Source organism: Oxyura jamaicensis, chromosome Z (assembly GCF_011077185.1).
Source record: "Oxyura jamaicensis isolate SHBP4307 breed ruddy duck chromosome Z, BPBGC_Ojam_1.0, whole genome shotgun sequence".
In the NCBI taxonomy this organism is placed as follows: domain Eukaryota; kingdom Metazoa; phylum Chordata; class Aves; order Anseriformes; family Anatidae; genus Oxyura; species Oxyura jamaicensis.
The window spans coordinates 10,635,977-10,700,412 of NC_048926.1; the positions used below are offsets into that span (position 1 = coordinate 10,635,977).

Consider the following 64,436-nt stretch of genomic DNA (forward strand, 5'->3'; position numbering starts at 1 on the left):
GAAGCGCCTCTCCCCTCCCGAGCCAAAGATCCAGACAAGCTGCTCAGTTTTCAGAGCTTTAGAATTATCCTCTTAAAATTGGCTTCGAAAATAGTTGTTTTCTTTTATTAAAAAAAAAAAAAAAAAAAAAAGGCAAAGCAAAGGCCAGCCTCCCCGGCTCTCCTGTTCTGTTTAGCAGGATCCTCGGCACAGCGTGAGCCGGGCAGGCGCAGGGCAGCTCAGGAATTTCCCCTTCCCCGCCAGCAACGCCCGCTTACAAAACCAATGGCTGGCCCAGCAGCTGCCGGAGGGGAGGAGAAGGGCTTTTCCCCGGGCCAGAGCCCGTCTTGCTTCTCGCAACAAGAGGACCGGGGCTGTCCCTGGGCTCTGGCAGCAGCCGACCCACCCAGTCTCCTGGCACAAGCTGGCAGGACTTGCAGAACATCGCTTCTGCGCCAATTCACCATGTCTGAGACCTTGTAGACCTCCAGCACGTCCTCCTCCAGCCTGCTCCTCCCCAGAGCAAGGAGTGCCATCTCTTTTAGTCCCTTGTGCCGAGCGGCTGCTCCTCCTGGTCCATCTCGGTGTATTTTCAAGGGGCAGCAGCACCCAGCGTTTGGGTGTGCTGAGGTTTTACAGACAGGGGAGGCGATGCCCTCCGCCTCGTTCCCAGCACCCTTCCCGGTAATCCCCAGCGTTTTATCATCGTGCCTTGTCTGTTAAGTTTTGCAGCATCTTATCGCCGTGCTTTGTTACGTTTAGCACCAAAGATTTCAGCTGTCAAGCACAGCTCCAAGCTCCCCCCTCAGCTGTGACTGTCACCTCCGAGCCAGCATTGCGTAGGTGTGCTGTAGATGACATTTCCCATAGATAAGTGGATGTAAAACACCTACCCCGACGCTCGTTTGCCAGCTTTGTGCCCACTCGGGCTTTCCCCCTGCTCGTGGCAGTGGTGGCTGCTCGCTGCAGCGCTCGTTCCTGGCCCCATCCAGCCCGGGGCTGTGCCGACAGAGGCTCTCTGTTTTCCAGCCAACGATTTCGGGCTGTTCCTCTCGGATGAAGATCCAAAGAAAGGGATCTGGCTGGAGGCTGGGAAGGCTCTGGACTACTACATGCTCCGCAATGGGGTAAGCACCCAGCCCGCGTCGCGCGCCCCGCGTCGCCCCAGGGTCGGGGGGAGCTGCGGGTGCCCGGAGCCCGCGCTGGGAGCTGTGCTCGCTGTGCCTGCAGGACACCATGGAGTACAAGAAGAAGCAGCGGCCCCTGAAGATCCGCATGCTGGACGGGACGGTGAAAACGGTCATGGTCGATGACTCCAAAACCGTCACAGACATGCTGATGACGATATGCGCCCGAATCGGTGAGGGGACGGGCGGTGGTGAGGGACAGGAGGGTCTCGGGAGGAGGGGAGCGGCACCAGCTCAGTGCCACGCACTCCTGCAGGCATCACCAACTACGATGAGTACTCCCTCGTCCGGGAGATCATGGAGGAGAAGAAGGAGGAGGTCACCGGCACGCTCAAGAAGGACAAGACCCTGCTGCGGGATGAGAAGAAGATGGAGAAGCTCAAGCAGAAACTGCACACGGACGACGAGTGTACGTGGTGGGGAGTGCCTGGGATGGATCCAGCCCACGCAGGGGGCGGCGGGGATGGGAGCGGGGCCTCCTGCCCGGCTGTCTGTCCCTGCCCGGGTGTCTGTCCATCCCTGCTCATGCTCTGCCCTCACCTGCAGTGAACTGGCTGGACCACGGCCGGACCCTGCGCGAGCAGGGCATTGACGACAACGAGACGCTGCTGCTGCGGCGCAAGTTCTTCTACTCCGACCAGAATGTGGACTCGCGAGACCCCGTGCAGCTCAACCTGCTCTACGTGCAGGTACGGCGTGCCTCGCTCCGCTGCCCTGTGCCTGTCAGGGCTCACGTTGAGGTTTTGGGCCAGGGGCAGCCGTGGGGGTGTTTCAGGGTGCTCAGATCCCGCTGCCTTCTCTTCCCACGCAGGCTCGGGATGACATCCTCAACGGCTCCCACCCCGTCTCCTTCGACAAAGCGTGCGAGTTCGCCGGCTACCAGTGCCAGATCCAGTTCGGGCCGCACAACGAGCAGAAGCACAAGCCAGGCTTTCTGGAGTGAGTGTCCCGGGGGTGCCGCTGCCTCTGCCAGCCCCCTCCCCTAGCGCCGAGCCGCAGCCCCTGGGGCTCCGTCATCCCGGAGGGCGGACGGGTGGCTCCGAGGAGGAGAGGTCCTGCGTGTCCTGGAGTTGTCATTAGTGCAGCGACCTCTCCCACATCCTTCCTGTTCCCAAAAACTCTCCGTGCTGGCAGGGGTTTCTCTGAGGCTGGGTGTCTTCGTAGGCGAAGCGGAATGGCTTTGGGCCGTGCTGTAACAGCTGATTTTGCTGTCTTTTGGCAGGCTCAAGGACTTCCTGCCCAAGGAGTACATCAAGCAGAAAGGGGAGCGCAAGATCTTCATGGTACGTGCAGGGCGGAGCGGGGAGAGCCTGGGAAGGCTGTGATGGGGATGGTGGCGGCATGGTGTCGCAGCCAGGGGTCCGTGGAGCTGTCCTGATGTCCTCTCGTTGCTGCAGGCCCACAAGAGCTGCGGGAACATGAGCGAGATCGAGGCCAAAGTTCGCTACGTGAAGCTGGCCCGTTCCCTCAAGACCTACGGCGTCTCCTTCTTCCTGGTCAAGGTAGAGCAGCGGCTCCCCAGCCCCACCTCTCATGCTAGCTGGCCAGAACTCCCTTTTTCCAGCATCCCTTCATCATTCCTGTCCCGCCGTCCCCTCCTCACCCCAACCCATGTTGCTCCAGCTTTCCTTGTGTCCCTGCTATGCCTGCCCCTTGTCTTGGCTTTCCCTCCGTGCTGCCTTCTCACCCCTTGGTTCTTGCTTTTCCCCATGCCCGTTCCAAGACCCACGCTGCTGCTGCCATCACCTGGAAGCGTGGCCTTGGGAGTCTTTGCTGAGTCTTTCCCGAGCGAGCTCTGGGGCAGCCCCTCATCCCTTTGTCCCGTCCCGCAGGAGAAGATGAAGGGGAAGAACAAGCTGGTGCCGCGGCTGCTGGGGATCACCAAGGAGTGCGTGATGCGTGTGGACGAGAAAACCAAGGAAGTCATTCAGGAGTGGAGCCTGACCAACATCAAGCGCTGGGCAGCCTCCCCCAAGAGCTTCACCCTGGTAGGGGCCAGCCCTCGCCCTTCTGCTCGTCCCTTGAGTTGTTCCCCTCTGTGTGGCTGCCTTGCCCTGCTCCTCCTGCCTCTGCCAGCCCCGAGATGGGTGCATGGAGGTGCTGAGCCCCGCTCCTGGCACAGCAGCTGGCCACGGGTGCTTAGCACATACCAGAGGGGCTCAGGACAGGCGCAAGCGCCCTGCCCTGGTGCAACCCCGTGCCATGCTGTTGCAGGATTTTGGAGATTACCAGGATGGCTACTACTCCGTGCAGACAACGGAGGGGGAGCAGATCGCCCAGCTGATCGCCGGCTACATCGACATCATCCTGAAAAAGGCGAGTGCCTGGGTGTGCGGGGAGCCTACCTACAGCTGGCTCCTCTCCTTGGGGTGCTGCAAGGTGCCCCTTGGGCACGCGGTGCTGCTGGGGGGGCTGGGGACGTGCCATGGGGTTTGGGGGTGCCCCAGCCTGGGCAGCGGTGGGGAGGCTGGGAGGTGCACGCAGGCTGACATGTTTTCTCTTCACCCCCACAGAAAAAGAGCAAAGACCACTTTGGCCTGGAGGGGGATGAGGAGTCCACCATGCTGGAAGACTCCGTGTCTCCAAAGAAGTAAGTCCGCCGTGCTGCACGCCTGCAGCCCCCAGCTTTCTGTGGGCATCCTTCACCCCCAGGGGCTCGTGCACAGCAGTGGTGCTGCTCCGGGGAGGAGGTTTGTCTGCGCGCTCCTGGATCTAGCTGCTGTTTTCCCCCGTTGCAGGTCGACTGTGCTGCAGCAGCAGTTCAACCGCGTCGGCAAGGCGGAGCTGGGCTCGGTGGCCCTGCCGGCCATCATGCGCACGGGGGCTGGGGGCCCCGAGAACTTCCAGGTGGGCACCATGCCCCAGGCCCAGCTGCAGATCACCAGTGGCCAGATGCACCGAGGGCACATGCCGCCCCTGGTAAGCGCTCCCCGTGCCCACCGCTGCAGGGCACGGGCACCTGCGGGGCTGTTCTGGTGCTGTGGTTCGTGGCACAGCCCCGCTGCTGCTGGGGGTGCTGCCCTCCCCTTCATCCTCCTCTGCAGCCAAGGAAACATTTGAGCAGGGCCACAAGGAGTCTGTTCCCTTCAGTGCCTGACCACAGGGCTCGCTGCAAAAGCTTTGCGTCCCCCCAGCCTTTGCTCCTGCTCCCAGAGAGCTGGTTACGGGCTGGGTTCTCCACTGGGCATCCACTTTGCAGTGGGATGGGGCATTTCCCAGTGGGGTGTGCAGAGGGGGAACCCCCTTTTTGCTGTCTGCCCCCTTTTTACGGCAGCACCTTCCCAGAGCGCTTCCCCCAGCGCACCTCACCCTGCCCTTGCCTTGCAGACTTCAGCCCAGCAGGCGCTGACGGGCACCATCAACTCCAGCATGCAGGCTGTGAACGCAGCCCAGGCCACCCTGGATGACTTCGAGACCTTGCCGCCCCTCGGGCAGGATGCCGTGAGTGCCTGGGGAAAAGGGGTGCCGGGCTGTCCGTGCTGGGGAGCCCCGCTGGGAGGGGTGTTGGTTGCTGGTGGGGTGGATGGCACAGGCTTGCAGCTTTAGGATGAGCTGAGTTTTGGGTGGTAGCTGCTCTTCCTTCCCTTCTCCTTGTCTCGTTGTTCTTGCACCTTTCTGGGACTCCCCACCACCACCACCACCTCCACCTCCTGACCCCGTTCTCCCCATTTCAGGCTTCCAAAGCTTGGCGCAAGAACAAGATGGATGAGTCCAAGCACGAGATCCACTCCCAGGTGGATGCTATCACTGCCGGCACAGCCTCGGTGGTCAACCTCACCGCAGGTAGGTGGAGGGCTTGGACAGTAGGGATTGCCCACCGCTGGGGAAGGCTTGGTCTCCCTTCTCCAGCTTTTGAATGAAGATCGAGGTTCTTGCCCTCCCTTGGAGACTGGAGGGAGGCAGCCTGGCTCAACCAGAGCCAACGGAGCCCAGACCTCTTCTGATGTGCCTGTAGAGTCAGTAGCACTCCCTGCCTTTTGACCCCACAACATCCCTGTCGGTGCACAGGCTGCTCCCCATCCTTTCCCTGCTTGTGGCTGACCTGTCCTCCCCTAAACCACGGTCACGGCCGCAGCGTGGTCCAGCTCTCCTTTCCCATGCTGTCCTTCCCAAATAATTGTGACCGTTTTTTGGACTTAGGAGCCAGGAGGCTTCCCCAGGTGCTCACAGGAAGAATCACACCACTTCCACATGCAGAGGTGCTTTTGGGTTGTTACTGAACATGTTCTGTCCCCACATCTCCTCTCCTTCCCGCGCAGGGGACCCAGCAGATACGGACTACACAGCCGTGGGCTGTGCCGTCACCACCATATCTTCTAACCTGACCGAGATGTCCAAGGGCGTGAAGCTGCTGGCCGCCCTGATGGAGGATGAGGGAGGCAACGGGCGGCAGCTCCTGCAGGCGGCCAAGAACCTGGCCAGCGCCGTCTCCGACTTGCTGAAAACGGCACAGCCTGCCAGCGCCGAGGTGCGAGGGGCAGAGGGACGTGGGGATACGGGGGGTGGGAGCTGGGGGAACAGCTCGGTTTGGGGGCTTGCTCAAAACCCATGCTTTTTTTTTTTTTTTTTTTTTTTAACTCCCTCCTTGCAGCCCCGCCAGAACCTCCTGCAGGCCGCCGGCCTCGTGGGCCAGACCAGCGGGGAGCTGCTGCAGCAGATCGGGGAGAGCGACACCGACCCTCGGTTCCAGGTGGGTGGGCCTGGCTGCGCACAGGGACGCGTGCTCGAAAAAACCTTCTGCCTTGCACAGGAGCGCCCCGCGGGGACCTTCTGCCGGCAGGAGAGGTCCGTGCCGAAGCTTGGCCCGTGCAGGGTGACTTTGCCCAGGGAGGGGACAGGCCGATTCCCATCCCCGTCCTTGGAGCCGCGGTCCTGTAACGCCTCTTGTCTTGTGGATTCTCATGTAGATACCAGAAAGCCGGCGCGCTCGGATCCTGTCTGCTTCTGACCCAAAGACGGTAAAAGGGAGCTGTAGGCATGGCTCGGTGGTGTCTGCCCTTCTCGGATGTGAGGGCTGCTCCTTTGGGGACGATCAGCTGAACTCTTGGGACAAGGGCTCTGGTGGAAAATCTGCTTTTCTTGTAATCAGCTCTCTGAAGTCCATGCACTCGGGTCGCTGCCCGGGCGAGCTGTGCCCGGGTCTATGAGGCTGCCCAGAGCAGGGAACCGAGGCGGCTGGAGCCTCGTGGCTGTTTTTTTTTTTTTTTTTGCTGAGCTGGCCTCCAGCCACACAGTTTTTCCATAACTGCTGCTCCCAGCACAAGGGAGGCAGCAGACGGTGCTGGGAGAGGGAACCAGCCCTAGTATGGACCAAAACAGGCTCCAGAAAGGAGACGTTTCAGTTCACTGTGGCCACAGTATGAGCAGAAAACCCTGGGAGAGAGAGCCAGGACAGGCAGCTCCATCCTGCAGGGCCCCTGCTGCAGACCTGGCAATCCCACCTCGTGCAGCCGGTGGAGGGCAGCAGGGCCAAGGGGCAGATTTAGGAACCGGAGGGCGATGTGCCCCAGCCTGCCCCTCCGCCACCAGACCCAAGTGTATCTGCTTCCTTCCTCTGGGCTCCTCTGCCGGGGGGCTGCTTCTCTGCCTCGGGCAGCTGCGGTGCTTTGGGGAACTGGTGGATCCTGAGCTCGGTGCATGTGCTCTCGGGTTGCTGTCCTGTCTGGAAGGGTGATGGACGGCCTCAGGAGCAGCCTTTGCTCGCAGGAGGCGAGGGGACGGTGTGGCATTTCTGCTTGGTGGCCGGAGGCTTTGCTCTAGTAGCAGGGTGCAGCTTCAGGGCTTGCTCAAGAGCCTGGTGGTGGTTTTGCCTCGTTTACCCTCTGCAAGCACACCCTCAGAAGGAAGACCGGGGCTTGGCAGCGGCGTAGCTGCTGTCTGCAGCAGGAGGGTGCCCGTGCAGCAGCCGGGGAGCCGTGCCCTGGGCACAACACCTCGTCTGAGCTCCCTGCCCTGCACTCGGTGCCCCGGGTGCTTGCAGCCTGGCCCTGCTGCTGGTGGGTGCCAGCAGCACGGCATGAGGCGAGTCCTGAGGGTTGCAGCGTGCTGTCGGGTCAGGCATCCTGCGAGGGAAGCTGCCTGCTGGCAGGGCGTCCTGGCACTGTGGTTCTCGCTGTGGTACCATTGAGGATGTGGCGCAGGTTGTTCCTGTGGCAGCAGGGGTGATGCCGGAGGTTGTCCGAGCGGTTCCTGGAGGTGCTTTTATCCAGGGCAGCGTCCTGGTACCGGCTGTGGCACACCATAGGGATGCACTCGAGGAGTTGCCAGCCACACAAGCCGCTCCAGGAGTTCGTTGCGAGGCCGAGGTGGCGGAAAGGCCTCCCGAGCTCATGTTTCCCTGCTGAATATTTCACGAGAGAGCCGCGCGGGCGGCCGTGCCTGGCTCCGCGGTGACTCCGGCGCTGACCTCCTCCATCCCTGCAGGACATGCTCATGCAGCTGGCCAAGGCCGTGGCCAGCGCCGCTGCCGCCCTGGTGCTGAAAGCCAAGAACGTGGCTCAGAAAACGGAGGACTCGGCGCTGCAGACGCAGGTGATCGCGGCTGCCACGCAGTGCGCCCTCTCCACCTCCCAGCTGGTGGCTTGCACCAAGGTAAGCGGCACCAACCCTCACCCCGCTGGGTTTGGGACCACACCTCCTGGTTTCTGTCCTCTTCTGAGGTCAGCGACAGCGGTCGTCTGGGTTTTGGATGCTGGGTGGAGAGCAGGAGCTGCGCGGTGGCAGCTGCACAGCTTTCTCCTCCCCTGCAGGTGGTGGCTCCCACCATCAGCTCCCCGGTGTGCCAGGAGCAGCTGATCGAGGCCGGCAAGTTGGTGGCCAAGTCGGCAGAGGGCTGTGTGGAGGCCTCCAAGGCGGCCACCAGCGACGACCAGCTGCTGAAGCAGGTGGGGGTGGCAGCCACCGCCGTCACCCAGGCCCTGAATGACCTGCTGCAGCACATCAAGCAGCACGCCACGGGCGGGCAGCCCATCGGGCGCTACGACCAGGCCACCGACACCATCCTCAACGTCACCGAGAACATCTTCAGCTCCATGGGCGACGCGGGTGAGAGCGAGCGGCTGGTGGCCCCCAGGGAGGAGCAGAGTGGGTGGGGGGCTCGGGGGAGCACGGGGAGATGGAGCAGCCACTCCAGGGACGTGTTTCCATGCCTGTTTGCTGTGCCTTTGCTGTGGTCTTGTGCCTGGAGGCTGGTGTGGTGGAGCGGGGAGGTATCAGGGAGCCCCTGGGACTTGCCGACGGCCAACCTTCCTTTCTGCCCCAGGGGAAATGGTGCGGCAGGCTCGTATTCTGGCACAGGCCACCTCCGACCTCGTCAATGCCATCAAAGCCGACGCAGAGGGAGAGACGGACCTGGAGAACTCGCGCAAGCTGCTGAGCGCGGCCAAGATCCTGGCCGACGCCACTGCCAAGATGGTCGAGGCTGCAAAGGTTCGTGGTGCAGGCGAGGGGCTGCTGGAGCAGTGGGGCTGCTCCCCATGCAGTGTGGGATGTAAAGGTGTGATGGCTTTCCTGCTTTGACCAGGGAGCTGCAGCCCACCCGGACAGCGAGGAGCAGCAGCAGCGGCTGCGGGAGGCGGCGGAGGGGCTCCGCATGGCCACCAACGCCGCGGCGCAGAACGCCATCAAGAAGAAGCTGGTGCACAAGCTGGAGGTGAGCACCGGGCAGGGGAGGCAGAGTGGGAGCAGGGATGGTGTGGGAGCTGGCCAGGAGCCTGGATCCTGATGCTTTCTGGAGAGATGACATCCCTTTTGTACAGTTTGTGATTAATCCTGTAGAGACTTCCCCCCCTGCTCCCTGCTGTCACCACAATATTTGAGCATCCCCCTTTCCCACGTTCACACCACGTTGCCTTGCGGTGCTGAACTTGATCTTCAGAACCAGAGGTGCTGCTGATGCTGTGGCAGGCAGAGCAGGAGAAGCTGAGAGGGGAGCAGGACCCCGATTCATGATGGGGGGCTTCCAAGCCACGCTGCCCCCATGGATGACCCCTGATTTCCCCTGCAGCATGCAGCCAAGCAAGCGGCCGCCTCCGCCACCCAGACCATCGCCGCCGCGCAGCACGCCGCCGCCTCCAACAAGAACCCCGCCGCACAGCAGCAGCTGGTGCAGAGCTGCAAGGTAAGGGGCACGGGGGGGCACGGGGGAGGTCTGGGTGCCTGCAGGTCTTTGAGCAAAATGGTGGGAAAAGCTGCTGTGAGAACTATAGTTACGTGCCCATCTTTTGCTGTGTTTGTGCCGAGCAGCCTTATTTTGAGAACAGTGATTCCGGTAAATACAGCGTGAGGGTGTTTTGAAGGTTTTTTAAACCTGACTTAGTGTCATGCAGCATCTTGAACAAAATATTAGCAGGGTTTGGCATCTGTAAATGGGTTAGGGATGGCTCTGGGAGTTGTTGCAGAGCACTGGTTTCTGGGGGGATGCCTGCAAGGAGGCTCTTGAGGGGCTAGGTTCATGTCTGACTCTCTCTGATCCATGTTCCTGGGATCACAGAATCACGGAATGGGTTGGGCTGGGAGGGACCTTACAGACCACCCAGTTCCACCCCCCTGCCATGGGCAGGGACACCTCCCACCAGCCCAGGCTGCCCAAAGCCCCATCCAGCCTGGCCTTGGGCACTGCCAGGGATGGGGCAGCCACAGCTTCTCTGGGCAGCCTGGGACAGGGCCTCACCACCTCTGAGTGAAGAATTTCTTCCTTTTATCTAAACTAGATTTACCCTCTTTTACTTTAAAGCCATTCCCCCCTGTCCTATTGCTGCACTCCCCGATAAGAGTCCCTCTCCACAACCACCAGCAGTCAGATCCGCGGGTGGCCGAGCCGCAGGCGGCAGGGAGGGCGGGTTTGGCTGGAGCCACCGGAGGGATCTGCGCTCTCCGTGTCCCCCGCAGTGACTTTCCTCTCCTCTGGTCGCAGGTGGTGGCCGACCAGATCCCCATGCTGGTGCAGGGCGTGCGGGGAAGCCAGTCGCAGCCGGACAGCCCCAGCGCCCAGCTGGCTCTCATCGCCGCCAGCCAGAACTTCCTGCAGGTACCCCCAAACCTGCTGCCGGCCCCAGGCAGCGAGGAGACAGCTAGCTGTGTGCCACCCCGTCTCACTGCTCCTTCTTTCGGCAGCCCGGTGGGAAGATGGTAGCCGCGGCCAAAGCCACCGTGCCCACCATCACCGACCAAGCCTCCGCCATGCAGCTCAGCCAGTGCGCCAAGAACCTGGCCGCCGCCCTGGCCGAGCTCCGCACGGCCGCACAGAAGGTGAGAGGCTGGCGGAGGAGGCCGGGCAGGAGGGGACAGCTCCTGTTGTGGCCGAGGTGCGAAGCTGCTCTTCTTTCTCCCCACCGCAGGCACAGGAGGCCTGTGGGCCCCTGGAGATCGACTCGGCGCTGGGCCTGGTGCAGAGCCTGGAGAGGGACCTGCAGGAGGCCAAGGCGGCCGCCAGGGATGGCAAGCTCAAACCTCTGCCCGGAGAGACGGTGAGAGGGCACACGGGGTGTTGGGCACGGGGTTCTGGGGGTCTGTCAGGCGAGGTGTAACCCCTGCTCGCCCTGCAGATGGAGAAGTGCGCCCAGGACCTGGGGAACAGCACCAAGGCCGTCACCTCCGCCATCGCCCACCTCCTGGGCGAGGTGGCCCAGGGCAACGAGAACTACACAGGTACAAGCCGTCATGCCCCGGCCGTGCCCCGTGGAGGGGCCCTGCTCTCGCTGACTGACCGCTCTCCCCCTCCGGCAGGCATCGCTGCCCGGGAGGTGGCCCAGGCGCTGCGCTCGCTCAGCCAGGCCGCCCGCGGCGTGGCGGCCAACACGTCGGACCCGCAGGCGCAGGGCGCCATGCTGGAGTGCGCCAGCGATGTCATGGATAAGGCCAACAACCTCATCGAGGAGGCCAGGAAGGCCGTGGCCAAGCCCGGAGACCCCGACAGCCAGCAGCGCCTGGTGCAGGTGGGACCGGGCCCCCGGGGAGGCCGGTGGATGGGGGCAGGCTGATGGGGGTGGCCGAGGGACAGCCGCCGCTCTCGTCCTCTGCAGGTGGCCAAGGCGGTGTCGCAGGCGCTGAACCGCTGCGTGAACTGCCTGCCTGGGCAGCGGGACGTGGACGCTGCCATCCGCATGGTGGGAGAGGCCAGCAAGAGGCTGCTGTCGGATTCGGTGAGCTCAGCACAGGGCTGAGGGGGACGGGGAGGTGATGCAGGGGGCACCGGCTGTGCTGGATGCTCTCCGGCACATCACCAGGCATGTGAGGGTGCTGGGGCTTCACCCGGCAGCTCACCATGCTGCTCCTGACCCCCTCCCTGCCTCCAGTTCCCTCCCAGCACCAAGACCTTCCAGGAGGCACAGAGCCAGCTGAACCGGGCAGCGGCGGGACTCAACCAGTCTGCCAACGAGCTGGTGCAGGCATCGCGGGGCACCCCACAGGACCTGGCCAAGTCCTCGGGCAAATTTGGACAGGACTTCAACGAGTTCCTGCAGGCGGGAGTGGAGATGGCCAGCCTGTCCCCGGTGAGAGCCAACAGCCTTTGGCAGTCCTGGCTATGGTGGGAGGCTGCTGAGCGCTGGGGAAGGCAGGCAACCACAAGCAGTGGTTTGGGGCCTGCTGTGAGCAGCTGTGGCTAACACCATCGAGATGGAGCCTGGAGGTGGTGCTAAATAGCAAGAGCAGGGGAGGAAGTGGCTTGTGTGCAGTGAGTGTTGTCACCAAACACTTGCTGCTGGTGGCCAGCGGACAAGTTGAGTGAAGGGAGCTGGCACAGCCTGGAAACCATTGGAGAAACCCAGGGGGAGGGCATGGAGCTCAGGACCTGGTCTAGCTGACTTTCTGGCTCCCTGCAGAACAAGGAAGACCAGGCGCAGGTGGTGTCAAACTTGAAGAGCATCTCCATGTCCTCCAGCAAGCTGCTGCTGGCAGCAAAGGCGCTTTCCGCTGACCCTGCAGCCCCCAACCTCAAGAATCAGCTGGCAGCAGCTGCACGGTAGGAGGAACTGCTCGGGCTGCGTGGAGGGAGGTGGGCAAGTGAGAAAGTGTGTGCTGGGCCACCAGCTTCAGGAGTCCTGGTGTTTGCCTCCACGGGGCTCAGCTTGCAATGGGTCTGTCCTGAGACCGTTTATCTAATGTCATCCTGACCTGGCTGCTCTGTCACAGTCTGTCAAAAGAGACAGGCCCTTGGGCAGGTAGGAGTGTCCTCCACCTAGAACCTCTGCCCATTTCCTGCACCAGGACATGTCCCATGGCCAGGTTAAGGTGTTTGCAATAGTGGTAGCTCTGGGTGGTGACGTTGGCACTGATCCAGGTGTGTCTGTCCCCATGTCCTGGCAGGGCCGTGACCGACAGCATTAACCAGCTGATCACCATGTGCACCCAGCAGGCGCCAGGACAGAAGGAGTGCGACAATGCCCTGAGGGAGCTGGAGGTGAGAATCAGGAGCCGGGGCGTGCTTCTGCTTGGCTGGGTGCTGGGATGTCTGGGGTGGGGAGAGGAGCAGCTCCTCTGTGCCACAAGAGGCAGGAGAGAGCAAAAAGGAGCTGCGAGAGCAATGCGTGGGATGTGGAGGGCACACACCCTTCCCCTTGATGTGACACCCATGTCCCTGTAGACGGTGAAGGAGCTGTTGGAGAACCCCACGCAGACTGTCAATGACATGTCCTACTTCAACTGCCTGGACAGCGTCATGGAGAACTCCAAGGTGAGCGTCTTCCTCTGGGTTACAGACGCCTGGCTGGCGGAGCACAGTGAGCTCTGAGGCTGCAGCACCGGGCGGGCGGTGGTCTGCAGCTGGTGGCCTTCTGTCCTGCAGGTGCTGGGCGAGTCCATGGCCGGCATCTCCCAGAACGCCAAGAACAGCAAGCTGCCCGAGTTCGGGGAGTCCATCAGCGCCGCCTCCAAGGCTCTCTGCGGGCTCACGGAGGCAGCAGCCCAGGTGAGATGCATTTGGTCCCAGCCCCATCCATCACACCTGGAGCTGGGAGCCCTCTCCTGCCCCTGCCCCGGTGCAAGCCCTCACTGCCTCTCTCGTCTTTGCAGGCTGCCTACCTGGTGGGAGTTTCTGATCCCAACAGCCAGGCGGGACAGCAGGGCCTGGTCGACCCCACTCAGTTTGCCAGAGCTAACCAAGCCATCCAGATGGCCTGCCAGAACCTGGTGGACCCTGCCTGCACGCAGTCACAGGTGAGTGTGAGGTGGGTCACCACCACAGGCGTTTTCCTGCCTAAAAGGGAGTGCTGGAGAGCGGGGAGACGCTGTGGGTCCTGCCTCACTCTGCTCTCCTCACCAGGTGCTGTCAGCAGCCACCATCGTGGCCAAGCACACCTCGGCCCTGTGCAACACGTGCCGCCTGGCCTCCTCCCGCACCGCCAACCCCGTCGCCAAGCGGCAGTTCGTCCAGTCGGCCAAGGAGGTGGCCAACAGCACGGCCAACCTGGTGAAGACCATCAAGGTGCGTTGGGGTGGCACGGGCAGCCCCGCGGAGGTGGGACATGGGGCGTGCTCAGGGCTGGGTAACTAACTGCTCGCTCTCTCCTGCATGCCAGGCCCTGGACGGAGCCTTCAACGAGGAGAACCGGGAGCGGTGCCGCGCGGCTACGGCTCCTCTGATAGAGGCTGTGGACAACCTGACGGCCTTTGCCTCCAACCCGGAGTTTGCCACCGTTCCTGCCCAGATCAGCCCCGAGGTGGGGTGCCGCCGGGGCAGGGAGGGGTGGCCTGGCTGTGGTGGGAGCTGCAGCAGGGTGGGGAGGAGCTCGAAATGGGACCCAGAGCAGAGCTGGTGTCTGGAGGGTGTAATGAGAAGGCTGCAGCGAGCGTTGGGCATCAAGGGGCTGCTCCTGAGTGAGGAGAAGGGGTAATGTGCCTGTCCATCCGTGCCACTGTGCCTCCATCTCCCTGCACAGGGTCGCAGAGCCATGGAGCCCATTGTCTCATCTGCCAAGACCATGCTGGAGAGCTCTGCCGGCCTCATCCAGACCGCACGCTCCCTGGCCGTCAACCCCAAGGACCCGCCGCAGTGGTCGGTGCTGGCCGGGCACTCTCGCACCGTCTCGGACTCCATCAAGAAGCTGATCACCAACATGAGGTGAGGGCGGGCTGGGGCCCTCTCAGCCTGCCTGGTGTGCGTGGCCGGAGCCCCTGCTGAAGGTTACCCCCAGTTGGGCTCACTCCACGATGATGTTTTGGCTCATCTGGCCTGTCACGGTGCTGATCCATGTGTCACGCAGGGACAAAGCTCCTGGGCAGAGGGAGTGCGACGAGGCCATCGACGTCCTCAACAGATGCATGCGGGAGGTGGACCAGGCCTCCCTCGCAGCCATCAGCCAGCAGCTGGCCCCTCGAGAAGGCATCTCCCAGGAGGTGAGTGGGGGGCAGCGTCCTTTTCTGGAGCCCCTGCTGGCTTCCTCCACTTTCACACAGGGCTTTGGGAGCTCTCCTTGCGCCTTTAGCATCTCCCCAGCCAAGTGCTGGATAGAGCAGCCTTGTTCCAGGCTTTGTGCCCCTGCTTTGTGTCTGTCCTGATGGGATGGAGCAGGGCTGTGCTGCACCTGGTGTCACAGCCCTTAGAGCCAGAGCTTGTTGTTTAGTGATCAAGCATCACTCTGGAGCCCTGCTTAACGGGGGCAGGCTAACTCCTCCCCAGCAGAGCTCAGCGAGGCCAGCCTTGCCGCAGCCTCATGCCGTGCACTTCCTTCTCAACAGGCTTTGCACAACCAGATGATCACGGCCGTGCAGGAGATCAACAACCTGATCGAGCCCGTGGCCAGCGCCGCGCGGGCTGAGGCCTCGCAGCTGGGACACAAGGTAACGGGGAGGGGTGGGTGGGGAGCGGGTGTTCGGGCACCAGGCGTGTGGAGTAGCCCACATCAGGAGGAGAGGTTCTGACCAGCCTCTGGGAGCTGCTGGCACTGACGCTGCTCTTCCCTAGGTGTCCCAGATGGCTCAGTACTTCGAGCCGCTCATCTTGGCGGCTATCGGTGCTGCCTCCAAGACACCCAACCACCAGCAGCAGATGAACCTCCTGGACCAGACCAAAACGCTGGCCGAGTCTGCCCTGCAGATGTTGTACACCGCCAAGGAGGCCGGTGGGAACCCCAAGGTGAGCAGGAGGTGCACGTGGTGAGCCTTGGACACGTGCTGCGTGTCCTACACGTGTGCTGGGCACCAAATCCCAGAGCTGGTGTCCCTGTTGTTGCTTCCTTCTCTCACTCCGTCTCCTCCTTGCAGCAAGCTGCCCACACGCAGGAAGCTCTGGAGGAGGCCGTGCAGATGATGAAGGAGGCTGTGGAGGACCTGACCACCACGCTGAATGAGGCAGCCAGCGCTGCGGGTGTCGTTGGGGGCATGGTGGACTCCATCACACAGGCCATCAACCAGGTGAGGGGAACGCAGAGAGGGCTGGGGGAAAGGAGAAGTCAGAGTCAAACCCTTTGTGAGACTGTTGTTTCTTGTCTTCTGTGGGATGCTGGCTCCAAGACCTGCTTGGGGAGGGGAGGCACTGCACCTGAGCAGCCAAAGAGGCAGGGAGAGATGCAGAAGATGTTCAGATCTTCCCCCACTGGAGTTCTGGGGTCCAGGCTGAGGAGGGAGCACTCAGGGCCATAGTGGGCAAAACCCCAGGCAGGGCAGCACGGGTCTCCTGCTGTGCTGTAGCCAAGGAGGGTCGCTGGGCAGGGCCAAACTCTCCTGATGGTCTCTTGCAGCTGGACGAGGGGCCAATGGGCGAGCCAGAGGGGACCTTTGTGGACTACCAGACCACGATGGTGAAGACGGCCAAGGCTATCGCAGTGACTGTGCAGGAGATGGTGGGTGCAGGGGCCAGCGAGGCTGCCACCTCTTCCCTATTCACCCCACTCCAGACGGGGAGCAGAAACTGGTGCTGCTGCCTCACCCAGCAGGGCAGCTGCCCTCCCTGCTCCCCTGTCCCACCGTAAAGCCTGCCTAAGCCCTGCTCTTCTCCCACCTGCAGGTCACCAAGTCCACCACCAACCCCGATGAGCTGGGCATACTGGCCAACCAGCTGACCAACGAGTATGGGCAGCTGGCACAGGAGGCCAAGCCAGCAGCGCTCACCGCTGAGAACGAGGAGGTGAGAGCATCATCAGAGAGGATCCGGGCAGGGTTTCGTTCCCTTCAGGCTGTCTCACACGTGCATTTTCCTCCAGATCGGCTCCCACATCAAGCGCCGGGTGCAGGAGCTGGGTCACGGCTGCGCCGCCCTGGTGACCAAGGCTGGAGCCCTGCAGTGCAGCCCCAGCGATGCCTACACCAAGAAGGAGCTGATAGAGAGCGCGCGCAAGGTCTCCGAGAAGGTGAGCGGCCCCGAGGGTCCCGGAGCGGGTAACAGGAGAGGAGGAAGGTGGTGGGAGCAGTGCTGGATTGAGCCACGTGCCCTTTGAGCCTTGGGTTTTCCTGTCACCTTGCTGGGCTCTGTCTGCTCTCTGGCCCTGGCATAATTCAGCTGGTGGGGCAGGGGATGGGTTCCCCTCCTGGCACGGTAACAACTTGTGCTGTGATGGGCAACTGCCACAGCCGGGTGCTGCCTGCTGAAGTGCTGGTAACAGCCTGCCGAGGAAGACTGATCCACACCCTGCTGGCAGCCCAGGGCTCTCTAAATCAGCCCTTGTAGAGGTGTCTGTAGCATTTGCTGCATCTCCAGTAAGCCTGCAGCTCATTCTAGGTGATCAATATCCCCTGTGCCTTTTGCTGGCGTGATGGAAAGCATCCTGCCCATCAGCCAGTCTTAAAAAGCACGCTGATTAGTAACAGACAAAAAAATGGTTTAAAAAAAACAGGTGATAAGGATAGAGCAGCAATGCTTGCAAACAAGATTAGAAAGGCAAAACAAACACTGGTTCATACTGCCTGGCACACGTCTGCATGCCTGGGGCCTCTTCCAGGTTCCTCCTTTCCAAGCTTTTACTTTCCTTCAGGAAACTTACTATCTTAGGAGCACTTGCCAAAGCACAGAAATTGAGTTGAGCACTTAGAGAAGGAATGAGCTGTAACATTCTGATAAGGTGCTAGCCTTGTTCGTTTGGAAAGCAGCAGAGTGCTGCGTCTCCTGCACTCACAAGTTCCTGAGTCTCCTCCTTGGACTGAAGGAGATCCATGCTGGGGAGGTGTCAGAGGTGTGTGGTGGGGATGTCCTGAGCCTGCTCTGCCTCCCTCAGTCACCCCGCTCGTACCACGCAGGTGTCCCACGTGCTGGCAGCCCTGCAGGCTGGGAACCGCGGCACGCAAGCCTGCATCACTGCCGCCAGCGCCGTCTCTGGCATCATCGCTGACCTCGACACCACCATCATGTTTGCCACGGCAGGGACACTCAATCGGGAGAACTCGGAGACCTTCGCTGACCACAGGTACCAGGGTGGGGGGTGCAATGCCTTGGCCAGCCCCTGCTCAGCCGAGGATGGGGGGCAGGCTCTGTCCTGCTATCTCACATCTCTGTAAGCTGTGGACCAGCCCCAAGGAGACCTACAAGTTCGGGTTGTGCTGGCAGTTTCCCCCTCCAGCTCATACAGATGGAAGGCATGGAGCAAGGAGCACGTAGAGGGCTCGCTTGTCATTCCTAAACACCCCTCTCTGACTGCCTTCTTCTCCCCAGGGAGGGCATCTTGAAGACAGCCAAGGCGCTGGTGGAGGACACCAAGGTGCTGGTGCAGAATGCCACGGCCAGCCAGGAGAAGCTGGCCCAGGCTGCCCAGTCCTCCGTGACCACCATCACCCGCCTGGCAGAGGTGGTGAAGCTGGGTGCTGCCAGCCTGGGCTCTGAAGACCCGGAGACTCAGGTAGGATGGGGTGTCTGGGGTGAAGGGAGGCTGCTTCTGAAGGGGTGGGAGCTGAGGGTGGAAGGTCTTCTGGGGCTCCAGACTCTGCACGTTGTGGAGAGCACTGGCTGAACTGTGCCTGGTGCTAGTAGAGCTGGCTGATTTGAACTCCATGTATATGGCATGTTCTGGGGTGCCCGAATTTTCTGCTGCTGGGCCATACCACCCACAGCCTGAGTGTGTCCACAGGCAAGCCGTGACCTGGTCTTGCTCTCCCCAGGTGGTTCTGATCAATGCTGTGAAGGACGTGGCCAAGGCACTTGGGGATCTAATCGGTGCCACCAAAGCAGCTGCTGGCAAAGCTGGGGATGACCCTGCTGTCTACCAGCTGAAGAACTCCGCCAAGGTCTGCACTGGGGCACAACGGGGAGAAGGAGATGGGGCAGGAGGGCTGGAAGAAGAGCAGGGAGGGGCTCCTGTGCCTGTCTGGGGACGGGAGGACAACTGGTAGGCAGTCAGGGCAAGGGGCACAGAGGGGGCATTGGTGGGAGATCAAAATGAGGAGATATGAGTGGAGTATGGAGAAGGGGCAGATCCCGACCAAACCACGAGGGATGGACAGGTGCTGGCAGCATCCCAGAGCTTTCCGGGGGCTTTTTCCCAGTTCTGTTCTCCCTCCTGCAGGTGATGGTGACCAACGTCACTTCCTTGCTGAAGACGGTGAAGGCTGTGGAGGACGAGGCCACGAAGGGGACGCGGGCACTGGAGGCCACGATAGAGCACATCCGCCAGGAGCTGGCGGTGAGCGCAGCGCCGCGGGGCTCCCCCTGCCCTCCTGCTGCCCTGCGCCTCACCCCTTGCCTCTCTCTTCTCAGGTCTTCTCCTCCCCGGTGCCTCCCGCCCAGGTCTCCACCCCGGAGGACTTCATCCGAATGACGAAAGGCATCACGATGGCCACGGCCAAAGCTGTGGCCGCGGGCAACTCGTGTCGGCAGGAGGACGTCATCGCCACGGCCAACCTGAGCCGCCGTGCCATCGCGGACATGCTGCGCGCCTGCAAGGTGCCGTAGGGGCAGGCAGGGGACGCGGGGCTGGCACGGGGCTGGGGGACAAGCAGGTGCCCTGTTTGAGCCCCAGTGTGGCAGGGGAGGTGTCTGGATGCGAATCTCTGTCCCTGGGTTCCAGGAGGCTGCCTACCACCCGGAGGTGAGCGCCGACGTGCGGCAGCGGGCGCTGCGCTTCGGCAGGGAGTGTGCCGATGGCTACCTGGAGCTGCTGGAACACGTGCTGGTGGTGAGTGTCCCAAGACCCTTTCCCGTGGTTTGCTGAGGCTTCCCTAGAACAACGGGGTGCTCCCCAGATCCCCATCTTCCCAGGGGCTCTGCAGATCTTCCCTCGAGGTCTTTTTAATGCGCTCCCCCTTAGTGCTGTCCGTGAGCCCTGCACGGGGCTGAACGCAGGGGAGGAGGTGGCATGCATCACTGCTGGCACACAGGTCACACTGCCTGTCCTTCGGGTCCTGCCATGAAGGAGAGACCTGCTGGCTGCCTCGAGACCACGCAGCTCTTCATTGCTGCAGTGCTCTGGCCTGGTGCTGCTAAAGTTGCTTTGACCTGAGCTAGACAGTCAACGTCAAAATCATCTTGAAAAAGCCAGTGCCAGGTCCCCCTCCCGTTCCTCGCCCCTGTAGCTATTGTGTGGCCCACCTCTGTCCCCATGATGGTCCCACAGAGGGAAGGAGCACCTCCTGTGCTCCCTGATGGCTTAGGCAGGCAAGGTGAGGAGGGATGGGAGGGCTGCCTGCAATTACTTACGGAAGCAGATGTCGGAGTGATCAACAAGCTCTAAAGAGAAGTATTTGGCTAACAACAGATGGAGATTAGCTGGCCATAAACAGATGGAGGCTGGAAATTCGACAACACAGGAACAGAATCCTGAAGCAGCTTCCATTATGAGCAGTGGGAGTGAGAAACTTAGCCAGTGTGAAAACAGAGCTCGTTAAGCTCACACAAGGGTGTGCGAAACGGGCAGTGCCTGCAGTGGCAGAGGTGTTGACTGCAGAGGCCAGCTGCACCCTTCTGATCCAGCCCTCCTCCAGCTCAGTCCTCCCGAGCCCTTCAGTTGGCTCCTTTAATTAGCTGTCCTGCCAGATCAGCGTGGTTCGTGTGAAGCAAATTAAGGCTGGATTAACCAAGTAGATGGGAAGAAAGGATTCAGTGAGGTGCTTCCAGTGGTCTGCATTCTTGGCAAGATGGTGAGAGCTGATCTTGCTGCAAGGATGCGCAGAGCGCGTGCCCCTGCAGAGCTGACGATAGCCTGGACCTGGAGCAAGGACAAAGAGCAAGCATGGGGTCTGTTAACAGCATGATTTCACTAGGTTGGTTAAAAAGGGACTGAGAACAAAGAGGGAGGCAGGCAGGACCCGAGGGCTAGATACTGAAGCCAGACATGGGGGAAACCAAAGGATGGTTTTATCTGAAGGACATCAGGATACGGTTCCAAGGGGAGCAGTGAGTTTTTCGTGCTCTGCATCTGGATCAAATGTCTTTCTGGAAGATGCTTTAGCCACTTGTAAGTCATCGCAGCCAAGACTGAAGTGCTAGGTGAAATTCTCTGGCTGACCTGTTGTTAGCAGATGATTGGGCTAATGACATACTGTGGCAGTGCCCGAGGTCAGACTGCTCGCAGAAGCGTGCTATTCCACTGGATTTTGGGTGTAACCTTCCAGCTGCCATGCGATGTCTCCCGAATATCATACGTGGAGTGCGTCCCGTGGACTATTCACTGGAGGTGCATCTTAGCAAGCTTCTGGCCTCCAGAAAGAGAACCATTTAGCAATTTCAAAAATCTTGTCAGGGCAGATGACAGAGTTAATAGTACAGCTTTTTGTCCAGGCATGCTCACGAGGGCAATGTGGAGGTGCTGGTGGGGCGGTCAGCAGCCCTGAGCCCTGCCCCACAGAGAGGGATGTGGAAGGGAGGGTTGTGGACAGGATGCTGCCTTGCCCCCAGCAGCAGTGGAGGTTGCTGTGTGTGTGCTGGATCAGTCCCTTTGGGAACCAACGCCTCAGTGTGCGAGCAGGAGTGGTTAGAGTTCAAGAGAGTTGTTTGGCTGGGGATGGAAAACGTGGCTCCCAGCAAAAGGGTAAGCCAGCAGCATATTTCACTGGGGAGGGGAAGGAATGCGAACCTCCGTGGGGACTTGGTATTTGGTAACAATAGGTCTCCATCACCAAAAGCGGGGAAATGCAGGCTGAGAACTGCAGTCAAAGAGGTCAGGGTGGGGAGCAGTGAGGTGCCAAGCGAGCCTCAGGAGCCCTTCCACCAGGAGTCATGCAGGGCTGAAGTAGGAAGTGGTGATGGCAGCAGGGCCTGGGACCTCCGAGCCTTCCTCCCCACCTCTCCTCCTCACCTCCACCCCACCCCACCCCGCGCGCGTCCCCGTTGCCTGCCGGGGCATTCACTGCCTTCTTCTCTCTCCCCTCGGTCCTCCCCGTCAGCCGGTGAGTACGGCGACACTCGGTGTGCCTGCCGGTGCCTAACCTCAGCATGAGCCTTGCTCGCGGCGTGCCCGCGTGCCCAGCCCGGCGCTGGGGGGGCACTGCTGCTCCCGCGTGGTTTTGGGGCAGGACCCCACCTTCTGTGCCTCTACTCACCCTGCTCGAGCTGACGTGTGGCCTCGGGCGTGCCGTGGTGTGTGCATGCCGGGGGGACCCGCTGGGAAGGGGACGTGTGTCCCCGCAGGGGCTGGGACCTGGCTCCGGGGTCCTGCCCTGCCCAGCTCGTGTTTGCAGATGAGTCTCAGGGGGATGGAGATGGGGGGATAGGGTTCTGGGGCTTGAAGTGCTTTGAGTGGGGGAGAAAGAGATCCTGGGGGGGGAAAGGGGACCCTGGGGGGGCAGCCGCTGAGTGCTGGAAGGACCCTGACTTAAATGAGGACCTCGGTGCTGCGAGATGTCCCCGTAGCCGTGGACTGAAAAGGGCCAAGGAAAAGGAAAAGGGGATCCTGTCCCTGTGCAGGAGGAGACCAGCCAGTGTCGCTTGAGACAGGATGGCCAACAGTGACCAATACTTACTCATGGGGGTTGGGGGTCTCTGCTCCCCTTCTGTTGGGGGATTTCCTCAAACGGACCCTCGGGGTCCCCTTGCTTTGCAGCAGCCTGAAACGAGGGTGACTGAGCCCCAGGTGGGACTGTTGGCTCCTTCTCAGGCAGCCAAATTCTGGGGGTGAGGGCCAAAACGTGGTCAGAAGGGGCTGCCAGGTAGGGTCCTGCCCCTGCTTCGTGCTCCCCATCGTGTGCTCAGGCCTGCTCCTTTCCCCCAGATCCTGCAGAAGCCGACCCACGAGCTGAAGCAGCAGCTGGCCGGGTACTCCAAGCGGGTGGCCAGCTCCGTCACCGAGCTCATCCAGGCAGCTGAGGCCATGAAAGGTGAGCACCACGGCTCCGTCCACCTCCAGGACAACATTGAGGGCTGGGATTAGTGCCCGGGGCCTTAGTGCTGATGGGAGGAGGTAGGGTGGGTCAGAAGTGAGTCCCTGTGTGGCTTTAACCTGTCTTGGTTTCTTTCTCTAGGGACGGAGTGGGTTGACCCAGAAGATCCCACGGTCATCGCTGAGAACGAGCTGCTGGGGGCAGCGGCTGCCATCGAGGCTGCGGCCAAGAAGCTGGAGCAGCTGAAGCCGAGGGCCAAGCCTAAGGTAGCACGGGGTGCTGACCCCCCGTGAGCCCCCTCTGGGGCAGCCCCTTCCCTCCTGGGTCCCACAGCCATCATTCACGTGTGCCCCCCTCAGCCCCCTGCCACCTTCCTGGCAGTCCCATCTAGGACTCACGCTCCTGTTTTTGTCTCCAGCAAGCAGATGAGAGCCTGGACTTTGAGGAGCAGATCCTGGAAGCTGCCAAATCCATCGCGGCAGCTACGAGCGCCCTGGTGAAGGCAGCCTCAGCAGCCCAGCGAGAGTTAGTGGCCCAAGGAAAGGTAAGGCTGGGAGGGGGAAGGACAGGAGCAGCACAAGAGTTGGTGCTGAAGCACTGTGTGGTGCTGTGCTGGGCTTCCTCCCTTCTCCAGCAGCCCTCAGTGCTCCTCTCCTGCCCCACAGGTGGGAGCCATCCCAGCCAACGCAGTGGATGACGGGCAGTGGTCCCAGGGACTCATTTCAGCCGTGAGTATCAGGGACACGTGTTGCCTGTGGGGCAGGGCATCTCCCCGTGCTCCTGCTCCCAAAAGGAGGATGCACTGCCCTTGTGCTCTCCTCCGTGGAGGAGGCAGCCCCCTGCTTGCTCCCTATCCCACCGGCTGGGATGTGGCGTGGAAGCCGATGGATTGTCCCCGTCCTGTGCCCCTCGTCCTCCTGGGGACCCTCTCCTGCAGGCTCCCAGCCCCCCCTGACGCTCTTCTCCTGCTGCAGGCACGCATGGTGGCTGCCGCCACCAACAACCTGTGCGAAGCCGCCAACGCGGCGGTGCAGGGCCACGCCAGCGAGGAGAAGCTCATCTCGTCCGCCAAGCAGGTGGCTGCCTCCACGGCGCAGCTCCTGGTGGCCTGCAAGGTGAAGGCTGACCACGACTCGGAGGCCATGAAGAGGCTCCAGGTGAGTCCCAGCCGGAGTCCCCATCCACTCGTGGGTGTTTGAGGGGTGAGGGTGGACGTGTGGGACCGTGGGATGAGGCTGTGGCACGGAGGAGGCATCTCCACAAGGTTGTGCTCCCTGCCTGCCTGCTGTCGGTGCTTCACTGGGGCGCAGGCTCCATGTATTTTGGACCTCGGTTAGCTGCCTGTGTGCGTAATCCTGGGCTCCTGTCCACCAGGCTGGGGTTGCTGAGCCCGGGGGCATTCAGGGCTGATGGTCTGGCTTGGGAATGCCTGAAATGTGTGCACCGAATCCCTGGCATTAATGTCTGGGGACATGTTTTGACATAGAAGATTAACCCTCCGCGGCCGTGGCATGGAGGTTAATGCCCACACGCTGGGGGTTAACACAAGGATCCCAGCGGGGCAAAGGCTAGGACAGGTCAGCCAGGCGGCCCCAAAATCCCTGCCCCGCTGCTCAGACGGGAGCAGAGCGAGGGAAGCACCGCAGGCACCCAACTGGGAGCAGCAGTGCCTGAAATGGTCATGAGCAGCACTGGTGGCAGCGAGCCATCCTCGGGGAGCTCTGCCTGCAGCTCCCGGCTCGCCCAGCCACCTCTCCTGCCCGGCTGGGACAGGGGTTCCCCCACCCAGGCAGCAGTTGTGCCCCAGGCTTAGGATGCCTTTCCCTCACCTCTTTTCCTGCTCCAGGCGGCCGGGAACGCGGTGAAGAGAGCGTCCGACAACCTGGTGAAGGCAGCGCAGAAGGCGGCCGCCTTCCAGGACCACGACGAGACGGTGGTGGTGAAGGAGAAGATGGTGGGGGGAATTGCACAGGTGAGGAGCGGGGCTGCTCCGGTGGGGCAGAGGGGAGCACAATGGGTTCTCCTGTGTCTCCCAAGGAGCGTGGTGTGGGATGCAGGGCTTGCTCTGGGACCACGAGGTGGGAGGGGATGGCAGGGCGCAGAGCGAGAGCCGCGGGCGCATGAGGCATCCATCTCACCTCGTTCCCTTGGCAGATCATCGCCGCCCAGGAGGAGATGCTGCGCAAGGAGCGTGAGCTGGAGGAGGCTCGCAAGAAGCTGGCCATGATCCGGCAGCAGCAGTACAAGTTCCTGCCCTCCGAGCTGCGGGACGAGGAGCAGAACTGAGCCCTGCACGCCGCCGCTCTGCGCCCGGGCAGAGCCCTGCCGCCACTCACTGCACAGACTGCTGCCGCCGGCTCCTATTTAAGACACCCCACCTCCAGCAACGCCGGGCTGCCTCGGGTAAACCACAGCCCTGCCTGCACCACCGGCAAGCCGGGACTAACCCAGACACCGCGCAGTACCGCCCCGAGCAGGCGCCGCACCAGCATCTCTGCTTCGCCGCCCAGCACGCCTTCCCACGCACCCGGCCGGGGGGCTGCCGGGAGTGGGAGCCTGTCCTGGACCAGCCCGGGGTGACCCTGCCACTAGCCTCATTTAAGAGGGCTACAGGGCTTCCTCCTGTGGTGGGTCCAGCCCTCCAAATCCTTCAGGATTTTTTTCTTGTGCCTTTGTCGCCCTTCCTCTCGCTCCTTTCTTCTCCTTCCTCCAGGCAGGATGAGGGGAGGCTGGTGTCTCTCCCTGTCCCGTGCGGTGGGGTGCAAGGAGCAGCTCTGCACCTTCCTTTTGCTACGCTCTTGCACAGAGCTGCCTTTCACCTCTGTTGCCTTACTGCTGGCTGAATCACCCACCCCTCTTCCTCCACAGCATCCCCGAGAGGCACCGAGCCTCCCCAGAGCATCCAAACCTCCCCAAAGCATCCTCACCACCGCAGTGCCTCTGCTCAGGGCGGGCGCGAGATGGCTTCGCCCCAGAGCTGCTCTCCCCCACCTCGTCGCCTTTCCCTGGGACCCTTCCTCCCCGCCCTCCCAGCCAGCTCTGCCTTCCTCCTCCTTCTTCCCAAGTGCCTGCGTTGTTTTCTGAGATTTTCAATATTTTTTATAACTTCTAAATTTCTTTAGTATCGAGCCTGCAGCTTTCCAGAGTTCATTTATCCCCTCGCTCACATCGTCCCCACTAACCCCCCGCAGCTCAGCGCCTGCCCAGGGGCCCAGAGACCAGCTCCTCACCCCTCCCTGGCTCCGGGACCCCCCAATCCCTCCCCTTGCACTTGCTGAGGCTTCTCTCACTATTTTGATACTTTAAGCATCGCCTGTTACACATGGAAGGAATCCAGCTCACCCCAGAGCTCTGGGGTGAGGTATGGGGATGTGGATGGCTCTTTGGAAAGATGCCTTCATCAATAAAAAAAAAGGATTCCTGCTTTCTCCGTGCCTGTGTCCATGGGGAGGTGCAGGGAAAGGAGGGGGTTGCAACCCAAGGAGGTGCCAGCATCTCAAAGTTTGGGGCTGCTGGTTGGACCTGGGGCACTGGGACGTGGTGGGCCGGGGTGCAGACCCCGCTGTGTGGGGCCGCCAGCCCTCCTGGGTGGGGGGGAGCGCGGCGCAGGCGCTTATCCAGCACGGAAAATATTCGAAGCATGTCCAGCAGCGGCACCCGGCCGCCCGGACCCCCGCTGCCAGCCATGCGCGGCCCTCGCAGGTGCCGCCGGGGGGGATTTTGTTGCTGGGGGATTTGGGGGCCGGCCGGGCTCCAGCGCAGCACCTGCCCCCGGGGCTCTGTGCTCCTGGCCCCATTCCTGCAGGCGGACGAAAATATCCCCGGGCAGGGCAGCAGGAGGGGGTGCAGGTGGGGCGCCCCCCACTACGCTCACCCCCCTGAGCCTCCCTGGTTGGGGCTGTGGCCCTCGGCGTGCCGTGGGGCTGGGAATGCAGCCGGAGCCCTCCCGGCTGCCGGCACTGAGCTCAGGCCCCAAAATAGCCCCCCGGGGCCGACCTGCGTGGGCAGCAGCTGCCCCAGCACGGCCCCTTCCCCACCTGCTCCCACCCCATCACCCAGATGAGTTTTGGGGGGACCCGAGTGGTTTTAGGGATGCTGCGGAGTGGAGCGGGGACACTTCTGTCCATGGGGCCCATTCCCTGCGCCCTGCATCCCCCCTGTCCCCAGAACGTAACACGGGCACCAGCAAACACCCGGGAGGACGAGCTGCCCCGTGAGCACTGCATGTCACGAATCTGCAAGGTCTCAGCTTGCGGGGGGGGTGGTGGCATTTCCAGGGGGCTTGGAGCTGTTGTGGGGTCCCCCCACAACATCCCGGCTGAACCCGGGGTGCCCGGGGTGTGGAGGTGCTGTCCCCCCGCTTTGGGGCCGCTCTCCGGCGGTGGCCTGGCTCCAGGGGGGATTTGTGCGTCCCGCAGGAATCCCAGCCCTCCCAGCTGTCCCCTGACAATCTGCGCTGGCCTGACCCGGCAGCAGGCTCCCGACCAGGTACGGACGGACACGGGGCCCTCTGAGCGGGCAGCAAGGAGGGCAAGACGGCACAGCCCACCCCGCTGCCCCTCCTGCCCCTGGGCAGGGGGCTGCCAGCAGCGGGGACCCCAGCGATGTCCTCTGGGCGAGGGGAGGGGACGCAGATGGCAGCACTAAGTCCACAGGGGAGGAATCCATGGGGCAGGGTTCAGCCTGGCCAGAGCCCCGGCCCCGTAAATCTCCCAGCTGCGTTGGGGGTTGTTTTCCGAGCGGTGCTTGGACCTGGGACACCTCAGTCACAAGGTGCCAGTGTCACAAATTCATCCAGGCTTGGGAAGCCTCAGCCCGGCTCATGGACAGGGTGACCCCCATGGCCCCAGCTGCCCAGGGAACTGTGTCCCTGGGGGAGGACACACATTTAGAAGCCCCCATCCCCTTCCTGGCTGCTCACACCATGCTCATCACCAGCTTTGCCCTGAGCTGAAGAATCTCCCCCAAAGCCATCCATCCTCATCTGGGAACGACGGGAGATGGATCCTCCCCCCCGAGAGCAGCGTGCTAGCGGTTCCTGGCTCTACTTCTCCAAATATGTGCCTAATTTGTCAGCACTAATACCGCTCGCCAGCGTCCAGCCGCGGCTCTGCTGCTTTGCATGGCTCTGGCAGCCCCTTGGTCCTTGGAAGACGCCACTCGCGCCCTCCCTGTGACCCCCAAACTCTGCGCTGAGCGCTCAGGGTCGCCCCCAGGAAGCTGTTTCCTCCAGCTCTCGGCGCCCCTCTGCCAAAAAGCCGGGGCAGCTCTCACGCACCCCAATCTGGGGAGCCCCGTGCCGGGCTGGATGCAGCCCGGGGTGATGGGCTGGGGAGCCCACACGCCCCCCTCACCCTGCCCCATCCCATCCCAGCCCCTCATCTCCCGTAGCCCCCCCGGCCCCGAGCCCACCCTGCAGCTGGGAATGCGCCAGAAGCATTTACGAGCGGCGTTAGAGCACGGGGTATTTTTGGAGGAGCCAGGATCTGAAGGGTTTGCATTTTTTTTTTTTTTTGCCTGCGGATTATGGTTTATTTAGAGCAGAAGCAGCAGGGCAGCCTGCACGCCCCGTGTCCCCCCAAAACACCACCCTAGGGGACGTGTAGCTGCTGGCTGTCCCCGCACACTGGGGACGATGGCACCTGGGACATGGGGGCTGCACCGGGGCTCCCCCATGGAAGCGGGGCCCCTGCCCTGCTGTGACGCAGGAGCGGGACGGGGAGGTCAGCGCTCGGCTCCCTTCTCTCCCAAAGGATTTTCCCTCTGTGTTTTTCTGCCAGGCCTCGCGCGGAGGATGCCGGGGCGGCACGGAGGGGTGTCGTGGGAGGGCTGTGCTGGGAACAGCCTGCCCGGTGCAGGGGGGACGATGGGGGTCCCACCGTGGCCACCCCCACAGAGCATCCCTGTGCCCGCCGCTGGCCCTGGGGGGTGGCAGGGGGACGGGGAGAGCCCTGGGCTGATGCTGGGAAACAGGAGTGTTACTGCAGCAGGGATCTCCGTAGGGCTGAGCAAAACCCTCTGAGGTTAGGGGTGCCACCAGCTTCGGGGGGCATGGGACTGCAGCAGGGGGCTGCGGAGCTGGGAGCACGGTGTCCTGCAGGGGACACCGGGGACACAGACAGCCCAGGGGACACGGGGGCACTGCAGCATCACAACAGTCCTCGGGTGTCCCCAGTGCATTCACAGCCCAAGGAGGGTCCCTGCTGCCCCAGGAAAGAGCTCCTGTGGGGTGTCACAGCGCGTGGGTGTCCCTGTGTGCCATACAGAGTGTCCCCGGAGCCCTGGGGTGTCCCCAGTACTACCCCTCGGGGTGTCCCCAGTGCCAACAGGGTACCCCAGTGCTGTCCCCGGGGGTGTCAGCAGTGCAATACCACCAGGGTAACCCCAGAACAGAGCCCTGGGGTGTCCCCAACACTGTCCCCCAGGGGTGTCCCCAAGGCAGTGCCACCAGGATACCCCCAGCGCTGTCCCCCCAGCGTGTCCCCAGTACTGTCCCCAGCACAGTGCCACCAAGGTACCCCCAGCCACGTCCCCCAGGGCTGTCACCAGTGCAATGCCACCAGCGCACCCCCAGCACAGAGCCCTGTCCCCAGCGCAATGCCTTCGGGGTACCCCCAGCACTGTCCCCCCGGGCTGTCCCCAGCGCTGTCCCCGGGGGCCGTCCCCAGCCCATCCCCACCAGCGCGTCCCCCTCCCGCTTCCCCCGAGGGTTCCCGGTGCCGGGTGCCGTGGCGGTGCCCCCCGGCTGCCTCCCCCCCGTACCCCCCCGTTCTCCCGTCCCTCTCGGTGCGGCGGCCGGTGTCGAAGCCTGTCCCTAAAAGGTGCTGGCGGGCGGCGGGGGAGGTACCGGGGCGGCCCCCTCCCGGCGCGGCCCCTCCCCGGCTCTTAGGCGGCGCGGCGGGGCGGGGGGCTCAGTGCCGGTGCTGCCGCCGCCCCCGGTGCTCCAAGCCCCGCCGCCGCCCCAAGCCCCGCCACCGTCACCGCCACCGCCACCGCCACCATGGAGGCCATCAAGAAGAAGATGCAGATGCTCAAACTGGACAAGGAGAACGCCATCGACCGAGCCGAGCAGGCGGAGGCTGACAAGAAGCAGGCGGAGGACCGCTGCAAGCAGGTGGGTGTCCCACTGAACGACCCCCAGCCCCCCCCAAAAAAGTATGTGATGATGGGGATCCTGACCCTAAAGGGGGCTGGCCCCGGGGATCTCGCCCTGATGGGTGTCCAGCTCGTGGATCCCAGCCCTAAGGGTCCCCAGCCCTCAGGACTTTGCCCCTGCTGGGTGTCCGACCTCGGGGACCCCCACCCTGGGGACACCCAGACCTGGGGACCTCACCCCGCTGGGTGGCCAGCCCTGGGGACCAGTGTCCCAGCCTGTTGTCCGTGGCCTCAGCACCCCCAAAACTTGCTGGGTCTTGGTGGGACACTCCAGTGCCACCTCCTTGTCTCTCTGCCAAGGAGATCCCTGGGGACAGCGTGCTCCCACCTCAACCACAAGAGGTGGGGACCTTCCTGGCGTCCCCACGTTGGGAACCCATTGCCCCTTCCAGGCTCAGGGGAGCTCCAAGCCCAGGGACCTGTGGATCCCCGAGGACATGTGGCCCCAAAATTGACAGAGCAACGTCAGTGGGATGAGGGTGACCGTCCCCTGCCGGGTGGGTGCCCCTGGGGTTGCCAACCTTGCGCCAGCCCCCCCTGACCCCACATAATCCGTCCCTTCCACAGCTGGAGGAGGAACAGCAGGGCCTGCAGAAGAAGCTGAAGGGCACGGAGGATGAGGTGGAGAAGTACTCCGAGTCCGTCAAGGAGGCCCAGGAGAAGCTGGAGCAGGCGGAGAAGAAAGCCACGGACGTACGTAGGCAACCCCTCCCCTGCGCGGGCGCCGGACCCCGGGGGGGGCGAAGGAAGAGGGGAGCCTTATATGGCAAATATTGGTGGGGAGGGAGGCAGGATCCGGCCCCGCCACGCCGGCACCGAGCCGGGCAGCGGGTGCTGGGCACGTCCCACGGGGGTACCTCCAGGGGTGGGGGCACCGCTCAGGCCCAGCACCCCAAAACACACCGGGACAAGCATCCCCGGCATGCGTCGCCCATACACGTGTGGGGAAGACTTGAACGTCGTTGCTCAAATGAGTTAGAAAAGTGGAAAAGAGTGGAGAAATGGGAAAAGTTCTCGCCCGTGGCCAGACGCTGACCACTTGGTCGCATAGGATGCTTGGGGTGCGTGGAGGGACCTCCAACGTGCCGCCCTGTACCCTAGGAAAGGAAAGGCCAGGAAGAGTTTTATTTAGGGCCATGACTGATGTTTCTCCTGGGAAATGGATCCCGTCGGGGAGATGTTAGGAAGGTGTTGAAATTGGCTTGTGCCCGGCAGGGATGAAGGGTGGAACAGCTGTGTGCGGCCCCGGAGCCGCTCGGGAGCGGGGTATAACGACCCGCGGTGCCACACCGGGTATTTGACACCCTATAAATAAACCCTCCTTTTGATGGCCAGTCCTTCTCTGATGAAAACCAACCCTGGAAACTGGAGTAGAAGCTAAAGGGGAGCCGTCGGGAGCGCGGCCAGCAGGGGCATGGCCAGGCTTTTCAGGATTGAGAACCAAAAATTCAATCCCAGCTGGTTTGTGGAGCCAAACGGGGGAGATGCGTCAAATCTCCAAGGTGGCCGCCAAGGACAGGGGACAGTAGGCAGGGACAAGCAGTGACAGCAAAGGCCCCAAGGTGGCCCAGAGCCCCCAGGAGTGACCGGACACCCCCCCAGTGCCACCCCACAGGGACCCCCAGCACACAGGAGGTGCCCGCAGCAGAGACGTGGGCGCAGGGGGAAAGAGGAGACAAAGCCTGAAACCCACCCCAGTGTCCCCAGTCCCACCAGTGCCTGCCTTGCATCATTGCTGGTGCTTCCAAAAGGGACGGGGGGTGGCTGTCCCCAGAGAGGCTCCTGGGGCCAGGAGGGGGTGTCCCCAGCCTGTGTGCCCCCCCAGCTCTGGGCAGCGAGGTGCCAGTGTCCCCCAGCTCCAGGCTGCCTCTTGTAGGAGGTTTGAGAAGTTTGTCCTCAGAAAGGTTCTGGCTCTCTTTGCTGACCCCTTGGGCCTGCCCGAAGTTAGAAACAAAGTCGTTAAAACATTGGAAATCCTCTGGAAGGGCTCCTTTGTCTTGGCAAGAGGCAGGCACGTGGGGCTCGCCCAGGGGGCTGCGCTGTGTGCTGGGCTCTGTGCTGGTCTGATGGGACCCCTGTGGGATGGGGCGAGCTTGGTGAGGGGCTCGGCAGGGCACCGAGGGGACACAGGGGTGCTTGGTGGCACCGAGAGCGGTCCAAAGCAGCAGAGAAAGGGGCTTTGGCGAGGAGAGCCCTGTCCCGGCGCGTTTGGGGACGGGGAGCCCCTGGCCCCTTGAGGGAAGGGTCTGGAGTGGGGTTGTGATGAAGGAGCCCTGCTGCAGCATCGGGAAGGGCAGGAGGCTGTGCCATGCGGGGGGACAGGCTGTGCCATGAGCGAGACCTGGAAGTCACCAGGCGTCCCTGATGGGGACGGGGACGTGCTGACAGCGCTAAGTGCTCCCACTCGGGCGAGGAGCAGCAGGACCGAGCCCCAGGTCGGCACCTCCACGGAGCTGCAGATCCTTCCCAGCAGCTTTACGAGGCCACCGCGGGCCCCATCCCCTCCTTGTCCCCCACGAGGGATGGCACACGAGCCCGGCACAGCGCCCGGAGCAGGGTTTAGCCCCCGCAGCCCCTCCATCCATGCGTGTCCCCAGCATCCAGCCTGTCCCCAGCCACCCGCCGGGCACAGGGAAAGGCAGGCTCCTCCATTCCCAGGCCGTGATCCCGGAGGCTTCACCCAAGTTCCCGCCCCGGTGCTCTCCCAAGCCCAGACTTTGCTCTTATTTGGCGATTCCCCGAGCCGGTGGGAGGGAACGGGCGCTGCTGGGAAGTGACTGCATCCCTGGGTGGGGCCAGGGCAGGAGGCACCCAGCCTGGCCGCCGCAGGAGCGGGGTGCCTGCCCCCACAGCCTGCCCCACAGCCTGCCCTCCGCTGCCGGATCCCACTGCCCCTTGGCCACTGGGACCCCCGTTTGTGCCCTGTGCCCCGTGCGCCCTTCTGTGCCCGAGCGTCGCGCTGGGAGAGGGGCCAAGCCCGATGCCATGTGTTCCAAGCCACCTGGCCGAGGGCATGGGGCTGTAGGACCCCCACCCCCCGGTGGCATGGCCGGGTGCTGGCCCCCCCAGGGTAGCCCCAGACCCCATGGCAGCCAGTGGGATCAGCCCAGGAATGGCTCTGAACTGTGCCTGGAGGCAGATGTGAAGTGCAGCCGGGGCTGCCCAGGAGCTGTCAGAGCTCCTTTAGGCAGATGGAGTGCCACCACGCCGTGCCCTCCTGACGCACCGGGGCATCTGCTGCAACTGGGACACGGAGCTGGGGGACACGGAGCTGGGGGACACGGAGCTGGGGGGACACGGAGCTGGGGGACCGACCTCTCCCGTGGGGCACTGGCTGTGGGGCTCTCTGTGGGGCTGCCAGCCAGGTACTGCCTTGGGGAGCAGATGCCAAGGGGCTGAGACACCGGGGGCACGCTGTGCCCAGGTACCCCAAGGGATGCCCCAGAGCAGGCTCTGCCCTCCTGCCCCATCCCTTTCGCCTGTGGGGCAGAAATCCTTCCCCCGCACCCCCAGGCTCTGCAGCAGGGGCATGGGGTGGCTGGGGAGCACCCGAGTGTACTTTGCTCCCCTGCCCATGGGGTCCCACAGGGCACCCCCAGACCCCCATCCCTCAGCAAAATCACTCCAAGCTGTCTGTCTGTCTGCTGGAGCTCGGCAGGGGCTTGCACCCCTGCCTGGGGGGCACTGTGTGCCCTGCTTCAGGAGGGGGCCGTGTCCCCTACAGCGGGGGGCACCCTGCGCCCTAGCTGGGGTGGGGAGCCATGCACCCTGCCTGGGGGGGCAATGTGCCCTGCTGGGGGCCACCCTGCCCAGGGTGGGGGGACAAGGCACCCTGTCCTGAAAGCACCGTGCATCTTGCCTCAGGAAGGGGGACCTGTCACCCCAGCCTAGGGGGGACACGTGCCGTGCCCAGGGGGCACGTATCTCCTTTTCGGGGGGGCTGGCACCCAGCCTGACGGGGGCCCACGCGCCCCATCCGGGGGGCGCCGCGCGCTCTGTCCGGGGAGCGCAGAGGGCCTGGGTCTGTCCATGGCAGCAGCAGCGGGAGCAGGAGCAGGAGGAGGAGGAGGAGGAGGAGGAGGAGGAGGAGGAGCAGGAAGGGATGGAGGCAGGGCGGGCGATGGGAGCGGCCGCCGCCTGAGCGCTTCCTGCCCGAGCCAGGCAGATCCCACAAAGGGCTCGGTGCTGCGGCCTCCCTGTGCTCCCCGCCGGCCGCACGGCCATGGCCGGCATCAGCTCCATCGACGCCGTCAAGAAGAAGATCCAGAGCCTGCAGCAGGTGGCCGACGAGGCAGAGGAGCGCGCCGAGCACCTGCAGCGGGAGGCCGATGCCGAGCGGCAGGCCCGGGAGCGGGTAAGGCTCCTGGGGCTGGGGATCCCCAGGGACCCCCCCCTGCTGGGGCAGCACCGCTGGCCCCATGGGGCTGGACACTGGGGAGCCGAGCTGCACGGCTCCGTGGGTGCTGGCCACCCCGGTATGGGTGCGGGTGGCCACTCCCCGGGTGCCCCATGGCACGCCCCAGGGGGATCCGGCACCGGCATCCTCGCTGTGCCGGGGCGAGGGGCTGGGGGGCACGGGGTGGTCATGCTGGAGTGTAGGAGCCCGCTGGGTGTGGGTAGGGGGTGGGGGGCTCCGGGCAGGGTCCTCAACACCAGAGGAGCACCGTGGGCCTTGGCAGGGATGCTCCCGTGTGGGGCTTGCCGCGGCTTCCCCCGTGAGTGTCCAGCTCACCGCCTCGGCTTAACCGGGGCCGGCAGACCCTGGGAAATGTCCCTCCCTCGGAGGCACGGCGGAGAACCCCTTGCCCAGGCTCTGTGTCCGGCTCCCCAGCAGAGCCCCCTGCTCCCCAGCGTGTCCCTTGTTGGGGAGAAGCCACCCCATCACACCGCCGTGGGCTGAAATTCCCACCCCGTGGCGGCGGGACGGCATTTCCAGGCGGCGGCTCGTTCCTGCTGCGGCTTTTTTGTTGTTGTTGTTGTTGGGCGGGTTTTTTTGTGCCCTTTTTTTTTTTTTTTCTTCTTTTTCCTCTGCCCTCCCCGCTCCCGTAACATCCCCGCGCTATCAGGGGCGGCAGAGCTGGGCGCGGTACCCGGGCTGTTGTCACCCGGGCTGCGTGCGGAGGAAACGGCCCCTTCCTGCCGCCGCAGATCGGGTTCCCCGGTCACCAGGCGCTGACGGCGAGCTCATGTTCCCCCAGTGCCCATCCGGGCAGCTCTGACCCACTTTGGGGGGGTCATCCCCAGGGAAAAAAGCCCCCCTCCAGGGCATTCTTGAGCGTCAGTGGAGGTGCTGGCATCCCTCACCTATAGGGGACCGTGGTGGCGGGCATGGGGACATCCCCGCCTGGCTCCCCGCTCCTCCTGCTCCACATCCCCAGGGTGCCAGGCCTGCTCCAGCCCATGAATAAGCAGGAGGAGGCACGGTCCCCCGGGCTCTCACCACCGCCCATCCCTTTGCACCCCATTTTTTTAAATTTTATTTTCCTCCCACCCCTCTGTCCTTCCAGCAGCCCCCCCTGCGGGGCCGGGAGCTGCTGAGGCAGCGTTTCCCGGCGGTGACGGAGCAGGAGAGGCCTTAGCAAATGGAAAGAGCGCGGGGCCAGGCGTCGAGGGGCTGGCGGGGGGCCAGGGCCACCTCTCCCGGACGGCCCCGGCTCCCGGCCCCGCGCGCGGGGAGCCTGGGAACGGGGAGGTTGTGGAGGGGAAATGAGACCCGGTCCCACCGGCCCCGGAGGCTTCGTCTTGGCCAGGATCCAGCCTGCCAAGGGCGACTCGCTCCATTGCCCCCGGCGCCGGGCTGTAAATCAGCAGGGGGGGCCGCACGGGGGGCCCAAACAGCCCCGCGGCGCAGTGGGGCTCGGTGGTGTGGGGCTGGGGAGGGCGTCCCGGCCGCTTGGCTCCGCCGCCGCCTCCGTAAACAGGAAATCCACAAGTGGCTCCCATCTCCTTTTCGGGAGCGAATGCGCACAGGGCATTCCTCCTCCTTTACTCACGGCTCTGCAAACCCCAGACCCCGTGGCAGCACGGCCCCCGACCCACGGAGCGCACCCCTTCCATCTCCGGGGCTATGGGGTGCGAGGATGCGGCGCCGGGGCTGCACGTGCCAGGGCCATGCGGCATCAGACGAGGCGCTGGGGATGGGGAAAGCCCCGTGGTGCTCCTGGTGGGGCGATGGGACGTGTCCCAGCTGGGGCAGCGTGGTGCGAAGGGGTGCTTGAGATATCAAATGCAAAATTTCCTGCCTGAAAACTCGTGGGGATGGGCAGTGACCGGGGGTTTTGTGCTCCCCAGGCCGAAGCTGAGGTGGCCTCTCTGAACCGCCGCATCCAGCTGGTGGAGGAGGAGCTGGACCGGGCCCAGGAGCGCCTGGCCACCGCCCTGCAGAAGCTGGAGGAGGCCGAGAAGGCGGCGGATGAGAGCGAGAGGTGTGACGGGGGGGGCACAGCCGGGGTCGTATGGGGACACCCTCGATAGCAGGCAGCCCCCTGGTCTCCGCAGAGGGGACCTGCAGTGTGCAGCTGGGCAAAGAGCAGCTCGAGCAGCAGCACCTGAGCGATGAGGGATGAGTTTGGGACCTGCCTGGTTGAGAGGCGCCACGGCCACATCTCTTTGCTCCAGGACATGGTCCCAGGGGGGCCTTGGGGCACCTCTGCTGCTCTAAGAGTGCACAGGGCCATCCCTGGGGTGCCACTGGCATGGGGTGGCCAAGGGGGTGCCACTGTCCCCAGGCAATGCCCCATGTCACTGGAGCTGGAGGATGGCAGGGTCAGGCAGGAGGTGCAGGTGCCACCTCAACCCACAGCCATAACATCTCAGAGTTATAGTCATTTAGGTGGAAAAGACCTTCATCTTCACCATTCCAACCACCAGCCTGACCTGCTGAGCCCCGTCACCAAACCGTGCCCCTTAGTGCCACGTCCACACGCCTCAGGGACACCCCCAGGGATGGGGACTTGCAGCGCTCGGCCCCTCTCTCCTTGAAGAAACTCTTCCTAATCTTCTTGCTTTGGCTTCCCGCAGAGGCATGAAGGTCATCGAGAACAGGGCCATGAAGGACGAGGAGAAGATGGAGCTCCAGGAAATGCAGCTGAAGGAGGCCAAGCACATAGCAGAAGAGGCCGACCGCAAATACGAGGAGGTGCGCGCCGCCACCCACCTGCCCCCTTCCCCAGCCCTGTCCCCTGGTGTCCCCCGGGGCCACCCCCCCGGGGCCCTACACCCCCAGCTGGGGCTGACACCTTCCTTTCCACGCCACCAACAGGTCGCCCGCAAGCTGGTCGTCCTTGAGGGAGAGCTGGAGCGCTCGGAGGAGAGGGCAGAGGTTGCGGAGAGGTGAGCGTGGGGCTCCCGGTGGGCAGCGCGCGAGGGTCCCACGCCACCCCCATGCCGTGTCCGTGGGGGACAGGGGTGGCTGCATGTCCCCGTGGGGACGGGGAGGTCCCTTCCCAGCCACCTTGGGGGGGGGGGAGGCAGGGGGATCAGATCCCCCAGCACATCCGTGACCCTGCTCTCTGCTGGCCCCCCCCCGGGGCGCCCCTTTTCCACCCCAGCCGAGTGAGACAGCTGGAGGAGGAGCTGCGGACCATGGACCAGACCCTCAAATCCCTCATTGCCTCAGAGGAAGAGGTACCGGGGCAGGGGCGCGGGGCGACGTGCGGCAGCCCCCCCTCTCTCTGTCGCTGTCAAGCCACCTCTCTTCCTCTCTGCCTCGGCCGCAAGCCCTCACCTCGCCTTCCCCTGCGTCACCGTGGGCTGGGCACCATCCTCCGTGCCTGCTCTCTTCCCCCTCCTCATCCTCGGAGGGATGCAGGAGTGTGGTGGCAGCGGCGACAGGCGTAGGCACGAGGAAGGGACCCGTGCCCGGCGGCTCTGCTCCTCCTCCACCCGCGCTGCCTGAGTTTTCTCCTCTCTCAACTTGTTCTCTCTCTTTCTTTCCTCCTTCCCCGCGCCCGCTCTTCCTGCTCCCCGCTCCTCTCCTCCACCACCCCCCTCCCCGGCCCTGCTCCCCCCACCCCGGCTTGGGATGTAGTAAATGTGGTGACCTAGAGGAGGAGCTGAAAATTGTCACCAACAACCTGAAGTCCCTGGAGGCCCAGGCCGACAAGGTAGGGGCTGCTGGGGCTGGGCACAGAGCTTGGGGCTGGCGGGGACGGGGTTCCTGGGGGGGGACGAAGGGTGACCGGAGGTGTCCCGCGGGGCTCACGGACGTACCTCTGTGTCCCTGCAGTATTCCACCAAGGAGGACAAGTACGAGGAGGAAATCAAGCTCCTAGGGGAAAAGCTGAAGGAGGTAAGGCTCGGCTTGGGTCCCCGTGGGTGCTGCCAGGACACACGCGGGCAGCAGCGCAATAATCCCTCACCTCCCAGGCTTGGAGGTTAACGCATGTGCTCGGCACCCCCAGGCGCAGGAGACGCGGCCGGGGCAGTTTTGGGGTGCGGGGTGGCCTTGGGGTGCGGGTTTAGGGGCATTCCCATCACATTTGGCCTCTCCCGCAGGCGGAGACCCGGGCAGAGTTTGCCGAGCGGTCCGTGGCGAAGCTGGAGAAAACCATCGATGACTTGGAAGGTAAAACATCCCCGCCGCCTCGAGACCCTTTTTCACGGGCACAACGGGACAGGACGTGTCCCTGGGGGGGCGCTTGGCCGGGCTGAGGCCAAAGCACCCCATGGGTGAGCCGGGGCGGGGGTCCCCGTGCAGGGGATGTTCAGGAACCCTGGGAGGGGGGAGGCTGGGATGCCGTGGGGGTTTTGGGGTCCACGGGAGGGGAACAGGGCCGCATCCACGCCGCCTGTGCCCGGTGCCGTACCCGCACGCCCCCCGTGCCCCGCTCACCGCCACTCTCTCTCTCTCTGCCACTCGCCCCCCTCCCCGCTCCACCGCCCACCCCCCCCGCTGCCCCCCCGCCTGCAGACGAAGTGTATGCGCAGAAGATGAAGTACAAAGCCATCAGCGAGGAGCTGGACAATGCGCTTAACGACATCACCTCCCTCTGAGCCCCTCCGACCGGCACCAGCACCGCACTCCCCCCCCCCCCCACCCCCACTCCATCCTCGCCCGCATCCCCCCCTCCCCAGCTCGGCCGCTTGCCTGCCCGCCCCCCCACCGCTCCCCCTGCCCTCCCTGTCCCCTCTCTGTCCTTCCCGGCCTGCGGCTGGTGGTCACAGGGGCCGGCCCGGGGGGTCCCCGCAGTGTCCCCCTTTTGGGGGAAAGCAAGGTGTAGGCGCTACGGGGTGCTTGGGGGAAAAAGGGGAGCAGCCCCCAGGTACTGGCAGCACGAGCACCGGGGACCCCGCGTCCCCCCAGCAAAGCCGTCCCGGTGCTGCTCGCCGAGCCCAGGGTGGGGGGACATGTCCAGGAGAAGCAGCACCTCCGAGGAGAGGTGGGCTCCGGCCCCAAGGGGATAAGGGCTGTCCGTCCCCAGGCAGGCAGCCCCTGGTCCCCCCCCCCCCCCGCTCCCCTCCCCGCTCCCCTCCTTCCTCTGCACATCGCTCTTCAGTTTGCATTTCATGACTTTTTCTTTTCTGTTCTGTCCCTCCGGGTCACCGAGTTGGTCTCAATAAAGCGTTTTCTCTCCTTGGTTTCTCCCTCGTTTTCTTCATGCTGCTCTGGCTCCCCACGCTCACCCCTCATTGCCTGCTCTCTCGTGCCGGCAGCCGGGGACGGGAGGTGGCCGCGGGGACCCCGCAGCTGAGCCCCTTTGTGCCTCAGCCCGGGGACGTCCCCCGCCGCCCCCGGCTCTCGGACACAGCTTTCCTCATCTTCTGCCACCTTCCAAGACGTTCTCCATCGCTCTTGCGGCCTGAATGAATAGGGTTAGACCCGGTCCTGTCTGTTCCCCATCCACACTCCTGGACACCACAACAACCTCTCATGGCCCTGACGTCTCCTCCATCACCCTCTCGTGCCAACAAGGCTGGCCCTACTGTGTGGCAGCAGTTCCTGGCCCTAAATGGGTCCCCAGTCCTCCTCCCTCAGCATCCTACCCTCTCCCCAAACCCTGACTCGATGGACCCGGGACCAGCTGCCTCCTCCCGCCGTCCCCACTGGTCCCCAGTGCCCACCAGTGGCACCACAGCGGGGTGCCCAGCGAAGGCTCTTGCAGGCAGCACTGTCTCTTTTCACTAACTCTCTTTTCTCTCTCTCTCCCCTTTGCTGCGCTGACGTCTCCGTTTTCTCTAGAGCGTTCCCGGCAGGAGGCCGAGAAAAACCGCGTTCTCACTAACGAGCTGCGGGTCATCCTGACCGAACTTAACAACTGAGCTAAGGCAGCTCCGGCCCCAGCACAGCCTCCCAGCCCCGGGCTGCCCCCCTGCCCCGTTTTGGCCAGGCTGGTTTGGGGCTGGGAGCCCCTGCCCGCTCCCCACTGGGATAACTGCCCTGCTGGGGGGGACAGGGAGCCCCTGGGGAGCTGATGGTTTTTTTGGGGGAGAGGGATGAGGGATTTTGCCGTGTCCTGGGATGCCCACACGGTGGTGGCTGTCCCCTGGCATCAGCCTGGCCCTGCTGGGGAGGGATGTGGTGGCTTGTCTCTGCTTCCCCCTCCCTCCGGTCACCCCAAACCACGCAGGGAGGACGCCCTCGGAGCGGGGTCCCTGCAGGGTGCCGGGTGGGCACAGCCCCCCATCCCCATCTCTCATGGGAAGGGGGTTGCCAACTGGAAGCCAGCACCGGAGGAGGCTGCCCCGGCAGCAGGCTGCCCATCGGAGCTCGTCCCTGCAGCCTCGTTATCTCTGCTCCTTCTCTGCTGTCCTCTCTGCCCGCCCTCCTGGGCTGCTGTCTCACTCCTCTTCTTCACGGAGCACCTGGCTGGTGCCGCAGGCGCTGGCTCTCCTCTTGCAAGGGTTCGTGCACGTGCCGGTGGGGACGGCAGGACGGGGAGAGATGGGGCCGCGGTGGCGGCACCCGCACCACGGATGGGCTGGCCAAGGGCAACGGGGTTGCACTGGGAGGATGGAGAAGCTGAAGAAAGGGGGCTGCCTGACCCCCCCCGGGGGTCGTGGAGGGGCTGGGCTCATCCCTGCCGGTGCTGGGGCTGCTCATACTGAGCTGTGTCCGTGTGCGTGTGTCTGTGCCTGGCGTGGTGTGCGTGGGTTTCGGCTGGGTGCGCCTGTGCCGTGTCTGTGTGCGTGGCTGGGTGTCCCTTGTGTTCACAGAGAGTCTGGCCAGTGCCAAAGAGGAGAACGTGGGCATCCACCAGGTCCTGGACCAGACCTTGCTGGAGCTGAACAACCTCTGAGCTGCCTGGGGAGCCCCCGCCCCTCTTCCCTACCCCACACGTGCACCCCACTGGCACGCTCAGGATGTCATCAGCTGAACTGCGCCTTGGCCAAATCCACACATCCGTTGAGAAGGGAAGCCCTGCAGCCTTACACCGTGGCTCGGGGGGCGTCTTGTCTGTGCACAGCCCGAACGGCTCTGTCCTGTCTTCATGTCCAAATATTAAAGCAGTTTGACAAGAAGGATGTGTGCGCTTGGTCCTTGTGGGTGGGTACAAGCACTGGGAGATGTGGGGTTGTTCTGCAGGGACCCTGCTGTGGGGCAGGTGCAGCAGTCACAGGGACGTCCTTGGCCTTGGGATGGGACTGACAGCAATTCCTTAGGATGCACAGGAAACCTCCAAGTCCCAAGCTCAGCCCAAAATGAGCATCCTCCTCTAGCACGCAGCAGCAGAGAGAGATCACTAGCGTGTCCCCTTCCATCTGCTGGACACCTGGGGAAGCCACATGGTCTTTGGCTTATCCATTGACTGTGATCCATGGCCCATGCTGCTGATGCCACCTGAGCACACGTACAAGTGTGTGACCACACACGTACACGTGCTTTTACTTACCGGGGTCTTTTCCAGGTCCGGAGCTGCTCACCCCACGTACTCGTTGCATTTTCTATCACCGGCTTACACAGAGGGACAGCTGTGTAAACTAGCAGACACTAACGTGGCAGGCGACCAATTCCCGGCGCGCTCAGGAAGTTTCCTCCTGCTCTGTTGTACTTTCTCCAACACAAAGAGGAGAGTGGCAGGATGTGCCTCACCGCTGTCACCAAGAAGGGGTGGGCTCCCTGGGGATGCCCACAGCCTCGATCTAGCCCTGCCCTCTGCTCCGGGCCCCTCCATGGCTTGCAGGGAGCCCTGCTGTCCCACACTGCCCGGCGGATATCCCCCTAGCAGCACAGCCTCATGCGGCCAGGAAATATTAATTGACGCTGACCCCTCGCTGGGCCAGGCCATCACCCCAGCGAGTGACAGGGAGAGCTTTCCCTGACTGCTTTCCTTTATTTGCTGCGCCCCTCAGCACAGGAGAGGATGGAGAGGTGGCAGCTCTTTCCTGCCCAGGTGCTTCTGGCCGCCTGCCCTCCTCCTGGCCCCCAGGTCATGTTTGGAGCTCTGCAGACCTTTGGTTGTGCAGCGAAGGGACCAAGCGTGTGCACTCCCTGCTTTGTACCTCAGGGCTCAATCTCCCTCGGGCTGTCACATCCCAGGACATGCTGGAGGAGAAGGAGGGTGCTCTTCTGCCTGGCTGAGCTTGCCCTGTGCAAGGGTTGGGGTTTTTTCTCAGGTCTGTCATTTCCCTTCAGCACGTCGCTGTAGTGCGCTGGTGTTTGGTCAAAGCACCTCCCTGGAATGGATTCGTCCGGCTGTAAAAGCAACAAGAGGGCAAAAACCACCAAAGCACCCTGCCCTGCAAACTGGCCTGCCCGGCCTCCCTATCAGGGCGCGTCCCCAGGGCCCAGCTCCTGGGCGTCCCTCGCCTTCCTGCCGGGACAAAGAGCCCTTTCACACCCAGTACTTTTCCCCATTCCAGCCTCCCGGATCGCACTGGCCTGTTTAACCATTTACATCCCTCCGCCAGATCCTCCTTCACCTCTGAACTCATTTCTGCGAGGCCCTGGCGGTTGTTCCCGGTGATGGGAACACCAAGGCCACCAGCCGACCCCCCCGGGGCCCGGCACCGCGCTGCCGTCCCTCCACCCTCCGCTGCCCCTTGCTCTACAGGGAGCAGGGAGCCCCAGGAGGCTGGCGACGGAGAGGTGCCGGCTGGGGGCTGTGTCCCTGCCATGTCCGCCTGTATCCGTCCTGCTGCGCCTCTGGGTGTGCTGATCTGGGCCTGGTAGCCCAACGACCATAGAATCAGAGTGTTTTGGGTTGGGAGGGACTTTAAAGATCACACAGCTCCAATTCTTGTACAGTTCCAAACCACGGCATCCCAGAACGGGTTGGGAGGGACCTTACAGACCACCCAGCTCCAGCCCCCTGCCGTGGGCAGGGACACCTCCCACCAGCCCAGGCTGCCCAAAGCCCCATCCAGCCTGGCCTTGGGCACTGCCAGGGATGGGGCAGCCACAGCTTCTCTGGGCAGCCTGTGCCAGGGCCTCACCGCCCTCAAAATAAATAATTTATTCCAAATATCTAATCTAAATCACCCCTCTTTTATTTGAAAGCCATTCCCTCCTGTCCTATCACCACCCCCTGGCACAGAGTCCCCCCCAGCTCTCCTGCCCCCGTTATGCACTACACCCAGCCGCAGCGCCTTGCCGAGGCCACCCCCGGCCGCCCCCCCGGGGACCCCCGCGGGACAGCCCCGACACGGCGGGGCCGCCATGACAACGCCCCCGTGCCCTCCGGGTAGACCAGGCGGCCCTCGGCGGGCCACGCCCCGTAAGATGAAACCACGCCCCTAAGATCAGACCTCACCCATCAGATCAGACCACGCCCCTCTGACCAGACCACGCCCCCCGGCCAGCCAACGCCCATCAGATCAGACCACGCCCCCTTCTACCAGACCACGCCCCTCCGGTCAGACCGCGCCCATCCGCACAGACCACGCCCATCCCATCAAACCACGCCTCCCTCCGCCCAGGTCACGCCCCTCCGCACACCCCGCCCTCCCTTAGCAAACCCCGCCCTCAGCGTGACCACGCCCACACCCGGACCACGGCCCCGCTCCCCCGAGGCCACGCCCCATCCCCGGTTCCCCGCCTCCGCTCCCCGGTGCCGGCCCCGCCCAGCGCCGCTCTTCCGGCCCCGGCGGCGGCGGCGCGCGCAGGCGGCGGGTGACGTCAGGCGGCCCCGGAAGGGCGGGGGGCGCGGGCCGGGTCCAGCCGGGTCCTCGCGGTCCCGTCCGGTGCCGAGCCGCGCCCGGTGCCCCCGGCACCCCCCGGCGCCCCCCGGCACCCCCCGGTACCGCCGCCATGACGCTCGCCGTCTTCTTCGGGTGCACCTTCATCGCCTTCGGGCCCGCGCTCAGCCTCTTCCTCTTCACCATCGCCCGCGACCCGCTGCGCATCATCATCCTCATCGCCGGGTCAGTGCCGGTACCGCCGCACCGGGGGGTCACCGGCACCGGGACGGGCACCAGCGCTGCTGCGGGTGTCTGCACCCAGCATGGGGCACGGTGCTGCGGCCGGTACCGGTGTGAGCACGGTGCTGGTGGGTGCTGGGGTGGGCACCGGTACCGGTACTGGACCGGGAAGGGCAGCGGCACCGGTACAGGTGGGCACGGCTGGGCTACGGCACCCGCACGGGCACGGCCACCGGTACCCATGCCACTGTGAGTGCCGCAGGGCTACCAGTACCCATACCGGTACCGGGCACTGGTATGGGCACCGGTGCTGTCATGGGCATATCCCGACCACCGGTGCTCACGGTGGCACCGGTACCAGGACACCGGTACCATCACGGGCTGATACCACCGGTGCTCATGGTGGCACCAGTACCGGGGCAGCGGTACGATCACGGGCACCACCAGGGCATGGCGGGGTCCAGGCCCCGGTACCGGCCCCGTGACGGGCTCGCCGTGCCCCGCAGGGCGTTCTTCTGGCTGGTGTCGCTGCTGCTGTCCTCCCTCATCTGGTTCATCGCGGTGAAGGCCAGCGACCCGCGCGACGAGGCGCTGCAGAGGGGGCTGCTGATCTTCGGGGTGATGTTCTCGGTGCTGCTGCAGGAGGCCTTCCGCTTCCTCTACTACAAGCTGCTCAGGTACGGGCGGGTTCGGGGTGGCACGGTGCCCCGCGCCGGGGCAAAGTCTGGTCCCAGGCCGCGGCGGCGGCGAGGAGGGCGGCAGCACTGCGGCACGCAGGCAGAGGGTAGCAGAGCTCCACGCCGCAGCCGCCGGCGCCAGCCCTGCTCCCATCCTGCAGAGCCCTGGTGATGCCAGCCTCGCCCCCCGCGATCCATTTTTTGTAGCTGTTTTGGGCTACTTTCTGCACCCCCTGTTTTTTTTTTCTTTTTCTTTTTTTTTTTTTTTTCATTTTCTAAAAAAAAAAAAAAAGATTGGTTCACTCTCCCAGCTTTGTGCATGCCCTTGGGATGTTTTCTGCAGCTGGGTCGGCAGCGTGCTGCCAAACCCCACAACTGGTTTGTGGGGTTGGAGTGGAATCACAGAATCATTAGGGTTGGAAAAGACCTTCAAGATCATCTGGTCCGACCATTACCTGCCACCAATGTCACCACCAAACCCTGTCCCTAAGCACCACGTCCAACCTTTCCTTAAACACCCCCAGGGACGGTGACTCCACCACCTCCCTGGACAACCCGTCCCAGTGCCTGACTGCTCTTTCTGAGAAGAAATGTCTCCTCATTTCCAACATGAACCTCCCCTGGAGCTACTTGAGGCCATTCCCTCTGGTCCTATCGCTAGTTCTCTGCCAGAGGAGGCCGACCCCCAGCTCCCCACCCCTTCCTTTCAGGTTGCTGTAGAAGCTCTGCCCTGAGCCTCCTCTTCTGCAGACCAAGCACCCCCAGCTCCCTCAGCTGCTCCTCACAGAGCTTGTGCTCCAGGCCCTTCACCAGCTCCGTAGCCCTCCTCTGGACACGCTCCAGGCCCTCCATGTCCTTGTGCTGAGGGACCCAAAGCTGACCAAGTACCCGAGGTGGCCTCAGTACCGTGCCAGTGGCTCAGGGAGGTCCCTGCGGAGGCTTTTTGCAGCAGTGCTCCTGCCGTGCCCAGTCAGCACTCCGGGGGCTGTCAGCCGAGTCCTAACCGCTCCCTGCCGTGGTGTAGTGGTGCGCAAAGTGCCCGCAGGTCCATTAATCAACGGCAGGATCATTGAGCAAGAAGCCAGGTGCCTGCTGGCGACCTGGCTGCAGCCTTTTGGGGTGGGCCTGAGGAGGGTGGGCTGGTGGGGATCTCCCTGCCTGGTCCGTGCCGTGACCCACCACTTTTCCCTGCAGGAAGGCCATCGAGGGGCTGGTGGCCCTCAGCGAGGACGGCTGCTCCCCCATCTCCATCCAGCAAATGGCATACGGTGAGTGCCACGCGGGGTGCAGGGGAGGGGGATACCCGCTTCTGCTGGGGTCTGGGAGGTCCCTGGGGTGAGGGGACCATGGGCTTGGGGTGTCACGGCCTCTCTGTCCCGGCAGTGGCTGGCGTGGGCTTCGGGCTCATGAGCGGCGCCTTCTCCATGATCAACCTCCTGGCGGATGCACTGGGACCAGGCACCGTGGGCATCCACGGGGACTCGCAGCTCTACTTCCTGACCTCAGGTGAGGGACGGGGCCGTGCCCCTCGCCCACATCCCTGCTGCATCACGAGGGCTCCTGCTCCCCGTAGCCATCGTAGCCCCTTGCAGTCCCCCTCTGCCATATCTTGTCCCCTGTGCCCCTCCCTGCTCCTCTCCAGCCCATTCGTGCCCCTGCACCCCATCCCTGCTCCTCTCCGTCCTCCCCGAGCCTGCAGAACCGCTGGCTCCCTGGCGACCCCCCGCTGTTGCTCCCCACAGCCTTCATGACCATGGTGTTGATCTTCCTGCACACCTTCTGGGGCATCCTCTTCTTCCACGGCTGCGAGAACCGGCGCTGGTGGGAGATCGCGGCCGTCGTCCTCATGCACCTTGCGGTTTCGGGGTCGGTGAGTGCTCAAGCAGAGCCCTGTGCTGCCTCCAGGGACGGCTGCCACACGTCCCCATCCTGTCCCAGCCCCTCCCCAGAGCTGCTGCGCCACTGGAACCAAGAGGAGGGGGACACGGTGGCTGCGTGCAGCAGCCGGGCTCTGGGAGACCCCGCTCAGCCTTTCCTTCTGCCTCTCCCCCCAGACGTTTTGGAACCCGCTGTACGTGGGCAGCCTGGTGCCCTCCTACCTGCTGATGGCCGCTGCTGCTGTCTGGGCTTACCTGCTCTCGGGGGGCTCTGCCCAGAACCTGCGCCGCTTCCTGCTCTGTAAGTCCTGCTGGGAAACAGGGACGTGGGACCCTCTGTGCCCCTTCGGGTGCTGGGTCCTGGGGTGGGGAAAGGGTCTCCTGGGGAACGAGGCGAGGAGGTGACTCATTCCCCTACGGGACAGGAGGAGACCCTGGGCTTGGCTCTTTAGGGGGAAGTGGATGGGGTATGGAATTTGGTGAAAATCTCCACCCCCCGGCTTGGTTCCCGCAGGTTCGCAGAGCGGAGCCAGCCCCCAGCTGGCATCCTGAGGCCCCGTGGGACGCTCCCGTCCCCAGCTGCCCCTGCCCTCCCCTCCATCTCGGCGGCAAGACCGGCACTCGCCTCCTCTGCAATACATTTTCTCCTGGAATGGGGGACCCCGGCCAGCCCCGGAGGGGCAGGTACTGCACCCAGCGGACAAGTGGCACTGCGGCTGGCCTGCTCCTCTGCCCCTCTGGGGTCAGCTCAGCCTGCGGGACTCGGCTTTGCTGGCCCTCAGCTATCCTGCCTGGGAAGGATCCTTCCTCGGACTGATCCCAGGGAACCCCCTCGCTTCTCCCCCGGGCGCAGAAGATGCCCCCTTGTCCCCCGTGCTGCTCGGGGACACCCGGGGTGGAGGAAGCAGCTTTGCAAGGCGCTGCCTGGGCCAGGGCTGACCGCTGTGGTGCTTCTTTCTCCACCTCTTCCCCCCCCTGCTCACGGCAAGACGTGGCCCCAGCGCTGGACTGCAGTGAGCTGGCATCTCGGGGGTGGTGCTGGGGGGCTGGTGTGGGGGGGCAGCTGCTGGGGACGGAGGGTGGTGGGAAGGGATGTGTGCAGATGGATCCCGCCAGCCCTGGTGGGTGGCCGTGGACCAGCCAGCCTGCAGCTGGTGCCAGCACGGCCTGGGGAGGGGTGCTGGGGGGGTCTTCCCGGGGATCATTGCCCTCTCCAGGGGCTGGAGGGGGATTTCCAGGCAGGCACCGGCCCTGATGCTGTGCTACAAGATGGGGATATTGAAACAGCCCACGGGCTCAGTGCTGAGAAGGCGGCTTTGTCCACAGTGGGCTTTTATACCAATAAAAAAAATAAGTACCAAAGCTGAGTGGGGTGTGTGCCAGCCCTGGGGGGGGTGCTTTGGCCGCTCCTTGGTTGCCACCAGGGTGGAGGCTTCCTCCCGTGTCTTCCTACCCTCACCCCTGCCCTAACCCGTTGCTCTTGGCTGCAGCAGGGCCCCGAGGCTCCCCAGGGCTTGGCTCGCGCTGCACGAGAGCCTTCAGGGCCAGCAGCTCGAGAGGAGCAGGGCGGGGGCCGGCGAGGAAGCAGAGGGGCTGCTACCTTCACCTCTGCAGCGCTCCGGCTCTACCAAGCCCCGGTGCTGTTTTTCCAAGGCTTTGCACAAATAAGAGGAGGAAGAAGTCCCAGAGAGCTGAAGGGCAGGGCTGGGCTGTGCAAAGAGCCCCGCGCTGCTTGCTCTGGAGCTCTGCCTGGGGCACGGATGGAGGCTGATGCTTGCTCTGCGATGGGAAGGGTCGGGCGTCGCTCCGCAGCTTGGTCCTGGAACGGCAGAGGTGGCTGGCAGCACGGGAAGCTCTTATAGATTTTTGGCCTTTTTTATTAACGTTTTTATCGTCTTTTGTAACAAAAATATTTGCCGGGGCTGGGTGTTGCCCCAGGTGAACAGTCCGTGCAGCTGGGGGAGGCTGGTGCCCCCCCAGCTCGGGGCGGGAGCAAGGGGACGGGGCTGAGCCGCGGGGCTCACGCTGTGTTCTCGGTGGTGGCCGCCGTGTAGATGACCTTGGATTTGGTGGGCGAGTCCAGCCTGAGGTGGGAGGAAAAGCAGGGTGTTAGGGCAGATGGAGAGCCCCTGATAACTCAGCTGCATAATGCTCGTTTCCCATACAGCTGTGTGCAGGGACACGGGGGGGGGGGGACAGCCGTGCCCCCAACCCTGCTCTGCCCACCACTCACCGTGCGTTCTGGCTGCGGTGCTTGTAGACGTAGAACATGAAGGCCAGCGCCGTGATGGCAAAGAGCACCCCGAAGACCACGGCCAGCACGTCCCCTGCAAGCCCAGCACAGGCACGTCATGGGGTGGGAGGTGGTGAGGGGGGACAGCGGGGGCACTGTGCTGGGCTGGAGGGGACGCGCAGCCAGCAGCCTTGGCTGGGCACGCTTACCTGCATGAAATGAGGAGCTGGTCTGTCCCGCTGAGGGGGGAAAAAGAAAGTGTGAGAGCCTGCTGCAGGGATGCCAGGGTGGGTCCAGAACAGCCCCCCTGTGTCTGCCTGCCCCAGGCTCAGCGCCGGGCTGCCAGGACCCCCCATCCCTACTGGGTGTCCCCTGGCACCCTCCCCAGGGTGAGCACCTCCTGTACCTGCTGTTACCACCCCTGCAGCCACAGGGTGGCCCTGAGGGGAGGAAAGTGCCAGTACAGGGCTTTGCCAAACCTGGGCTGCTCTCATCACTCCCCACGTGGGGACAGCCAGCCCTAACAGCACCCGTCCATGCCCTAAATCCTGCGCCAGGCAATATTTACCCAGCGCAGCAGCGCTGCTCTCCCACAGCAGCACTATCACCTGTACGGCTCCGGCATCGCGCACCGGGTGGCACTATCGGTGCCAGCATCCAGCAGCTCACAGAGCAGCTTTCCTGAGCCCCCAGCTTGGGAAAAATCAACAAGCGTGGGCGAAGGAGGTAGAGCTGAAAGCGAGGTGGGACAGGACCCGGCACCACCAGTGCATGGGGCAGTGCGGAGCAGGGAAGTGCCTGCAAGGTCCGGGGACCAGCAACCTCATCCGGGAGCACGGGGACACCAGCCTGGCATTCAGATGCACGACTCCAGGGCCAAGGGCTTTGTTTGGGGTGGTTCGATAGAAATAGCAAATAAGGGAAGAAAAGGGGTGAGCTTATTTGCACCTCCACCCCCTCGCCTCTGCCAGCGCCTGCTGAGGAATAGCTTCTGCAGAACGGGGTAAAAGAAAAGGCTCGGAGGTAAATGGAAAGCACGATAATGTTTCTAGCAGGTTTACCAAAGATAGAGCATGCCAGCCTAACCCGATATCCTTCTTTGATAAGTGATATTCCAGACAAAGAAAATGCGGTAGATTTTATCTCCCTGGGCTTCAGTGAAGCATTTGCCGCGGTGCCGCCCAGGAAGCTGCGAGCAAGGCTGAGGACCACGGTGATTAAATCCTGCAGCCCTTAGCGAGCTGGCCGCAGGTGGGGTGGCAAGGGGAGGCAGTGTGCCGCTGTGTGGTTAGCCAGGCATTTCCCCAGGGCCTGGGACCCATCCTGTGCGCTGCTTCTATTAGTCACCTTGACGCAAGGCGACAAACGCCAGCAGAAAGGAGAAGGAGCAGGATGTTGGACAGGGAAAAAAAAACCAAGTGAGCTCAGAGAAATGAAAAGGGGCACCGAGGCAGTGATGCAGAGTGATGGTCGCACCTGAGGGCTAGCAGGAACTTCTACTCGTAGCTGGAAACCACCAGGGACAGAAAGGGCTTCAAGGATACACCAAGGGAACCATCCTCTGTTTGTCCTCGAGCAGGGTGGTGAGTACCCTGCCTGACACCCCCCAGCCCTGCTCCAAAGCCCAGGGTAACCCATGTAAAAAAATGCATTTCCATAAGGGAAGCAGAGCCCCGCTCCTCGCCCTGCACCCCAGCACAGCCCCAGGATGTTCGCGCGCTCCTTACCCGTGGGCACCTGCTTCTCCCGGGAGAAGGTGGGCTCGAAGCTCGCCAGCACCCACCGCTTGTGCAGGTCCTGGAGCGGCCGAAAATTGTTCTGCAGGGGTTTGCCGTAGTCGTACTGCAGGCTTGTCACCAGCACCGAGAGCTGGGAGGAGAAGGGCATGAGTAGAGCAGGATGCGCGCTGCCAGGAGCCAGAAAGCCCCGGCGCATGGCATCCACGGGGACCGGCACGGACGCTGCCCTGACAGACCTGGTCATGGGAGAGCATCACGGTCTGGTTGAAGACCGTCCACGTCACCGACTGGAAGCAGGGAGGGGTGGTCAGGGAGCCGTTGTAGCGGAAATAGAGGTGCAGGCTGTCGGGCAGCAAGCCCGCGATGTTGAACCCGGGCACCATGACTTCCTCATCTGGTAGGAGTAGGCACGGGAGTGAGGGCAGCCCCAGGCAGGGGAACGGGACCAGCATGGGGCTCAGGGAGCACACCCGACCTGGGGCATCGCCCAGCCCAACCTCGCACCACCCTGCTGCATGCATCCGGCATGCCGGGGAGGGCAGGGGATTCACCCTTCCTCTCCACTGCCAGGGGTTTCCCTGCTGGGGGCCTTACCTTCATGTTGGATTTTGTGGAGACGCTTGATTATTTCCTGGTAGAATGGGTTCTCCCTCGGCCCGACCTGCAATACAGCAGCAAAGGGAGGTTTGGCTGCCTGCGAGGGGCACCCTGTCCTGCTGCACCCTCCTGCCCTGCGCTCAGGTACCGCCTCTCCCCTCCTTGCCAGGGGCACCAGCACCATTGCCTGTCCCCAGCATTACCCCTGGCGCCCACCCCGGCCCCACTCCCACCCCTCCTTGCCCAGGGCTGGGCTTTGGGACTCACCTCCAGGAAGGCTCCCAGCACGGCCAGCCCATCCGGGCGGTCCATCGCCACCGTGAAGCTGTCGTACTTGGTGTTGTAGTGGACCACGTGGAGCTGGAGGGAAACACGCAGCCCCGATGCAGGATGGGCACCCCCAGGAGGTGCGCACCCCCATGGGGCTCCCCAACCATTGGGAGGGCTGGGAGAGGCATGCAGCCCTGCTGAGCATCCCTGCTAGGGGTAGATGTGCGGGTGGGATGGAGAGAACACATGCCAGTGGGTAGAAGCAAGCATGAATGTCTGCCCATGGAACTGCCCTGCTTATGGGCAGCAAACCAGCCCTGGATAGCAGGGCTGGAGGACAGCAGCTGGAGAAAAAGGGGTAAAACCATTCGGGAGCTGGCAGGGCAGGCTGCGTACAGAGGAAACTCCTGCTCCATCAGCCCAGACAGTCGAGGGGGACGAGGGCTCCTCACCTCTGCAGCAAAACGCTTCCCATTGACGGTGTGCTCGGAGCCGGCCGTCGTCGGGGAGCCCCAGTGCAGGTGCAGCTGCACGGCTCGGTACTGCTGGGCATAGCCGCCCGTGATGGCCAGCGACTCGGGCAGCTCCAGGACAACTGCAGGGCAGGAGGAAGAGGTCGGTCAGTAAAACGCAGAGCCCAGTCCGTCCCAGGTTTGCAGAGAAGGTGGCTTAAGGGAAAGAGTCACCCTGGGCTGGTGGAAGCTGGTGACAGCAAACAGACTCGCTTTTGATCTTTAATGAGGCTATAGGTGGGGCAATGGATAGCGCTGTGCAAATGCAGCAGGGTTTGGCTTCCAGCTTCGGGTTGTAGGACACCCCGATAAGTAAATCACGGCGGCTGTTCCTGAAGCTGGAAGTGCTCAAAGCGAGCAGGCCCTCTGCAGAGACTCCCCGGGCAGCTCCGTGCTGGATGCTGTCCAACAACGGATGCACTATGCGAGGATAATCTAAAGAGACCGTGGGCAAAGTTCAAGGATAGGCAGGATATTCAAAATTCAAGGATAGACAAAATTCAAGGATTTGAACTTTTGGCCAAGGCCAAGTCCAAAATACCTGTCTGGCAAAGCCAGCCCTCATGCAGCGGTGTGGCACCCCTAGGGGCTGAGCCACTGGGACATGCACCAAAGCCACCAGGAGCATCCCCGGACCCTGAGAAAGGCTGTCCTATCCTTCCAAGCACCTTCTCCTTCTTTAAAGTCAGCTCTTTTCCTTCCTCACCCCTCTGTAGGTGAAGTGTCAGTCACATCACCGGCCAGGGCACGGGTTTGGGATCGGGAACACCAGGCAGCTGTGATGAGTCATTTGTCCTCTCCCGTGCCGCCTGCCACCGGGCTCGGAGATACAGAACTCAAATACAGGAAGTGGGACTGCTGCTCCCTCCCTGGGGATTTATCTGCGTTAACATTTCTTTTGTGTGTCTAGATCAGGGCATTCCTACTATTCATCTGAGTCATTTTCAGGCCCTTGCAGAAGTTTGTGTAGCGTGTGCATTGTATAAGGAGGAGTGACAGCAGCAGTATCCCAGCTTTTCAGAACGATCACAGAAGGCTGGCAGTCACCAGATTGTTATTATTAAAAAAAAAGGCATTTTATAAGCAGACGAGAAATTTCTTCACCTCCCAGCCCTCTTGATGAAAATGTTACGAGCGCTTTCTGAACACCAAGCAACACCAGATGCCAGGGTGTCTAAAATAGCAACCACTGAGCTCGACCCGTTCAGCTATGCAGGCACGCCGGGGCGGGAGGCTATAAAACAGAGCTCTGGGCACGCAGCGAGTCCAACTGGTCGAGTTTGCTGCATCAACTCCGTCTAGCTCGCTACCAGGTCACGGGGCTGTCTTATCACACCTTCAGCAGGTTGCTGTCCCCAACAGCTTTTCTCGGGGACTGGCAGCCACCGGCGCGCACAGGATGAGCGAGGTGCTCCTGGAAAGACCTGGTGGCAGCCAGGAGCTGTCGTCTCCAGCTGCAGGGCAGGAAGAAGAGGTTTTTTTCCCCCAAAAAAAGTTGGAACAGAATCCATTTACATTACCGTCATATCAGTCTCACCATGCCAGATACTGGGAGAAAAAGCCCTTCTAAAACTGGAGAAGGGAAATAAACAATTTCTAAAAGTGCCTTAGGATCCTGAGATAGCGCCTTGAAGCACGGGCTTTAGGTTGGCCAAAGCTGTGTCCTAAAAGACTGAGGGGTAGGTACCTTAAGGGCTAACTGACACCAGGGACCAACCAGTCCTTTGAAAGTGGAAACAAAGGCTGCAGTCTTGCATCAGAAGCGTTAGGGGCATGTTTTTAGAGGAAACATGGGTTATAACAAATTCCCAGAGCCACCACCCAAAGGCAGCGAGTGGTGAGCTCTTCATCTCCTGGTTTCTCCCCTCCAGCCACGAAAGCACCTGGGTCTGTACCAGCTTGGCAGCCCGACGTTCCCCTGAGAGCCTCAAAGAGGACACAAACGAAGCCCTCCCAGAGCCACGGGGAGGGGTTCAGAGAAGCCTGGTCCTGCCAGGAGCGGCTGGTGCCTTTGGCACCCACCTGTGTGCCCGTTGTTCTTCAGCTTGAGCTTCTTGCTGGCAGGCAGGCTGTAGCCGGAGAGCTGGATGGGCTGCAGCTGGGGGGTGAAGATGGTCTTCTCCGTCTCGATGTTGATGGGAGACTGCATGGTGCCCGAGCAGGCCGGGTAGTGCTTGCCCCAGCGCTCTGGTTCTGCAACGGGGAGGCAGCAGCGGTGAGGCCAGCCAGGCGAGGAGACCCCCGGGGGGATCGGGGTGGGTGGGAGGGAAGGGGCAGGCGCAGTTTGGGCAGCGCACCGCGCTCACAGGTTTGGTTTCCACCAAGCTAGCTCGGGAGCAGCTCCCTGCTGCCACGTGACAGCGTGCAGCTGTGCCACGAAAGGGCTCCGAGCGCGGTGAGCTGCCAGAAAAGTCTATTTTAGGGGTGTTTGGGAAGAGCGCGAGAAGATCATTTACAAGTGGACTTGGCAGGCGGAGGAGCCTGCAGCTCGTCACACGCTTGCTGCTGCCGGGCACAGCCTTGTTGCTTCTCCCACTGCTACGGGAGCCCCTCGAGCATGGTGCCACCAGGACCACGCGGGCCCACAGACACTGGTGGCAAGGTGCTGGCCCGCAGCTGTGCCGTGCAGCCCCACAAAGGGATGGGGATGTCCCCAAAACCTCCCCTTGCACCGCAGGGGCTGCTTCTAGCACTTCTCAGGCCAGCGTGAGCCTGGGCTGTCCCCCAGCCCACCCCTCTCAAGGGGACAGAGGACAGGGGTGAGGACACGAGCTAATCCCTGGGCAGGTCAAAGTCCCAGCACAGGCTGCAAGTCCAGCCTTGGGGAGCCCAGCCTGGCACAGGATGCGGCCAGCACCTGTCTGGGGAGGGGGAGCCTGGCCCCAGGGGCACCCCAACATGAGGGTTTGGGGGATCCCCCCGCAGAGCTGCTGCTGCTGCCCCCCCCAGGTGGGGGCACCCCGGGCTCTCCAGCCCACCCGTGCCCGGGTTTGGGCACCGCTGAACCGTCAGGGTCAGGCGGGAGGGAAGGGCGAGCCGCTGAGTGCGCACAGGAGCCCTGTAATCATTAACCACGGCTGGCTTGAGCCCAGCGTGTGCTGGGTGGTGGGGGAAAGCAGGAGTAACTGCAGGGTATTTACCTTCATAGCTCCAGTGGCTGTCACCAGGACCTTGAGAAGGAAAGGGGGGAAAAAAATAATACAAGAGCATGAATGGAAGGGAAAGGTTGGCAGCAAACACACACAGGCTGTGCTCACAGCCCCAGCAGCAGGTCCCAGGGCACCCACTGCACCCTCAGCCCCCTCCCAGCCTTCGCTTCCCCACTCCTCCTCATCCTCCTGCCCTGCAGCCGGGGATGCTCCCGGAGGGCACTGCCTTCTCCCAGCAGGGAGGTCTGCGTGCATCACCCAGAGGGGAAACTCCAGGGCTCCACGCTTTGTTATCATCATTATAATGGGAAAAAGTAAGTCACAGATACGTGACTTACACGGGCTTTCATCGCTGAGCAGCTGTGCCCGTGCTCTTCCAGTCGCACCAAGACAAAGCTGTCACCTCCTCGGACTTGCTCTCACCAGGGTGCTTGTGGTGGCACAGTGCTGATACCCCCAGACGGCACATCCCAGCCCACGAGGGTGGGAAAGGCTTGGGGCAAGCACCCACCCTGCTCCCTCAGCTCCCCAGGGCACAGTCCAGCCCCCACATTGCCACCCCTCGTTAGGGCAGATGCCCATTAGCCTGGATGGGGTGCAGTGGGGGACAACAAGTGCCGCACCGGTCCCCAGCCCTGCCACTGACAACGGCCACCGACAGCCGCTTGCTATTAATAGGAGCGGATTCCAGCTCACGGGTGAGAAAGGAAGAGGCACGCTTTCCCAGGCCCAGGCAGCTGATGCGGGGCCCCGAGCCCAGCGGGATCCTGCCCTCCTCCCAGCCAGGAGCCAGGCACGGCCGCAGCCCTGGTGGCCTCGGGTGCTTGGGGACACCGGAGCCGTGGATATGGGAACAGCCCTCGGGGCTGCCCCCAGCACCGTGGTGATATGGCTGCAGCACCTCAGAGGCTCGGGAGTCACTCGCCCACGGTGTGGGGTGCTCCTGGAGGTGTACGCAGAGGGCTGGGAGCGATGCAGCTGCCTGCACAGGGCAGGAATGTGTGTGTTTTGTGCCAGGGATGCAGTGGTCACAGACAGGACCCCCAGGAGGTGCTTCAGCAGCTTTCCCAGGCAGGATTCCCCTCCTGCAGCACGAGGGTGGCAGGCCTGGAGCAGGTAACACGCGGCAGCCCGGGGCTGGCACACGAAGCCTGGGTGCGCTGCACATGCCTCAACCGGCACAGCCTGCCCCGGCACCCTGCTTTTCTGCTCACCTCCAGGAACTCTGCCTTGACAGAAGGCTTCTCATCCCACCACCTGAAGTTTGAGCAACAGCACGGTGCTGGCACCTGCCCTGCTGCGTCAGCACCGTGCCACCCACCCCGGCTCCCCAGGTCCCCGTGCCTGCTCCTGCAGCTTGTGGGGCTCCGCAGGGGCTCGGTGCCCCTGTAGGGAAACGGGGATCAAACAGCCTGAAGGCTGCAGCTGCACCCAGGCTACAAGATTCCCCCGGGGGTCCCTTGGTACCCAAGCACCCACGTGCACCTACCCACGCACCAAGGCCACCCGAGTGCCTTTCCCCACCCACGGAGCTGGGCACAGCACCGGGGACGGGTCCCTTGGTGCACGCCCGAGCGCTGTAGGGGAGCACCGAGGCCAGCCCAGCCCGGCAGTGGGATCGAGCCCTCAGCACCCACCCTGGTGTAGCCCTGCAACGCTCCAGATCCTTCGTCACCAACATTACCCCACCGCCCTGCGCAAATGCTGATTTGCATAATTTCAGCCTCCCTCCCACGCTCCCCGCCGCCGGAGCACGTCTTCTCCTTCCGAGCACCGTGCGGGGCCGGCTCCCCTCGCCGCTGAACCGCTGCCACGCACCACAACAGAGGTGCTGCAGCTCTCTGCACGCCCTGCCCTACCCTGAGCACGCACAGGGGCTGCAAAGCGCTCCCAAAAATGTTGGATGGGGGCAGAAGCACAGCTGCTGCCCAGCGCTTTGATGAGTACACTGGGAGAGGACTCCTCGGTGGGATCCCAGCAGGGAAACATTTCGGGGGAAATAACAGGAGCTGGCTGCTGCTGCCGGCACTAAAAGCCTTTGTGCTCAGCCACGTGGAGACCCTCCGCTCCCACCTAGCACCAAGCCTGCTCCCTTCCCTGAGCTGGGGGGAACAACATCAGCCAAGTTTCCCCATTTCGGTGCTTTCCCCCCCACACACACATGCACTTTTCTCACTCCCTCCCACTTTGGGATCCTGGCGCTTGCTCCTTGACATCCAACACCTTCCAAAAACGCTCCTGGGCAGGAGCAGCCTCAGCACGGTGAGGAGCCAGCAGGACCCGGGGCTGTAGCGAGCAGCAGGGGAAAGGCACCGAAGCAGCAGGCTGCTCCCAGGAAATGCTGCAGGGACGTGGGCACAGACCACGCACCCGCGGCTGACTGTGAACAGCAACAGGCAGAGCCGGGCAGTAGGGGGAAAACAGGGGGATGCCCCTTCCACCCGCAGCTGATTGCAATTTAGGGGACGCACAGCCTGCAGGGCATCTGAGGATGCCCAAATGCGGGGTGGCAGCTGTGTGCCGATGCCATCCGATGGCAGCAGGGCTGCCCGGTGCCTCCGCGCCTTGAGCTCCGACAGGAGAAGTTCGTGGCTTCGGACATCCTGCTCCCTTATCGGCCGGGCACACGATGCCCTGTGCTCAGCCACAGGCTGCCCTGGGATCCTGCCGCAGCCTCTGCTCACACCCAGCCCTGACCCAGCCCCTGGACAAAGGCTGTGGGGTGGTGGCAGGACCAGCTCGGTGAGGACCAGTCCCAGGCTGGGGGACCACGGAGGGGAGGGCAGCAGGGCATTCCTGGTGCTCAGGGACCCAGGGGACACCAGGACGTGCAGAGATGCACAGAGGGCAAGTCTCAAAGCAGCGACCAGCCCCTGCAGACAGATCCCAGCCTAGCAGACACATCCAGGCACCTTTCCCTCACAAGCAATAACCCGATCAAGGTACACAGGCTGTGCCGCCGCGCTCACGCTGCCCACGGCCAGCTCCCTGAGCCTATCTGTGAGCACAGAGCTAGCACAGGGCTTGGGGCTGGCACGGTGTCTGGGCAGCATCCTCGTGCCATATCCCACAAGGATCCTCTGCACCCCACAGGATGGGACAGCGGCAAGCCCCCAGCCCTGCCCCACAAGCGCAGCCCCATTTTTTCCCCCCAGGCAGCCCCACGTGGCCCCCATGCCCTTCCAACCCTTCCCACCACTGCGTGCACTGATCCCACCCGAGCCCGGCTGCGTTAAATTCCTTTCTGTGTTTGTAAACCCTGACCAACTGCAAGCCTTGGGGATCAGCCTTTAATCTGCCACGGGCAGCTCAGGTTGGTTGCCCCAGGGATTGTTCTTTGTGCTCCTGGGGGGCTGCGGGGCCCCGAGATGCAGCCAGCATCCCGCAGAGGAGTGAGTGGTTCCTATGGGGGAGGCACAGGGCAGGAATCACCACGGCACGTTCCTGCTGCCTGTGAACCCCAGTGGCCTCAGTGGCCCTGGGCAAAAAGGGCCAGTGCCAGCAGGAGGGAGAAAAATGGGGAATCCCAGGGGGCAGAGCAGGGCTGGGGAATGAGGTAAGTGAAAGTGGGTTGAGCTAAAGAAATGGGCTCCACCGGAGGAAGAAGGCATCAGGGGATGAATAAGAAGGGGACACAGAGCTGCGCAGCCTCGAGGACAACCCGCAGCTTGTGCCAGGTGCCCAGGAGCCACCAGCCCTACCTGGTGCCCATGCTGGGAGGAGGGAAGGAGCCAGCCTCGCCGTGACACACAGCTCCGGCACCGTGCTGGGCATTCGTGGGTCCCAACCAAACCCCACACCCCCACGGGGCTCCAGCCAGACCTTCACGGGGGTCGGGGTGCCTGTTTGCCACCCGCCCCCTTATCCCAGTTCCACCCCAGGCAGCCAGCTCCTGGCACTCTCCTGCCCTGCGGCCGGAGTTACTTCATCTCTGCGGCGAGGAGCATCCGCGTCCCCGTCCCCACGCGCAGCCCGGCGAGGCTGCGGGGAGAAATGTGATTCATCGCAGCAACAAAAGCAGCTCCTGGCACCGAACAATCGCCAATCCGTGCCGCATGGCAGCCGTCCCCGTACAGGTCAGGGCAACTCTTACCAGAGGCAAAACCAAGGACACGCTATGAGGCTGAGCCTGGGAAACACGAACCCACGGGCCAGGCTGGGACAGGAACGTCCCCGCGCTGTGCTCAGCCCCAGGCGAGCTAAGGCATGGCACTGCCCCAAAACCCCTGCTGAACGCTGGCAGCGCCACAGCCTCCGGGTCAGAAAAGGGACTGAGACCAAAGGGATTGAGCATTCCCCCCGCTAAAAGAGGGACCCCGAAACTTGAAAGCCCCCTCTGCCACCCGGGGCAGGGCTCCCTAAGGGCGGGGGAGGCACCCAGCAGCACACAGCCCCGTGCTCCATCCCCAGCTGTGGGGCAGCCCCACACCTGCCCCATAGCACCGGCCCCTCTGGGAGGCTGAAACCCCATGCTGGGAGCCCTGAGCCCCCCAGGCAGGTGGGAACGGGATCTGGTGGGGAACGGGGCTGCTCCTGCCGGGGGTCGTGGCCGCACCGGAGTTGGCGGGAGCGGGGACAAAGGCAGGGACGTGCGGCTGCGGGGCTGCGCGATGCCGGAGGGGCACGGCCCCACCGGGGGCCCCTAACGGGGGCGGCACAGCAGCCCATATAGCCAGCAACGGGAACCCCTGCTCCAAACACTGGGGAGCCTAAATCCGGCATAGAAATGCTCCGTGTGTTGGGGAGCCCCGTGTGTCGGGGACCCTAAATCCGGCTTAGGGGTGCTCCGTGCATCAGGGACCCTAAATCTGGCATAGGGGTGCTCCGTGCATTGGCGTGCCTGTGAGTCAGGGACCCTAAATCGGACACAGGGCTGCTCTGTGTATTGGGGTGCCCGTGCATCGGGGACCCTAAATCCGGCACAGAGCTGCACCATGCAGAAGGGCTGCCCATCTGTCGGGGACCCTAAATCTTGCACAGGGGTGCTCCATGCCCTGAGGAGCCTGTGCATCGGGGACCCTAAATTCAGCCCAGGGGTGCCCTGTGCATCAGGGACCCTAAATGCCGCACGAGGGTTCCCCGTGCAGCCGGGGATCCCGCCCCGTAGCCCCGCACCCCCGGCTCACCTCTCTCCTCGGAGTGCAGGGACTCCTCGTCGTCGTGCCCTTGCCCGGCGGCGGCACGGCCCGTGGCGGCCAGGATCAGGACCAGCACCGGGACCGGGAGGGAGACCCGCAGCCTCATCTCCGGCGAGGAGCGCGGTGCGGGGCGCTGCGGGACGGAACGGGACGGGACAGGACGGCGGCTCCGTGCTCTGCCCGGGCGGCCGCGCGTACGTGAGAGCGGGCGGGGGAAGAGGCGGCCCTGACTCACGCCGCCGTTACCTTTTATAGAGGCTGGAGGCAAAGTCTGCCGCCGCCCGGCACGGCCAGGTGAGCCGCCGCCGCCGCCCCCCGCACCGGGACTCGAACCTGCGACGCCCCCGGGAGGCCGGCGGAGGGGGGCAGCCCCCAGCACGGGGCCGCCGGCACCTGCGGGGGGCCCTGCGCGGCGGGGGGGGAGGCCCCGTGCGCCCCTCTTGGGTCCGTGGGGGGGGGGGGGAGGGCGTGAGGGGAGCCCTCAGTGAGGGGCTGGGGGAGATTTTTAGCTCTAGGGTGAGGGATTCCTTCAGTAATAGGGTGGGATTCCCTCAGTAAGGGGGTGAGGGACGTCCTCAGTGAGGGATATCTTCAGTGAGGGGTGAGAGACCCCCTCGGCGAGGGGGTGAGGGATATTGTTAGCTACAGGGTGAGGGATTCCCTCAGTAAGGGGGTGAGGGACATGCTCAATATGGCTGTCCCCCCGCAGCGAGGGGGTGAGAGACCCACTCAATAATGGGGTGAGGGACATCCTCGGTGGGGGATATCCTCACTGACAGGGTGAGAGACCCCCTCAGTGAGGGGCTGAGGGACATTCTGGGCTTTGGTGTGAGGGATTCCCTCAATAATGGGGTGAGAGACCCCCTCAGTAACGGGGAGAGGGACGTGCTCAGTGAGGATGTAAGGGACATCAGCAATGGGTGAGGGACATCCTCAATGCTGAGTGTCTTCCCCCAGTGCTGGGCTGAGGGACGCCCTCATCGCCCATCCTTAGTGAGGAACGTCTTCAGCTATGGGGTGAGAGGCATCTTGAGGTTTGGGTGTCCCCCTTCAGCAGGGTTTTGAGGGACCCCATCCACCCTGGGTATCCACCCCTCAGGTTGAGAGACCCCCCCCAGCAGTGAGGTGAGAGACCCCTCAGCAAAGGCATCTTCACAGCCACCCCCCCTCAGCGGTGGGCATCCCCCATCGGGCGGGTGGCAGAGTGCTCGCTGGGGTCTGAGGTCGGGAGCTGAGGACGAGCCTAATTTAGGTGCCTATATTCAGCCTGGGACCTGAGGAGCAGAAGAGGTGGATGAGCTGAGGGGTACTGCCCTTCTGGGGGGGTGAAGATTTGTAAGCCGTTGGAGATGGGCAGAGCTAAGGAGAGCATTTCTCTGTATCACGTCCAGGGGAGCACTCAGCCCTGCTCCTGAAGGAAGCCATGCCCTGCTGCTGCCCTTCAGAGGAGGTGGGAAGCACAGGGCTCTGACCGAGGCCATGCCTGCAGTGTGCCCCATGCCCCAGCCCTCTGACCTGCACTGGATGTCCTCAACCAGCCTCACGTTGGTCTCCGTCTCTCCGTGGACAGCAGGAGGGCAGGCCAGCTCGCAGGGTGCAGAGGGGTGCCAGTGATGGCTCCCTCGGCACTGCGCTACAACTCGTGCTTTCAGTGTTTTTCATCAATGGTCTGGAAAAGTGCCCGGGCAGTGACAGGACAGAATTAGCTGCGATGCTAATTTAGAGCAGGAAAAGACTGAAGGGTTCAAGCAGGCCGTGGCATTGCCAGGCACTGCAGCAGGTTGCAGTCTGCCTTGGTAGCTGCAAAGGAACACACAGGCGGTGTCAGCAAGGGCACACTGCACGAGGGTGGATTTAAATCAGATGTTGCCATTCGCAGAAAGAGATCAGAGTCGTGGCGATGACAGCTGACTGCTTGCCAAGACAAAGTGAAGTAAACATCAGGGATTATCAAGAAGGAAACAAAGAACAAAACAGCAGAAAAACACATACTGCTGTTGTATAAATCTTTGGCGAAACCTCCTCTCAGTTATTACCCACGGTTTTGTTTCTCCCATCACAAAAGGGACAGAAACAGAAACAGCATGCACAGGGCCCCAGGGCTGTTTGGGGGCAGCAGTGGCTTCCACACAAGGAAGGAGCAAAGCAAGCATGGCTGCCCAGCCTCAAGAGGTGAGGTCTGTGGCGTTGTCCTCCCGGCTTGTACAGGAACAGGGAGTGGGGAACCTGTATTTACTCCCGGGGTAGCGGATTTACGGCACAATCAAACCAAATCAACTAGCAGGAAGTTTGAGGCCAACCAGAAAAATATCTTTACACGTAGAGCAGAAGAGAATGGGGAGCTCCTTTCCTCAAATGTATGGGGAGCATTGTGCCCATGCAAGAAGATACAAATTAATGGGTTCGTTTCTCCTCCGCGCTGCCAGCGTCCCTGCTCTGTGCCATGTCCCCATGGGCCCCACGCCTCTGCTAAACCAGTTTGCCCAGCTGTTTCCCAGCCCAAATCCTCGGTCATCCCGGCACCTTTCTGTATGAACATAGCCAGCTGTCACTGTGAGACCTGCCATGGGGTAGAGGAGCTCCTGCAGGGCCTGGGGTTTGTGCTGAGCAGGAGAAAGCTCTCCCAGAAAGCTGACAGCTAGGAACGCAAGCTGCTGTGCCAATCCTTTGCAACCTGGCACGGTGGGCTCCTGCTCTCCCCTTTGCCAGGTGCCTTGCCTTGCACCTGGGGGCTCTGGTGAGCCCTGCCACCGGCGATGACCGGCAGGTGGGATGAATGCACTCCCAACCTGCAGATTTGTTCCTGATCCACCTTGTTCCTCCCAACACCAGATAAGCTGAACCATCAGATAGGAAGGCATTCATTTGTCAAAGCTCAAGTAAACAGGTCTGTGAGGGGGGGAGGTGGGGGGTGGATGGGAACAAGCCATAAAATGCAATTCCAGCACCTTTTCCTTCTCACATTCCTGTAGTCTCTCTTATTAATGGTCCTCGTAATGTGTGTTAGCCTGAGTGAAGAGGAAGGAGTCTGGTTAGGCAAGGAGAGGATCAGTCTGCCCCTTTTCAGGCCAAGCCCCACGCAGTTCCCACCTCACACCCGGGCATAGCCCTTCTGTTCGCTCCCCCAGACAGCTCACCCTGTGTTCCCTGCTCACACTCTGTGCAGGTGGCAAAGCCATGGACCCGTCACCTCTGCTGCCCTGTCTTAAGTTTCACCATTTTCCTTCTTTGTTACTCTTCGAGGCTGCATGTATCATATCACAGAAGCCGTAATTGCACGTGTCTCCTTTCCACCTATGATCTCTTACACTTTGTCAGCTTTTTGTAGAGACAATGATACTGGGCAGCTGGGGACACCGTTAGCGTGAAAGGTGACTCCGTGATCTGGGCACTTCGTCTGGATGTGTCTACAGGGAGTGCTGGGGGCTGAAGATCACGGCCCCATCCCACCAGCCTTGCAGAAGAGCATCGCATTTGTCCTCCTTCACAAGATCCTCAGCGAAAGGACTGTCAGACTCCTGTCAGAGGTGACCCGGTCAGCTGGATTCAGGGCCCAGCTCTGTGCCCTTCCTTGCCGTGAGGCCTCCTGAAATGCACAGCATCAGTCCTCTGCTCCGCTCAGCGTGGATCCAGTCTGAGGCACAAAGCTCTGACGTACCAGGGAGCTTCCCCAGCCCTCAGCTGCATAAGACGGATGGGGCTGTGCTGGAGTGGATGTGCTTTTGGAAATGCTGCCTGGTCTTGTTTTAGCCGCAGTGCCATGGGGAGGGATAACCTCTAAATGCTTGTAAAAGAGTTAATTCTTAGGAAAAAGACGTCACTCCTAGGAAAATTAACTCATGCTAAGGAAAGACTTGGATCTCTAGGAGAACTTTGTGACTCTCTGCCTGATTCAAATTTGTAGCAGTAATCCTTTCCCACAGGACATATGAATGAATTCCTGAGCTCTTGTGCAGGCTGATTGTCTGTTGCTTTTAATGTAACAGCAGCAGGCACCAGTTCGTCAGTGCTGTTGTGCCTCTTCACAATTTAGGGGTTCACTGGATGACTTCCAAATGAAACCCGGCTGATCCATGCCACTCACTGGGGTGAATCCCAGACACTGGCACCTGCAGTTTCCATTCTGTTACTGACATTTGGTTAAAATAGTTGAAAAAATAACCTTTCCTTCAATGTGATATTAGACTCTGTGTTACAATTACAAAAGTTGCACAAATTGTTTCCCTCCAGTTGTTTCACTTCCATCTCTCTACCTTTCCTTGTGTTGGCATCCGAAGGACAAGCAGGCCCAAAAGACTTTGCTCAGGCTTTACAAGCTGCTTGCTTTTGTGCAGAAATCCCTTCTGGGAAAGCGAGCACAAGGGTCAGCCTGCTGAAAACGGGAACACGCAGACCCACCTTCCTAACAGGAATGTCCTGGTGACCACTCTCGTTGTGTATGTTGTTAA

At 62.8% G+C, this 64,436-nt stretch overlaps 4 protein-coding genes across 21 annotated transcripts in view; 3 read left to right on the plus strand and 1 right to left on the minus strand.

Annotated features, from left to right (window-relative positions):
• Window positions 1–25,003, plus strand: part of TLN1 (talin 1) — a 30,334-nt gene extending 5,331 nt beyond the window's left edge. Inside the window, exons 3-59 of one of the 4 annotated variants that reach the window (XM_035309278.1) lie at window positions 1,009–1,106; window positions 1,210–1,339; window positions 1,423–1,575; window positions 1,713–1,855; window positions 1,978–2,105; window positions 2,389–2,449; window positions 2,564–2,668; window positions 2,999–3,154; window positions 3,381–3,482; window positions 3,680–3,756; window positions 3,905–4,085; window positions 4,494–4,607; window positions 4,841–4,949; window positions 5,426–5,634; window positions 5,758–5,856; window positions 6,074–6,124; window positions 7,590–7,757; window positions 7,916–8,210; window positions 8,428–8,594; window positions 8,689–8,817; window positions 9,172–9,285; window positions 10,081–10,194; window positions 10,281–10,415; window positions 10,505–10,633; window positions 10,712–10,814; window positions 10,893–11,101; window positions 11,189–11,308; window positions 11,462–11,659; window positions 11,990–12,129; window positions 12,474–12,567; window positions 12,751–12,840; window positions 12,952–13,074; window positions 13,179–13,322; window positions 13,429–13,590; window positions 13,685–13,825; window positions 14,045–14,226; window positions 14,369–14,501; window positions 14,844–14,945; window positions 15,070–15,240; window positions 15,369–15,518; window positions 15,845–15,946; window positions 16,111–16,230; window positions 16,307–16,453; window positions 17,337–17,503; window positions 17,749–17,932; window positions 18,192–18,317; window positions 18,596–18,712; window positions 18,787–18,972; window positions 19,097–19,204; window positions 21,411–21,413; window positions 22,235–22,340; window positions 22,485–22,609; window positions 22,762–22,887; window positions 23,009–23,071; window positions 23,318–23,500; window positions 24,190–24,315; window positions 24,498–25,003. In XM_035309278.1, coding sequence (XP_035165169.1) covers window positions 1,009–1,106; window positions 1,210–1,339; window positions 1,423–1,575; window positions 1,713–1,855; window positions 1,978–2,105; window positions 2,389–2,449; window positions 2,564–2,668; window positions 2,999–3,154; window positions 3,381–3,482; window positions 3,680–3,756; window positions 3,905–4,085; window positions 4,494–4,607; window positions 4,841–4,949; window positions 5,426–5,634; window positions 5,758–5,856; window positions 6,074–6,124; window positions 7,590–7,757; window positions 7,916–8,210; window positions 8,428–8,594; window positions 8,689–8,817; window positions 9,172–9,285; window positions 10,081–10,194; window positions 10,281–10,415; window positions 10,505–10,633; window positions 10,712–10,814; window positions 10,893–11,101; window positions 11,189–11,308; window positions 11,462–11,659; window positions 11,990–12,129; window positions 12,474–12,567; window positions 12,751–12,840; window positions 12,952–13,074; window positions 13,179–13,322; window positions 13,429–13,590; window positions 13,685–13,825; window positions 14,045–14,226; window positions 14,369–14,501; window positions 14,844–14,945; window positions 15,070–15,240; window positions 15,369–15,518; window positions 15,845–15,946; window positions 16,111–16,230; window positions 16,307–16,453; window positions 17,337–17,503; window positions 17,749–17,932; window positions 18,192–18,317; window positions 18,596–18,712; window positions 18,787–18,972; window positions 19,097–19,204; window positions 21,411–21,413; window positions 22,235–22,340; window positions 22,485–22,609; window positions 22,762–22,887; window positions 23,009–23,071; window positions 23,318–23,500; window positions 24,190–24,315; window positions 24,498–24,629 — 7,550 coding nt within the window. In that variant the 3' untranslated portion in view covers window positions 24,630–25,003. The remainder of the gene's footprint in view (window positions 1–1,008; window positions 1,107–1,209; window positions 1,340–1,422; window positions 1,576–1,712; window positions 1,856–1,977; window positions 2,106–2,388; window positions 2,450–2,563; window positions 2,669–2,998; window positions 3,155–3,380; window positions 3,483–3,679; window positions 3,757–3,904; window positions 4,086–4,493; window positions 4,608–4,840; window positions 4,950–5,425; window positions 5,635–5,757; window positions 5,857–6,073; window positions 6,125–7,589; window positions 7,758–7,915; window positions 8,211–8,427; window positions 8,595–8,688; window positions 8,818–9,171; window positions 9,286–10,080; window positions 10,195–10,280; window positions 10,416–10,504; window positions 10,634–10,711; window positions 10,815–10,892; window positions 11,102–11,188; window positions 11,309–11,461; window positions 11,660–11,989; window positions 12,130–12,473; window positions 12,568–12,750; window positions 12,841–12,951; window positions 13,075–13,178; window positions 13,323–13,428; window positions 13,591–13,684; window positions 13,826–14,044; window positions 14,227–14,368; window positions 14,502–14,843; window positions 14,946–15,069; window positions 15,241–15,368; window positions 15,519–15,844; window positions 15,947–16,110; window positions 16,231–16,306; window positions 16,454–17,336; window positions 17,504–17,748; window positions 17,933–18,191; window positions 18,318–18,595; window positions 18,713–18,786; window positions 18,973–19,096; window positions 19,205–21,410; window positions 21,414–22,234; window positions 22,341–22,484; window positions 22,610–22,761; window positions 22,888–23,008; window positions 23,072–23,317; window positions 23,501–24,189; window positions 24,316–24,497) is intronic. The other 3 variants (XM_035309279.1, XM_035309281.1, XM_035309282.1) reach the window with 3 other exon arrangements.
• Window positions 25,004–29,279: 4,276 nt separating this feature from the next.
• On the plus strand, window positions 29,280–40,958 carry TPM2 (tropomyosin 2). Of its 14 annotated transcripts, none has more exons than XM_035309290.1 (9): window positions 29,280–29,457; window positions 30,066–30,191; window positions 35,790–35,923; window positions 36,519–36,636; window positions 36,760–36,830; window positions 37,528–37,603; window positions 37,726–37,788; window positions 37,995–38,064; window positions 39,679–40,600. In XM_035309290.1, the coding sequence occupies exons 1-9, from the start codon at window positions 29,344–29,346 to the stop codon at window positions 39,756–39,758; spliced, it is 852 nt and encodes a 283-aa protein (XP_035165181.1). In that variant the 5' UTR covers window positions 29,280–29,343; the 3' UTR covers window positions 39,759–40,600. The 14 variants fall into 14 exon arrangements, with proteins under 14 accessions (XP_035165181.1, XP_035165180.1, XP_035165179.1 ...); XM_035309289.1 differs by lacking the exon at window positions 37,528–37,603 and adding an exon at window positions 37,049–37,124 and having other exon boundaries at window positions 29,282–29,457; window positions 39,679–40,599; XM_035309288.1 differs by lacking the exon at window positions 39,679–40,600 and adding an exon at window positions 38,410–38,526 and having other exon boundaries at window positions 29,282–29,457.
• Window positions 40,959–42,432: 1,474 nt separating this feature from the next.
• Window positions 42,433–47,710, plus strand: LOC118155786 (gamma-secretase subunit Aph-1b-like). The gene is made up of 8 exons (XM_035309300.1): window positions 42,433–42,442; window positions 43,659–43,799; window positions 44,303–44,473; window positions 45,668–45,741; window positions 45,857–45,979; window positions 46,216–46,343; window positions 46,528–46,651; window positions 46,865–47,710. Exons 2-8 carry the CDS (start codon window positions 43,687–43,689, stop codon window positions 46,900–46,902), a joined length of 771 nt encoding a protein of 256 aa, XP_035165191.1. The 5' UTR covers window positions 42,433–42,442; window positions 43,659–43,686; the 3' UTR covers window positions 46,903–47,710.
• Window positions 47,711–48,213: 503 nt separating this feature from the next.
• CA9 (carbonic anhydrase 9) lies at window positions 48,214–60,344 on the minus strand. Of its 2 annotated transcripts, none has more exons than XM_035309283.1 (11): window positions 59,977–60,344; window positions 54,842–54,871; window positions 53,724–53,894; window positions 51,642–51,784; window positions 51,086–51,279; window positions 50,917–51,053; window positions 50,559–50,716; window positions 50,311–50,452; window positions 48,793–48,822; window positions 48,584–48,677; window positions 48,214–48,434 (listed from the first exon to the last, which is right to left on the minus strand). In XM_035309283.1, exons 1-11 carry the CDS (start codon window positions 60,092–60,094, stop codon window positions 48,371–48,373), a joined length of 1,281 nt encoding a protein of 426 aa, XP_035165174.1. In that variant the 5' UTR covers window positions 60,095–60,344; the 3' UTR covers window positions 48,214–48,370. The 2 variants fall into 2 exon arrangements, with proteins under 2 accessions (XP_035165174.1, XP_035165175.1); XM_035309284.1 differs by having other exon boundaries at window positions 50,917–50,983; window positions 51,187–51,279; window positions 59,977–60,339.
• Between the last annotated feature and the right edge of the window lie 4,092 nt (window positions 60,345–64,436).

Excerpts from the sequence above, each read along its gene's own strand:
- TPM2 (XM_035309288.1), top strand. The coding sequence starts at position 29,344 with ATGGAGGCCATCAAGAAGAAGATGCAGATGCTCAAACTGGACAAGGAG. Across the intron at positions 30,192-35,789 it reads CGGAGAAGAAAGCCACGGAC|GCCGAAGCTGAGGTGGCCTC; the intron begins GTACGTAGGCAA and ends TGTGCTCCCCAG. Across the intron at positions 37,604-37,725 it reads TGGAGGCCCAGGCCGACAAG|TATTCCACCAAGGAGGACAA; the intron begins GTAGGGGCTGCT and ends GTGTCCCTGCAG.
- LOC118155786 (XM_035309300.1), top strand. The coding sequence starts at position 43,687 with ATGACGCTCGCCGTCTTCTTCGGGTGCACCTTCATCGCCTTCGGGCCC. Across the intron at positions 43,800-44,302 it reads ATCATCATCCTCATCGCCGG|GGCGTTCTTCTGGCTGGTGT; the intron begins GTCAGTGCCGGT and ends CGTGCCCCGCAG. Across the intron at positions 46,652-46,864 it reads CCTGCGCCGCTTCCTGCTCT|GTTCGCAGAGCGGAGCCAGC; the intron begins GTAAGTCCTGCT and ends TGGTTCCCGCAG.
- CA9 (XM_035309283.1), bottom strand. The coding sequence starts at position 60,094 with ATGAGGCTGCGGGTCTCCCTCCCGGTCCCGGTGCTGGTCCTGATCCTG. Across the intron at positions 50,717-50,916 it reads CCACAAAATCCAACATGAAG|ATGAGGAAGTCATGGTGCCC; the intron begins GTAAGGCCCCCA and ends TACTCCTACCAG. Across the intron at positions 48,435-48,583 it reads CACCGCAGCCAGAACGCACG|GCTGGACTCGCCCACCAAAT; the intron begins GTGAGTGGTGGG and ends CTCCCACCTCAG.